General features: G+C 42.4%; 1 protein-coding gene across 3 annotated transcripts; it reads right to left on the bottom strand.

Moving 5' to 3' along the window:
- Positions 1-6,918: 6,918 nt before the first annotated feature.
- ELP2 (elongator acetyltransferase complex subunit 2) lies at positions 6,919-57,371 on the bottom strand. Of its 3 annotated transcripts, none has more exons than XM_078594783.1 (22): positions 57,215-57,371; positions 53,983-54,073; positions 53,762-53,832; positions 52,998-53,178; positions 52,454-52,531; positions 52,235-52,299; positions 44,045-44,111; positions 41,103-41,258; positions 40,284-40,379; positions 33,721-33,821; positions 30,387-30,518; positions 30,128-30,277; positions 28,495-28,689; positions 28,041-28,110; positions 27,741-27,845; positions 27,501-27,558; positions 27,043-27,115; positions 24,738-24,936; positions 17,227-17,348; positions 16,898-17,034; positions 9,168-9,281; positions 6,919-8,429 (listed from the first exon to the last, which is right to left on the bottom strand). In XM_078594783.1, the coding sequence occupies exons 1-22, from the start codon at positions 57,344-57,346 to the stop codon at positions 8,261-8,263; spliced, it is 2,562 nt and encodes an 853-aa protein (XP_078450909.1). In that variant the 5' UTR covers positions 57,347-57,371; the 3' UTR covers positions 6,919-8,260. The 3 variants fall into 3 exon arrangements, with proteins under 3 accessions (XP_078450909.1, XP_078450917.1, XP_078450926.1); XM_078594791.1 differs by having other exon boundaries at positions 27,741-27,842; XM_078594800.1 differs by lacking the exons at positions 6,919-8,429; positions 24,738-24,936.
- Between the last annotated feature and the right edge of the window lie 3,577 nt (positions 57,372-60,948).

The following is a 60,948-nucleotide window of genomic DNA, read 5'->3' as shown; positions in this document are numbered from 1 at the left end:
GTCATTGTCATGCTGGAATACCCATCCACGACCCATTTTCAATGCCCTGGCTAAGGGAAGGAGGTTCTCACCAAAGATTTGACGGTACATGGCCCCGTCCATCGTCCCTTTGATGCGGTGAAGTTGTCCTGTCCCCTTAGCAGAAAAACACCCCCAAAGCATAATGTTTCCACCTCCATGTTTGATGGTGGGGATGGTGTTCTTGGGGTCATAGGCAGCATTCCTCCTCCTCCAAACACGGCGAGTTGAGTTGATGTCAAAGAGCTCCATTTTGGTCTCATCTGACCACAACACTTTCACCCAGTTTTCCTCAGAATCATTCAGATGTTCATTGGCAAACTTCAGACGGGCATGTATATGTGCTTTGTTGAGCAGGGGGACCTTGCGGGCGCTGCAGGATTTCAGTCCTTCACAGCGTAGTGTGTTACCAACTGTTTTCTTGGCGACTATGGTCCCAGCTGCCTTGAGATCATTGACAAGATCCTCCCGTGTAGTTCTGGGCTAATTCCTCACCGTTCTCATGATCATTGCAACTCCACGAGGTGAGATCTTGCATGGAGCCCCAGGCCGAGGGAGATTGACAGTTCTTTTGTGTTTCTTCCATTTGCGAATAATCGCACCAACTGTTGTCACCTTCTCACCAAGCTGCTTCGCGATGGTCTTGTAGCCCATTCCAGCCTTGTGTAGGTCTACAATCTTGTCCTTGACATCCTCTTTGGTCTTGGCCATGGTGGAGAGTTTGGAATCTGATTGATTGATTGCTTCTGTGAACAGGTGTCTTTTATACAGGTAACGAGATGAGATTAGAAGCACACTCTTAAAGGGAGCGCTCCTAATCTCAGCGTGTTACCTGTATAAAAGACAAAGACACCTGTTCACAGAAGCAATCAATCAGATTCCAAACTCTCCACCATGGCCAAGACCAAAGAGTTCTCCGAGGATGTCAGGGACAAGATTTATACAGGTAACAAGCTGAGATTAGGAGCACTCCCTTTAAGAGTGTGCTCCTAATCTCAGCTCGTTACCTGTATAAAAGACACCTGGGAGCCAGAAATCTTTCTGATTGAGAGGGGGTCAAATACTTATTTCACTCATTAAAATGCAAATCAATTTATAACAATTTTGACATGCGTTTTTCTGAATTTTTTTGTTGTTATTCTGTCTCTCACTGTTCAAATAAACCTACCATTAAATTATAGACTGATCATTTCTTTGTCAGTGGGAAAACGTACAAAATCAGCAGGGGATCAAATACTTTTTCCTCTCACTGTACAAATGTCAAGTTGTACTATCTGACCAAGACACCATCCAGCCAGTGAATGATCAGTATCATTATTTATGTTAGTTACCTAGACAATAACTACAAAAATAGAACCAAGTAGGGAGGCTCTCATGAAGTGTGATATTTACGCTTTAGACTTGGAAGTACAGCTCTTGCAAAATGGATATTAAATAAAAGATTCAGATATTTAACTTTACTTATCAATGCCGAATATATTCGTAAATATATATCAACCTCCAACATGACATCATACGATTAGCAATGGTGTTCAGGCTTCAACGGAATCCTGACATTTGAGTATTATTGAAATAAGCACTAAGTATCAACTGTCAGCTGAGTATATTTCTGGCTCCACCACCCCATTTGTCATCTTGAAAGTACACGTTTCCAACACCACTCTGCCCCAGTCTATGAAAGCAAAACAAATGCTTTTTTATGTATAAAATGTAGCAGGGCCGTAAAAGAACAGCCTGCATTTTGCCATATACTGACCGTGTTCAATTCCTAATCAAATAGTACTACTTGCTCTATAGTATGAATTCAAAGATTGCATACCTGAAATTATGCTGTGCAACATTTGCAAAAAATATATTTTGCCCATATCTGGTGCTTTTGTCAGATAAATTAGTTTGTAAGCATCCTCACTGGAGTGTGGCCTGAGGCTGCATGCAAAAATCATATGCGAACCATAATCAAATAATTGCCTTTTGATGCCCCAAGCCTTTGTATTTTCCATATCGTGTGCCCTACTATTTGCAAAGCATCCAGTCGGTCAAAAGCCTTTTCAAGCCTGTGGAGCCTTGCACTGGATTATAGACAGATCAAAAAGTGGCCTCTTGGCAATCAGCACCTCTTTTTTTCCACTTTACAAACGATAATGCACCCTCAAGCTATCCAAATATTACCCTGGACACCAAAACAACTTTATATATGAACACTCAACCAAGCTGAACCATTTTAATCTAAGGTTATTGGCATGATTATTCATAAGACGTCTGGAGGACTCAATGTGTAAAAGATCGAATTGATATCTACTGCACTGCTTATTGTTCGTTTCTCAGTCCGCTTGTCCTGGGTGAGGGTCGCGGCAGCAGCATGTTGAGTAGGGCGGTCCAGACCTCCCTTTCCCTGGCGACAGACTCTAGCTCTTCCTGGGGAATTCCCAGGCGTTCCCAGTCCAGCCGAGCGACAACAGTCCGGCCAACGTGTCCTGGGCCGGCCCGGGGTCTTCGCCCAGTGGAATTTACCCAATAGAGTTCCGGGGAAGTCTACCGGGGGCCATCCTTGACAGGTACCCGAACCACCTCAACTTGCTCCTCTCAATACGGAGGAGCAGCAGCTCGAATCTGAGGCTCTCCCAGATTACCAAGCTCTTCACTCGATCACGGAGAGTGAGCCCGGCAACCCTGTGGAGAAACCTCACTTTAGCTCCTTGTACCCACAATCTCATCCTTTCGATCATTACCCAAAGCTCATGGCCATAGGTGAGGGTGGCAATGTATATCGACCTGTAAACGGTGAGCTTTGTTCGAGATCTCAGCTCCTGCTTCACTACCACAGAACGCTAGTGCCCGCAATACTGCGGACACACCAATCCGCCAGCCCATCTCCCGCTCCCACTTACCATTATTCGCGAGAGACCCCGAGGTACTTAAACTCCTCCTCTAAAGGCAGCGGTTCCCCTCTCACCTATAGAGAACAATCTCCCGGGAATGAACGATTACCTCAGCTTTGGAGGTGCTGATCTTCATCCCAGCCGCTTCACACTCTGCATCAAACAATTCAAGTGCATGGGGCGCGACATCTGCCCGTTACGCTTCCTCCTCCACCGCATCGGTTGGCTCCCACCGGGCCCCCATCCACCGATTGATGGGGCCCCCGTGCTGGCGCCCTGAGGGACATACTCGTGCTGCTGGTTTTGGAGCCACACGGAGTTAGACCACACGCCCATGCACACTGCAGCTATCGCTAACACAGGGGGCACGAACGTCCTCAATCCTGTAAGCGATTACCTCTTAACGCGCGCGCACGCCGCGGCCCCGCATTCACTCTCACCGCGCATTCCCCCACGCAGTCGCTCTACACAGAAATTACAGACACCACACCTATGCTCTGTGCTAACTTTTATTCTCAGCGCAAACCACGCACTACCCGGGGGGAATATTTTGCGAGAAGAGCCGAGCCTACTCCTGCCCAAGTCCCCAGTCACTCAAACGCCCTATCATGTACTTCGTAGCTGTACTCACGGCATCGCATGGACAAAGAGGACAAAAAAGCCTTGCCTATCACTGCTTCGTAGCGGCACTCACTGGCGTCACATGGATGCTGCGAGCGGCCCGAGAAGGCCGGATGGCAGGGGGGGGGGGGTCTTGGTGGCCAAGATGTTGAAGATCTCTGTTTGAATGGTCCCGAGCTCTCCTTTTATCCCCCTGACTTTTAAAAGCCCGGGGTCGTGTTGTCCGCACAGCCAATCGTGTGCCTACCTGTCGTTCCAGCTCTTTTCCCCCTTTTTTGCCCTTACATGGACCATCGCAGCCGATGCTTCTGCGATCCATTGTCTGCCCCTCCATACTCAGGAATGCATTACTCACCCTTGTTAATTCGGAATAGCGCCCGACTGGCGAATACACACCCTGCGAGTGTATATTAGGTAGGGAGGTCGGGGGGGGGGGGGGTTGTGGCGCTGCGGTCCCCTGTCCTCATGGTCTGCCCTTCTCGCTTATTCCCCCCCAGCTTCTCCCGATGTCATAAATGACTCATCGCGGCTGGCCCGGTAAACCTTTTTGCGCCCATACACTATTAAGCCAACTCAGCGGCACCGTGATGTAAATTGTCCTGCGAGGGTCGGCCAAACCCCTGGCACCGGGAAACCGTGGGACTTTCCTGATAGGGACCCTTCGGATTAACTCTGTTGTGCCAAGCAATCCCCCAAGCCAGGACACTATGTGTGTGCGCTGCGTGTGTGTACTCAGTGTGGGGGCCAAGATCAGACTAACGAGGCAAAGAGGACGTCATCTATTATAAACTCCTTAAAAACAGATTTTTTTTTTCAAAACAACGGTTTTATTCACAACTTCGTTTAACTCACGGTCGAGAAGTACGTCAATGATGCGGCGCCTGCTCCCACATCAATGCTTACTTGAATAAATTGTTTCTTTTATAAATGAATCTTCAACGTACATCTTTTGTGTGGAGGGTGCCCTAAACTAATTCAAACGGAGCAGGCACGCCTGAGACACGTGGCGCCTGCTTCTTGGGCGAGGCGATTCGAGAGTTTAGGGACCACAGCGTTTTTGACCTACACAAAAATTTATATAAATAATGCGTACATACAAAATGTTAAATGCTTTAAAGGAGCCAATTAATTGAATAATCGATGCCGATTTTGTTACAGGCATGCATTGTCACCAGATCTGAGTACGTGCGCAAAATTTGGAATTGATTGGACAACAGAAAGTAGACTAAATTTTGATTACAAGATTTGACCACGACAAACAGGAGTCAAGTTAAGTAAAACCATTGCAAAAAGCAGCGATGCCACCTCCATGCCCCCGTACTGGATACTCTCCATACCTCGGCTGCGCCTTGATGTCCTATTCATGAAAATCACAAACAGGAGTGGAGACAAGACACACCCTCGGTGGAGTCCAACATCCACAGTGAACGACTTTGATTTACCACTAATAACATGGACACAGCTCTCACTCCAGGAATAGAGGGACCAGATAGCACACAAAAGCGGCACCGGTACATGATACTCCCGCAGCACCTCCCACAAGACATTGAGGGGGAAAACGGTCATATGCTTTCTCCAAGTCTACAAAGCAGAGATAGACTGGAGAAGCATACTCCCGTAACCCCTCAAATATGTGAGGAAATAGAGCTAGTCCATTGTTTCATGACCATGGCAGAATCTGCATTGTTCCTCCTGAATCTGAGGCTTGACTACCGGGCAGAGCCTCCTCTCCAGCACTCTGGCATAAGCTTTTCTAGGACGCTGAGGAGTGTGATTACTCTGTAGTTGGAGCACACCCTCTGGTCCCCTTTTTTAATGGGAACCACGACCCCAGTTTGCCAAACCAGAGGTACTGTACCCACCTTCCATGCAACATTGAAGAGGAGCGTTAGCCACGACACTCCTACACTGTCCAACGCTTTCAATAACTCTGGCCGAATCTCGTCCACCCCAGTTGCTTTGCTGCTATGAAGGCCCTCAACCACTGCAACTTCAGCAGCCACGATGGAAACGACCCCCCTCCCAGTTGTTTCCAGGGCTGCCTCCTGAGAGGGCATGTCCACCGGGTTGAGGAGCTCCTGAAAGTGTTCCTTCCACCTTAGTTGAGGTCAATGTAACACCACCCTTACCGAAAACAGCCTCGGCCACATCTCGTCGATCCCTCCCAAGGCGTTGAATGGTTTGCCAAAACATATTTGAGGCTGCCCAGTAGTCCCTCTCCATGGCCTCTCCAAACTACTCCCATACCCAGGCATTAGCTTCAGCGACTGCTGCAGCTGCCGCCCTCTTGTTAAGCCGGTGCCTCTCCATCGAGTAGGGAGACCTTTTTCTGAGCTTAGCTTGGAAAGCCTCCTTCAACTTGACAGCTTCCCTCACCACTGGTGTCCACCAGCTGGTCCTAGGGTTGCCACAATGACAGGCACCAACTGCCTTCAGGCCACAGCTTTTCGCAGCTGCATCCACAATCGAGGTCCTGAACATCGTCCACTTGGAATCAATGTCCACAACCTCCCCGGGAGTGCAGAAGTTTTCCCGGAGGTTGAAGTTGAAATCTTTCTTCACTGAGTGTTCCACCAGACATTCCCAGAAAACCCGCACAATTTATTTTGGCCTTCCCCGTCTATCTGGTTTGTGCCCAAGTGTTGAATCCAACTTTCCACGAGGTGGTGATCAGTTGACAGCTCTGCCCCTCTCTTCACCCAAGTGTCCAGAACATACGGCCTTAGGTCCGATGATACAACTATAAAGTCAATCAATGACCTTCGGCCCAAGGTGCTCTCATACTTATGAGCATCCTTGTGTTCGAACATGGTGTTTGTTATTGACATTCCGTGACTAGCACAGAATTCCAATAACATCTCACCGTTCGGGTTCAGATCAGGGGGGCCATTCCTCCGAATCATGCCTCTCCAGGTATCTCCATCGTTTCCCACGTGAGCATTGAAGTCGCCCAGTAAGACTAAGGAGTTTGTAGGCGGCATTCTGTCGAGCACTGCACCCACCGTCTCCAAAAAGGCCAAATACTCTTAACTGATATTTGGTGCATAAGCACAGACAACTGTTTTCCTTTCTTGAGGCGACCCTCTCATCCACTGGGAAAAACTCCAACTGAACAGCACCCAGCTGGAGGCTTGTGAGTATCCGCACAGCCGTCCGGGGCTCGTCACCAGGGGTTACTCTGGAATAGTGGACCACCCCCAATTGACAAGTTTGATTCCAGTGCCAATACTGTGTGTGGAGGTGAGACAGACTATATTAGTCGGTACCTTTCCACCTCACCAGCACACTACTTTTCCATGGACTTCCATTATCATTGTATATGCATTCCTACACAAAAATGTGACCCCAAGACAAAATAAAATCACACTTAAGAATGCAGCAAACCTTTTTAAAGCACATATTGAATGGAAAATCGATTTTATGATAAAATAATAACTCAAAACAAGTCACGAAATAAAAATGCTGTACAGTACATACATCCAAAGTAATTGCGATAAGGTCTATTTTTGCACTTCTGAGATCACTTGCACTTAATGGCCTCTTTCCAGATATCTTGACTTAATTTTACTGTTAAAAAAGGAGGCGAAATCCTGCACAGTATAGTGTTAGGCTTGATCAACACAAAGGAACGAACCAAGACAAGCCAAGCATGGACGGCACGCATAGCAGCGCAGGAAACCAGTACAGTGTGAAAAGTGAGCCACCCACACCACGTGGAACGGCATAAAATGCACGCCTGGACAAACGATAGACTGAGCATTACTCAATCTTTTCCCCCAAATCATTTAGATTTGTTGTTTCATACGTTCCGAAATAGTAAAATTCTTATATATTGAGTTGAAGTATGAGGAATGAATGCACATACTGTACTACTTTAAGGTACTGTTTAGGTGGCAGAATTGTTGAGTATGAATTCCTGTAGTCACGAAAGCTTCAAATCAAGTTTGAACCACCTCTACGGGGATGATTTCCACACAACTCAGACATGACTTCAACCAAAAAGATGGATGCAAATTTAGCAATCTTTGGAAAGACATTGATCAACCAGGTAAAGTGTTAACTATTGTGTTGGCCGACTCTCTGAGTTGCATTACATTTCTAAGTTTGCCAAGTTTGATCTTTTTTCTTTTTCTCTCTCTCACCCTGTTTTCTCTTTGAATTTCACCCCCACCCTCTCGCCCGTAACAGCAGCCCCTCCCTCCCCCCCTCGGATTAGCCGAGGTATGCCTAGCTCTGCAATCTTACATTTACTTGCAAATTCCATCTCTAGCCCCGCCCACTTACCCTTGGGTTGTACCCACCTCAAACGTATATAACCTTTGGCTACAATAGCTCTCTCGCTACATTTCTTCCTGCCTCAAGCAGTCCACCTGCTGTATTTTTTCACCTGAAGATGATTGCTTGTGTTGCGATCGAAACGTCGTGATCTATTAGTTATTTTTCTATCCACGTGACTTTACCAAATGAACCAAACTGTATGAATTTCTGCAGTCACGAAAGCTTCAAATCAATACATTTTCTCTTGATTGTTTCTCCAATTAAAAAAAAATCATCGTTTTAGAGTTTCAAGACAAAACTAGACCAGATTACACGGCTTCCCCTGGAATGGAGGCAGATTAATACATATTTTAGCCTAGTCTACCACACTGGCCAGACATCTTGAAAGAGGTGAGAGTTGCCTGCATTTTACCCCACCACATGCAACTTATTTATCGATTAACTGTAACACAACCTTACAATTTTCAAATGTAATGTCCGGGTACGTAAACGTCAAATATCCTGACAGCGCTGTCAGCTCCAGCGCTGGCCAGTTGTAGCCAGGCCTCGTCCTCAACATCGTCCGTGTCGCATCCCGCGCGCCCCACCCGGGGCCGCCAACGCAGCCGCTTCACAGCCAGCGTGTGCGACATGCTGCAGCAGAGGTGCAAAAATTATCATTCAAATCCACCGGAATGTTCAACAATTTAGAAAAAATTACGTCTATGCATGTTTTATGTAAACGCTTTCCAACGTGCATTGGTCTTTGAAAGAATTTAATTATGAGTATAGAAGAAAACAGTTTGCTGTTAGGGCTAATTAATTTGCATATTTGCAAAGAGTCCTTTTTGCTCTGGACTGTTTCTTCATGTTTTCGGAAACCCTTTCATAAATTTGGCTGGGTTTCAATTGAGTAAGTACCCGATTGCAACACAACCTTACACTGAAATTGTGTTCATATTGGATCATCTCTATAGAGTCCCCCCCCCCCCTCCGCGTTACGGACGGTTGGACAGAGCTAGCTAATGCATTAATGTTTAAACCTTAGTTGGAAAGTGTAAAAAAATATTACATTCTTGAGTTAAACTTTTATGAGCGGTGACATGCAATTTAAGATGAGATTTGTAAATACATTTACATTCAATGCGATTCCAAAACTGCTTACAGCAATGCATTTAATGGACTCCGAGAATGCTAAATTGCATAAGCTACAGTTGCAAAAATATAGGTGAGTGGGGTCTGAAAAAAAGCAAGTGTATACATTTGAAAAATTCTAATCTCATTAATAAAACATTGTATCCTATGCATGACATTAGGAAACACATTTCGCACATACACTAATGTGAATGTGTCAGCTGCATGCGGTATGCAGATGTGTGCAGTGGGTTGTACTTTTTGCTGAAAGAGGCCCACGGTGTCCAGTCACGAAGAACGGCAGAATCAGCACTGGCGTTCCACAAGTACAGGGAAATCTTCCCACTTTCCAACCCCACCGCCATCAAGTACCTGATCAACAAGAGATAATACCCTTTTAGAAAATAACAGCAGGCTTAAACACGACGATGTACATTTACACAGGCCCACGTGTTTTTAGAGGCAAAACAACACAAATGGTTAGTTAGAATGGCTTGGGCCTTCGACATAGTGAAATATAGCTACTAAATTCAATTATTAGAGTGAATCAATTATAGCGTGTTACTTTTGGAGAAGTGCATGGACAACATTGAAAATCAATTAAAGGACCGCACAAAACATTAGAACACTGAATTGTGTATTTTACCAATATTTTATGAAATGCTTGATTTACCTCTAAAATATAAAATATAGTTGTTCAACTGTACACTTGTTACTGCTCATCATATTACAAACACAACTGGCAAAACCAAATTAACTTTAAAAAATTCCAATCTGCAGAAAAAAAACAAGAGCTGAGGTTTAGTTTTGGAGCAACAATTGTACCGGGGCTAAAATTGACATCATGACCTCAACTATACTTCAGATTTTAATACTTAAGGTGGGTTATACATAAACGTTACACAAGACACAGCAGGAAAAGGGGGAAATTGGAATACATTATCTCAGGAAATACATTGGTCAATAGGTGTAATGCATTGTAAGCATCGACTGCTAATGTGGGAGCTTCACTTACACAAAGGAAAATTACATCAAAGTTAATCTAACCTATATAATTCATTTTTTGTCTGTCTGTCTATCTGTCTGTCTGTCTATCTGTCTGTCCGTCCGTCCGTCTGCGTACGCTCCCTTGCGGGGGATGTAGCTCTCGGACCGTGGGGTTCGCCGAGATTAAATTTTGCAGGTGGGCACGCCCCCGGCCCCGCGGTAAACTTAGGCATTTCCGATTTTTCGTCTCTAAACTTTAAATCGGACCGATTATCGATTTAGTGCGATTTCTCTTTAATTATTTATTTAAATCTTTATTCATTTATTTAATATCGCCGACCGGCGCGGACCACGGCGGTTGCCCCTGGCAACGGGTAGCAACAACTTCGCTGCGGGGTGGACGCCATTTTTAATTCCCGTAAAAAATATGCGCACGCATTAACACGCGACTCTGAGGTAAATTCATCAAAGTTTCACGTCCTCTTCACTCCCCCCCCCCACCCCAATGTGTGCAATTACTATTATAGGGTCGGTAGATAATACAATTATAGCGATTAGACAGTATTATTGTAGCGCGGGGGGGGGGAGTTAACGGCCCCAGTACCCAGCCTCAGGCCGGGTGGGCAATCTAGGCGAGGCCGGAGGCTCTGCACGGTACTAGGCCTCGACACGCAAGTCTGTCAGGCGTCGACTTTGTGGTATAAACTCGATATACCCAGCGTTGCCCGGGGGAAAAATACATTTAAAATCTTCTGAAAACTTTAAAACATAACATCCCAATGAAAATACAACTGTGTAATTAAAACTCTAAACCCGACCGCGCCAAAAATCGATTCTCTGAATCGCTAAAAGGAATCGAAGGTTGTAGATTCATTTAGAATCGCCTTATTTCCGTTTAATATTAGTTGGTTATAGAGTTTATATAAACTGCTACGAATGGGAAATATCCGGCGTTGACCGGGGCTAAAATATAATAAAAACTCCTGAAAACTTTAAAACATAACATAACAATGAAAATAAAACTCTAATTAAAAATGGAAACCTCCTATGCGCCAGGAATCGATTCTTTGAATCGCGCAAAGGAATCATCGAAGGTTGTAGATTCCTTTAGGATCGCCCTCAACATGTGGTGAGGGGGAGAGTGGTGAGGGGGAGAGTGGTGAGGGGGAGAGTGGTGAGAGTGGTGAGGGGTGAGAGTGGTGAGGGGGAGAGTGGTGAGGGGGAGAGTGGTGAGGGGGAGAGTGGTGAGGGGGAGAGTGGTGAGGGGGAGAGTGGTGAGGGGGAGAGTGGTGAGGGGGAGAGTGGTGAGGGGGAGAGTGGTGAGGGGGAGAGTGGTGAGGGGGAGAGTGGTGAGGGGGAGAGTGGTGAGGGGGAGAGTGGTGAGGGGGAGAGTGGTGAGGGGGAGAGTGGTGAGGGGGAGAGTGGTGAGGGGGAGAGTGGTGAGGGGGAGAGTGGTGAGGGGGAGAGTGGTGAGGGGGAGAGTGGTGGTGGTGTGGGTGAGTGGTGAGGGTGAGGTTGAGTGGTGAGGGTGAGTGGTGATTGGTGAGGGTGAGTGGGGAGGGTGAGTGGCGGTTGTTAGTGGTGATTAGTGAGGGGTGAGTGGTGAGGGTTAGTGGTGAGCATGAGTGGTGAGGGTGAGTGTTGAGCGTGAGTGGTGAGGGTGAGTGGTGATTGTTGAGGCTGTGATTGGTGAGGATGAGTGGTGATTAGTGAGGGTGAGTGGTGAGGGTGAGTGGTGAGTGGTGAGGGTTAGTGGCGGTTGTGAGTGGTGATTAGTGAGGGGTGAGGGTGAGCGTGAGTGGTTAGGGTGAGTGGTGAGGGTGAGCAGTGAGGGTGAGCAGTGAGGGTGAGTGGTGATTGGTGAGGGTGAGTGTTGAGGGTGAGTGGTGAGTGGTTAGGGTGAGTGGTGAGGGTGAGTGGTGAGCGTGAGTGGTGAGCGTGACTGGTGAGGGAGAGTGGTGAGGGAGAGTGGTGAGGGAGAGTGGTGAGGGTGAGTAGTGAGTGGTGAGGGTGAGTGGTGATTGGTGAGGGTGAGTGGTGAGGGTGAGTGGGGAGGGTGAGTGGCGGTTGTTAGTGGTGATTAGTGAGGGGTGAGTGGTGGGAGTGAGTGGTGAGGGTGAGCGTGAGTGGTGAGGTTGAGTGGTGAGCAGTGAGGGTGAGTGGTGATTGGTGAGGGTGTGATTGGTGAGGATAAGTGGTGAGGGTGAGTAGTGAGGGTGAGTGGTTGTTGTGAGGGTGCGTGGTGAGGGTGAGTGGTAAGAGTGAGTGGTGAGGGTGAGTGACGGTTGTGAGAGGTGATTAGTGAGTGGTGAGGGTGAGTGGTGAGGGTTAGTGGTGAGGGTGAGTGGCGGTTGTGAGTGGTGATTAGTGAGGGGTGAGTGGTGAGGGTGAGCGTGAGTGGTGAGGGTGAGCGTGAGTGGTGAGGGTGAGTGGTGAGGGTGAGCGGTGAGGGTGAGCAGTGAGGGTGAGTGGTGATTGGTGAGGATGTGATTGGTGAGGATGAGTGGTGAGTGGTCAGGGTGAGTGGTGAGCGGTGAGGGTGAGTGTTGAGGGTGAGTGGTGAGCGGTGAGGGTGAGTGTTGAGGGTGAGTGGTGAGTAGTGAGGGTGAGTGGTGAGCGTGACTGGTGAGTGGTGAGGGAGAGTGGTGAGGGAAAGTGGTGAGGGTGAATGGTGAGTGTTGAGCGTGAGTGGTGAGGGTGAGTGGTGATTGTTGAGGCTGTGATTGGTGAGGATGAGTGGTGAGTAGTGAGGGTGAGTGGTGAGGGTGAGTGTTGAGTGGTGAGGGTTAGTGGCGGTTGTGAGTGGTGATTAGTGAGGGGTGAGGGTGAGCGTGAGTGGTTAGGGTGAGTGGTGAGGGTGAGCAGTGAGGGTGAGCAGTGAGGGTGAGTGGTGATTGGTGAGGGTGAGTGTTGAGGGTGAGTGGTGAGTGGTTAGGGTGAGTGGTGAGGGTGAGTGGTGAGCGTGAGTGGTGAGTGGTGAGCGTGACTGGTGAGGGAGAGTGGTGAGGGAGAGTGGTGAGGGAGAGTGGTGAGGGTGAGTAGTGAGTGGTGAGGGTGAGTGGTGATTGGTGAGGGTGAGTGGTGAGGGTGAGTGGGGAGGGTGAGTGGCGGTTGTTAGTGGTGATTAGTGAGGGGTGAGTGGTGGGGGTGAGTGGTGAGGGTGAGCGTGAGTGGTGGGGTTGAGTGGTGAGCAGTGAGGGTGAGTGGTGATTGGTGAGGGTGTGATTGGTGAGGATAAGTGGTGAGGGTGAGTAGTGAGGGTGAGTGGTTGTTGTGAGGGTGCGTGGTGAGGGTGAGTGGTAAGAGTGAGTGGTGAGGGTGAGTGACGGTTGTGAGAGGTGATTAGTGAGTGGTGAGGGTGAGTGGTGAGGGTTAGTGGTGAGGGTGAGTGGCGGTTGTGAGTGGTGATTAGTGAGGGGTGAGTGGTGAGGGTGAGCGTGAGTGGTGAGGGTGAGCGTGAGTGGTGAGGGTGAGTGGTGAGGGTGAGCGGTGAGGGTGAGCAGTGAGGGTGAGTGGTGATTGGTGAGGATGTGATTGGTGAGGATGAGTGGTGAGTGGTCAGGGTGAGTGGTGAGCGGTGAGGGTGAGTGTTGAGGGTGAGTGGTGAGCGGTGAGGGTGAGTGTTGAGGGTGAGTGGTGAGTAGTGAGGGTGAGTGGTGAGCGTGACTGGTGAGTGGTGAGGGAGAGTGGTGAGGGAAAGTGGTGAGGGTGAATGGTGAGTGGTGAGGGTGAATGGTGAGGGTGAGTGGTGAGGGTGAGTGGTGAGGGTGAGTGGTGAGGCTGAATGGTGAGGGTGAATGGTGAGAGTGAGTGGTGAGTGGTGAGGGAGAGTGGTGAGTGTGAGTGGTGAGGGTTAGTGGTGAGAGTGAGTGGTGAGGGTGAATGGTGATTGGTGAGTGGTGAGGGTGAGTGGTGAGGGTGAGTGGTGAGGGTGAGTGGTGAGGGTGAGTGGTGAGGGAAATTGGTGAGGGAGGTTGGTGAGTGGTGAGTTGTGAGGGTGAATGGTGAATAGTGAGTGGGAGTGGTGAGTGGTGAGGATGAGTGGTAAGGGTGAGTTGTGAGTGGTGAATGGTGAGGGTGAATGATGAGTACAGTCAATATGCACTGCTGTTATCATACCAGGTACCACCACCACAATATGTACTCCTCTCATCATAGCAGATACCACCACAGCAGTATGCACTGCTGTAATCATAGCAGGTTCCACCACAATATGCACTGCTGTCATCATAACAGGTACCAACACAGCAGTATGCACTGCTGTAGTGATAGCAGGTACGACCTCAGTCGGTATACACTGCTGTAGCGATAGTAGATACTGCTATCGAGTTGGTAGATACCGCTATAGTAAATACTAAAACAGTCAGTATATACCGCTACAGTCAGTCAATACTGCTACAGTGAGTATATACTACTATACAGTCAGTACATACTACCAGGGTGAGTAGCTACTAGAGTCAGTAGATACTATTATAGAGTGAGTAGATACTGCTATAGATTTTGTAGTTACTACTATAGTCAGTGGATACAACTATAGAGTCAGCAGATACTATACAGTTAGTCGTTACGAGTATATAGTCGGTAGATACTACTGTAGGCCCAGTAAATACTACTATGGTCAGTAGTTATTACAGTCACTAAATACTACTACACAGTCAGTAGCTACTACTGGCTCAGTAGATACTACGGTACAGTCAGTAGATACTACTACAGAGTCAATAGATACCACTTCCTCTGTTGTATGTAAGGTGTTGTTAGTATATATACCTACGAGGGGTAAAGATAAAAAATATCTTTACCCCTCGTAGGTATATGGGGGGGTGGAGACCACAATTTTCGGAAACCTTTTGACATCAACTATTTACCCCACACTTTCTACAACTTTTTGAACTTGTGAAAGCCTCATATATTTGTTGGTGGAGAAATGTACAAACAGCCCACCGGGCTTTGACAATACCTTAGTATCTGTGTATATATATGTAAGGTTTTTTAAGAAATATATTTTTCACCCGGGCAAAGCCGGGTACTTCCGCTAGTGAAGCTATAAAACTTGCTGTATTTTAATATTTCATGCCACAAAAGGTGCCAATAAGGCAAAAACAGAAATCCAAGATTAATCCCTTCACTTCTAACACAAAGACAAAGAATATATCAAAAAAATAATCCTGCAGCAAATATTCCAGAGAAAAGAAAAAAGCCAAGATAACTTTCCTACGCATGTGAATGCTTTGCGAAGTATGTACATGCGACGTCTGCAAAAACTGCTCGGTGACTAGAAATACTATCACAAGCCATGGTCAATCCAATACTGGCTAAAGGCATTCCCAAGCTCCCACCACCTCTCAGAAATTATAAGCTAAGGTAAATAAAAACGTCAAAAGGGGCTGCTCTGCCTATGGGATATATGAACAGAGCCATCAAACAGTGGATTTGCACAATTCAAATAACTTACATTTTTGCAGAGTTATTTCTTAAGATATTTTAAAATAGCGTAAGACTGCCATCAACAGCAGATGACAAAAAAATCACTTGTAACTGTTGTTGTTTGCTGGTAATTTTCTATATTTTTTGCAAATGAAATGAAAACACAAATTGTTTAAAAGTCACATTTTTACCTGCGCAAGAACATTCACATTCTTGTTTCATGACATAGGCATCAACCGCCTTGTCTGCCAGTTATGGAAAATGAGATTTCAGGGGAATCATCCTATGCCAGCATAAAATGCTTTTGGTCTGCTCTAAAGTCAGATGCGGCCTCCCTTGTGACAAGTCAGTGTAATTCATAAAGCCAGAGGTTCTTATGTTTTGCCCGCTACAATCCAGTGCAAACATTTTATATCTCGCACACTTTTCACAAAGCGATTGGTGCACAAGGTTAATTGAGTTTGAGCTCAGATGATTCGCTAGCACAGTCCTGTTTACACTGTGTAGGGACAAAAAAAATCACATTAATTTTGAAAATACAAATTTGGTCATTCTTGAATTGGTGTGACCCAAAAACTCGAATTCAATAACGTTAACAGATATGACACAAAAGATAATAACTATAATACAATAAACACAAAATGACAGACCCCACCGTGCTCAGCAGATATCGGTCTTCATATTCCATGCCAAAAAGTATCCACTCAAGTGATAAAAAACACGGTACATCATTTAATAAAAAAAAAAGACAATACATTTTAAAATAGCTTCCTGGCTATCAACCGTTACACAGCAGTACATGTCAATAACAGTGAAATGATAGGATGTAATTAGCATTAATCAATGTTCGCATTTGGTGTGTGGATGCAGCACTGCCAATTGTAGGTTTATGTCATTCTCCGCTTCTATTGTGAACCTGCCCCAGTCCTCCAGTAAATTAAAAATGAAAAACTAAATTGTGCCAGCACACTGCCAAATTTAAGAACTTAAAAGATACCAATTATTTAGAGCAGTTTACTTAATCTCGTCATTGTTCATGCCTTACAAGTCAAAGATGAAGTAATTTAATCACATGGCAACATCATCATCTTGAATGGTAGCAACTTCAAAAGCTTATAACTTTCTTTGACCCTGTACAAATGAAAAAAACCGAATCCATCTCATTCCCACAACTTGTATGCATTTTACTTCTAAAGTGGTTACATAAAATGATTGCTATATTGTCACGTGATATCCCCTGACACCACCTCTTTCCAACATGTTCTTCTCCTTTCTAATGATGCGGAGTTGTTCAGCAACATGTATTTGTTCATGTTGAGGTTGATGAGCCTGTGAATGGCTTCAAGAGTTGCCTGATGAATAGCGGAAATGAGGCCAATGAATAGCCAAAGTGCTACAATAATGCAAATGGGTTCGATATTTGTGACCGCCGACAAACCTTGAGTTATTCCTAGTTTATCATTGGTGTAGGAGAAAGCCACATCTACCATGTGAAAGTGTATGCGAGCCACACCACACAGAGGTAAACGACAAATGGAAAGTTCTTTAGATGTCAATAAATTAACGCTAGTGAATACCTGCCGTCACATGCCTCGCGAGGGGCAAATGCTACAGCTGTCGCAGAGTCTGTGGCGTCCAGGACAGAGGAGCACTGGCAGATGGGGCCCATGGCACCTGTTGGAAACGCATTCTCCTGCTTGCCCCACACCACCACCTGGCACGTAAAAACAACTCCAGGTGAGAGGAGTATTTTGCATCTCCGGACAGACCAAACATTTGCATTCCCAGAGGGGTGTTACAGACGATACGATATGGCGATGAATGTATATGTTCATGCACACTCCACATCTTTTGCTCAACACAATTCTATTTACGTGCCAAAATTATCATACACCTAACAAGTCACCTTCTTGTCTCTGCTGGTCGTTGTAAAATATTTGCCGTCGTGAGACCAGTCGCAGGCCCAGATGACGCGCGTGTGCACGGCCGTCTTCTTATCAGTGCTTGCGAGCAGCCTGTACAAAGAGGCTAGAAACACAAATGTATAGTTTTAGAAAATAAAAAAAGCCGGAGCACTTGCAATAACATTGTCAATACAGTAAAATGACTTATCGCATTGTTTTTTTCATTGTGCCTAAAGGTTTACATTTCAGAATGGGTATGAACCTTGTAATGAAGAATATTCTGCAGTATGAAATATACATTTGGAGAAACACAACGTTATATTTCATGCTTACAAGAAATTAGTGATTAACATGCATTTTTACAAAACTGATTATGGTTCCACATGTTAAAGAATATTTAAGACAAATGCAGCAATAATGTCAAAACTAGATTGTTCAATTCCATGTGTAGTGGGTTCAACTGAGTCGCAGACGTACTTCTTGGAGGCAACACATATTTATTAACACCAACACATAACACAAAGGGGTTACTGCCCTTTACCAGATAACCTATAATGGTGGACCAGCAGGCTAACTCTGCTTGTTACTGGGAGTAGCTAGAACGGACAGGACCCTAGCTGGGGTCCTCATCCACGTGTTGGTGACTTCTTCTTGGACGTAGAACGTAGATCTTCAGATGACGATAGCAACGCTGAACCCCGGTCCCTGTGCGGACCACAGTTTATATGCTGTTGGATCGTGGCTGGCCCCGCCCTTGGCCACGACCACCTTCGAGAAACGTCTTGTCGTTTCTCGACGCTTCCCGTAGGATCTACCCTGACACCTGACCACCCCCAAGCTCCCCACCTGGGGCCCCTGTGTAGATCTTACTTGTCACGTGCCTTCCAGGGTCAACCAGCATTCCATGGCCTAGGGCAGGGGTCGGCAACCTACGGCTCCGGAGCCGCATGCGGCTCTTTACGGGCTGCTTCTTGACGATATGTACGTATGTACAGTATGTACTCAGATGCATTGCGGCTCTTGAAATACTGAATTTTGTACCGAATTGGAAAGAAATGGCTCTTCTTGTTATTTTGGTTGCCGACCCCTGGCCTAGGGTAACCTCATCCCATGGCTGACACTCCCACACTCCCTCCTGTAGGAGTCAGCACTACACGCCATGCGTGGTGCCACTGAGCGCTATCCCAGCGCCCACCGAGCCACCCTAGGGCTGATACTACACCCACCTACAGGGTATCAGCGATGACAATGCATCGCACGCCGTGCCTCGCTAGAGCCGGCATTACAGTGACAGACACGATGTCGCTACATACGTGATGTCCGCGATGTGAGCACATCACACGCCGTGCCCCTTTAGGGCCGGCACCACACAGTGACATCCGCGATGTCACTACACATGTCTAGCTCATTTGGCTCTTGGTGAAAAACGGTACACTCTCTCTACAACAAAGTGCTAGAATAAATCTGAGAGTATTAGACACTCTTTTGGTTCTTTTGATAAAGTCACGTAGGTAGAAAAAATAAATAATAAACTGCGACGTTTTGATCGCAACACAACCAATCGTCATCAGGCAGAAAGACACAGCAGCAGAACTGCTGAACAAGAAAGGGCTGTTGCAACCAGAGGTTATTTACAGGTTTGAGGTGGGTGTCACCCAAGGGCAAGTAGACAGTTTACTTGAAATATAACCAAAAATTATGTCAGAACAGAGAAATAAGCCAATTTACACACTTGCAAAAGCCACTTACTCAACTTAAAAAAATAACCCGTAAAAACAAAGTTTTTCACTATAAATCCTTTATATGCGTGGCATCGGTTTCATTTTATTATTCATTTCTGTTTTTCTTGAGTAAGCAAGCAAGCAAGTGAAGTTAATATAAAGGATTTAAAAATGAAAGATCACCTCTTGACATGCCCCGTATATTCCCGAGGGCACTAGCATTGACCCGTTTTACCACTTTCAAGAACCTGGCGGCTTCAATTTAACTGCTCTATAAATAGTCTCCACTATACAGCGTGGGGGCAGGGATTTCATGCCATGTGGTTAGTAAACATTTGCGTCATCATGAAACGGGCGGCTAGTCTTCTCGTCCTCTGGCTTGAGATGGCTGCCACCTATGGGTCAGATGATTGTCTGCCACCATTAAGCAATTGGTCATTAAATATTTAAAAAAATTTCCCTAAACAGTGTAAAATTTTGGAATTTTTTTCACGAAAATTAATTGTCACGCACAACGAGTCTATGTGCAAAATGTCAGCTCGATTGGATCACGGGAAGTGGGTTTAAAAACGACCGAAAGATTTGCACGGTCGTAAGCAAGCAAGCAAGCACGCAAGCACGCAAGCAAGCAAGCAAGTGAACTTAATATAAAGGATTTAAAAAATATAATTCTCACACACAAATGTGATTTTTTTTTTTACATTCCGACAGATTTACATTCCGGAGATTTATAATTACTGTATGAGCATGACTGATTCAAGTCTGGAGTTACCACCATGGTAAAATTTATGATGTGCTGTGACAACACCATAATAAACATAGGACAGAATGTCTTTTCAGAACACCACTTCTAATCGTATCCTATTGTAATTCAGAAACAGCTGCAATAACTAATACAATTGTTGACACGGTGGTAATAATCTACTGAGATGTGCAAAGTTTAAGCTAAAATTAGTCTTTTAAGGTCTTGCATGTGCATAGAGTAAAGGGAGTGGTGTCTTCAGTCTAAAAGGTCAGAAAAATATGTTGGTCTATAAATATCTTGGTGTTTAAATATGAGCAGAGTACACAACATAACGTGACCCCTGAAAATCGTGGGCAACAGGATATCACACAGGTCGGTGGAACCGGTGATGACAGTGCCTCTCCATGCACTGTGAAGAGCCACATTGGCCATGCTAATATTCTTCGCAGGAATGCAGGTAAGACACCACTGAAAGTAATCATAAAATGGGGGTGGCAGCATTGCTTAAACCATCTAAAACACTCTCCTTCCAGGCTACCCACAGCACTTAGAATTCTATTCGATTTTTGCGTATGTCAATATATTGAGGAGCTAAATGCCACAGTCGAGGTCTGCTAGCTATACATGGGTTTCAGGAGAGAGTTGGTGTAGTTTTGCAATTCCTCTATTGAAGGAGCGCAGACTACAGTGGATTATTATATGGTACTAGCTGTACTACCCGGCTTCGCCCGGGACTTGTATCCACCACGCCCGGCCGCCTTTGTCTCCCCAGTGGCGATGTTAATACGCCACACCAGTTACTCGTTTTGAGGCTGAGTCCCTCCCTCACCGCTCTCCCTCCCTCACCGCTCTCCCTCCCTCACCGCTCTCCCTCCCTCACCGCTCTCCCCCCCTCACCGCTCTCCCCCCCTCACCGCTCTCCCCCCCTCACCGCTCTCCCCCCCTCACCGCTCTCCCCCCCTCATCGCTCTCCCTCCCTCACCGCTCTCCCCCCCTCACCGCTCTCCCCCCCTCACCGCTCTCCCCCCCTCACCGCTCTCCCCCCCTCACCGCTCTCCCCCCCTCACCGCTCTCCCCCCCTCACCGCTCTCCCCCCCTCACCGCTCTCCCCCCCTCACCGCTCTCCCTCCCTCACCGCGCTCCCTCCCTCACCGCTCAGCCTCCCTCACCGCTCTCCCTCCCTCACCGCTCTCCCTCCCTCACCGCTCTCCCTCCCTCACCTCTCTCCCTCCCTCACCGCTCTCCCTCCCTCACGACTCTGTAGAGGACGTGAAACTTTGATGAATTTACCTCAGAGTCGCGTGGTGGGTGTCGAGGCCTAGCACCGTGCAGAGCCTCCGGCCTCGCCTGATTTTCCCACCCGGCTGACGCTGGGTACGGGTGCCGTCCCCCCCCCCCCCGCGCTACAATAATACTGTCTAATGGCTATAATTTTAGAATCTACCGATCCTATAATAATAATTGCACACATTGTGGTGGGGGGGAGTGAAGAGGACGTGAAACTTTGATGAATTTACGTCAGTCGCGTGTTAATGCGTGCGCCTATTTTTAAGGGGAATTAAAAATGGCGTCCACCCCGCGCCGAAGGCGTCGCTACCCGTTGCCAGGGGCAACCGCCGTCCAATGAAAGCGGCGAAGGCGTGGCTACCCGTTGCCAGGGGCAACCGCCGTCCAATGAAACTGCAGCCCGCGGCGAAGGCGTCGCTACCCGTTGCCAGGGGCAACCGCCGTCCAATGAAAGCGGCGAAGGCGTCGCTACCCGTTGCCAGGGGCAACCGCCGTCCAATGAAAGTGCGTATGGTCCGGCGACACACACACACAGACAGACAGACAGATTCGCGATTTTATATATATAGATATCGTTTAGATTACATGGCCACAATCACACTGTGGCTAGTATTTAATTATCCATTTATGAAGGAGAAGTGCACATCAGCCTGTTGATGTTCTGATGCGGTTGATGGTACACCATGTCTTAGAATGTCCCATACAATGACAACATCATAAGACTACATCTCTTTCTTAACAACCTACTCAATAAACCATGCGGTATTACAAGAGATGTGAATAATATCGCGAGTGCTACAAATGGCTCATCGTCCTATTCTTGGTCGAGTGAAGCTCTGCAAACATCAATAAGTAGGCACAACACTCTCGCTCATATATGTTGGACACACTAAATATATTTATATATCCCATCAGATTTATCTATTAAGTACCATACAAATTCAAACCATTTACAAAAAATCACTTCGACCCTTTAAACTGTTGATGGAAAATGATTGATATGACACTTTGTCAGTTCACATGTTTTCCAAGAGTTTTGAGCCAGTGAGGTTCAGCTACACCATCTTTCTTACCTTATCAGTGCCTTCATTGATTATTTTGCAATGGCACCAAAATTAAAACTGTACAGCACACATCATTAACCTTCTCTTTATTTTTAGCTTTGCTTTAACATATACAGTACAGTATTGTTTTCATTCTGTACATTTACTGTATGAGTTGCATTTAACACTATAGAAAATATTACTCATACATAAAAAAAAATACTTCCTGTTTCATGTTTGGGTTAATGTAGGGTAACATAAAACAAAGGAGTCGGAGGGTGTCGTATTACGAACCGTGAAACAAACCCCACAGTTTTCCCATTGATGCCTTTGAGTTTGCGGATTGCGGATTTGCTGACTGCAACTATTTTCAAAAACGTAACCTGCACAGATGGACAAGGTTTTTGTGTACTGTGTTTGGCAATTCATTACGATTTCAGTTTGATAATGCTAATAAAAGTATTGAATAGTAGGAGGGACCAGTGACATAAGCAGATTCACAATGAAGGTCAGTTTATTTACATATTAATTTTACCCATGTTTATACGTCCATGCCAACTACATTACAGAAATTATGAACAAGCAATATGACCACTAATTATGTCAGTATGATGACAATGTCAAATGTTCTCACTGTTAATTTTCTTATTATCAAATGAAACAACTTTACTGAATTTGATCCGGCTCCATTTCACACTTTGGCTCAGAGTCACATCGTTATGAAATGACCAGAACCTACTGTCACCCTGATGATTTGCCCCATTGCTGTTTGCACAATCATGGGTGTATTTTTGCCAAAAATGTACATTTGTCAAAACGAGAATCGGGCCCATTCTATATCATTATCGGTATCATTATGAGTTACGGCACACTGCCAATATGAGTTCCTTTCACCTCTGATGCCAATGCAGCATAGATTAATGCAGATATGCAAATATAATAAAAACACAACCGCTAAAACAAAAATGGGTCACATTAGAATTCATGATTCAAAATGATATTCTTCACATTATTCCACTTTGACTGTACAACTACCTAAGGCCAAAAACTCCTCTATGGATGAAATGGAAAGGTCATTAGTTATTTAATGTGAAACAAACACACATTTTTAGTGGATACCAATCAGTTACTCAAACAATACTCAAGGGAAGGCTGACATGCTCACAACATATTGCACAGCTTAAAATTGCTCATAAATTTAATTTAATTTTAAAAAGTAATCCAGTCATATGTTAAGAATTCAAAAAATAAACCTGGCAGGGATGGTTGCCAATAGCTACGGGTAATCATTCACAGGCTGCCGACTGCCTCAGCCAAATCACTGTTTATTGCTCTTGCAGACAAAGTATGCCCTGACCTTGACCTGATGATGCAGCTGTGATGAGAAAACCGGTCCATTATTTGCCTCATCACCCAACTCCAAATTATATAAATAGGGCTACTTGCTCCAATTTTACCATAGATACAGTTACTGTAACTTTTCTTCTTCATTTACTACAATAGTTTTGCTTCTAAATTACTTGCATTATATCATTGGAGATGTGTTCACATGGGGGAAAAATCAGCCCCAAGACATAATAATATCACACTAAAGAATGCAGAAATACTTTTTTTCAAGCATATAAATTAACGGAAAACCAAGAATTTTACAAACAAATATTAATACTGAAATAATTTGTGGAAAACCTAGTAGTTTGTCAAGGGAAAAAGTACAGTATGATAACTGCACACAAATGACCTGGCGCAGTATGATATGCATATGCTGGGACAAACTACAGACCGTGCATTTGTTTATTCCCCCCCCCCCCCCAAAAAAATCATAATTTAAATTCCAAAATACGTGAATGCAAATTTACTGTAACATTTATCGAAATGGTTCCCAAATTTATGAGTTACGTTTTAGCGACATTCTGTATATTGAGTTTCTGTCTAATAAGGGATGACTGTACTTCCAACAAAAACCATGTAGGAAAAAGTGTAACATATTCCATGCACATGCATGGTTTTCTCCAAACTTATTTATATATTTTCAATTGCTCTGAGTAAAAAGAACACACTTCTTCAATGGAGATCTAAAAAAAAATATTCACACTGACAAATATAATTGGCCTGTACATATTGTGAGAGAATGACTAACCATACATTACACATTGGCATACAAATGTTGTGACATCGCGGATGTCACTGTATGGTGCCGTCCCTAGAGGGGCACGGCGTGCGATGTACTCACATTGCAGACATCACTTATGTAGCGACATTGTATATGTCATATTAACAAAAATAGGGTTTTTCCCCTTTTTTTTTCTGGCAACAAAACTGAAACCTTTTTACAAGGATTCATGTCTGCATTAACCACAATACTTGCAGTCAAAATGCAAACAAAAAACACACAATGCTGAATATACAAAATTAGCAAACCAAATGTGTTATCAGTTATTTTTTGTGTGTGCAGTCATTGGTTAGTAGGGTGAGACAGTCTGGTTGCCAAGATTTTACCCAGTCTCTCAGTGGTGCTGCCTCAGTGCTCTGACATGCTATTGGACTGCTGTCATCTGCCCACTTAACACTGTCTGCATGCACCTATAGAGCTAAACCGGCAGAAGATTATTTTCAAGTTGCAGTTATTCTGGCTCTCTGACCCAGACAGTAACACAAACAATACTCCTGTTGCAAACATCATTCCTGACCAGGAAAGGGGTTTCTATAATCATTATTACCGTCATCTGTATGTGGCTGTGACGCGTCCCGATGGCGCCAAAGAGACCACGTCCGATCTCTGGAAACGGCCAAGAGGCACGATCCATCGGGTGAAAATGCCAGCTGAGTGACTGTGAGGCCATGGTATGATAAGATGCCCACAACACACCATGTCTCGGCATCCCACAGAAAAATTGCTGCGTGCTCCGGCTTGGATGCCTGCCGGAGGGCATGACATAAATACATGCGGTACAAAAGATACCAAAATACAAAGAACAAAAGGTACATCTTGACAGCCTTAGTGGTCAGTATGCTGGGAAAAAGGGCACTTTATAAAATTGGGGTAGACACAAATAACCTCTATTTAATGGAGACAAAACAACCATTAACATAATTGTGGAGAATATAAATATTTCTTACACAACCCGTCGGCCTCACAGCCTTCTGGGAAAGCATAATATCTGAAGCAGTGATTCAGTAGAAGCAAACTCTGGACCGATTTCAATTGACAAGTGTCTCATCAGCAGTCAGGCTTGCTTTAATTCATGCTTGTACATTACCAGATGTGATAGGTAAGGAAACAAATGACGAAATGTGCAGTGGACACCTACTGGCTATCTGCCCATGGATGATGATGAATAGGCAAGGGCCCTATTCAGATATGGGTCCTTATTGACACAAAACCATAGACAAAACACGATATGTCAAAACCAGTCGAGTTTGCTTGCACTAAATCAATGGAGGCTGTAGGGAAAATAGTCTGTGTAAAAAAATACTCAAAAATATACGTGGAGACATTGTCTGTGTATCTATTCTCTCCACTTGGAACAGCTTCAATAGATATGATTAAAGTAAAATAACATTAAATTTTGACTTAAAACTTTCGTGATTGCAGGAATTCATATTCTCGGTTCTTTCGGTAAAGTCATGTAGATAGAAAATTAAATAACATATAATAAAATAAATAATAAAAATAATATCTTGAAAATAATAAAGCAAAAACCCACGACGTTTCGATCACAACACAAGCGGTCTTCATCAATTTATTATTCATATTTTTTTAATTTCATTTTATTATCTTTTACAGGTAGTCCTCTACTTACGATGGAGATGCGTTACGACGACCCCATCGTAAGTCGAAGATGGCCTCGCCTACCCAGGAGTCTTAAAGAATGGTGATAATTTAGCAAAACAGCAATTTACAGTGCCGTACCGTATAAACTATACACTGTATGTATTTATTAATTAATTACAATACTCTATTGCACAGCAAAATGTAAAGTAAAAAAACAAGGTAAATTCTTAGCCTACCTAAATGAACTGCAATTTAATAGAAAGGCGGGAGATGCGTACATGCCGGCAGCGTCCCAAAGTACAGTATCGTACCTCGTATGCTGCTGCGTTTGCCTGCCGCGCGAAATTTAAATATTTTACAATTTTGTCGTGTCGCTGTCGCCATCGTAAGATCGAAATATCGTAAGTTGGACCATCGTAACTCGGGAACTATCTGTATTTTATTTTCTAGCTACGTAACTTTACCGAAAGAACCAAGAATATGAAACATTGTAGAAATTATTCATTATCCAAAGCTGCTTATATTTCTGCAAATGCAAGAAAATTATCTAACAATGAGAACAAAAAACAGTATTCTGCCTACATCTTGACTTAAAGCTTTCGTGACTGCAGGAATTCATATTCTTGGGTCTTTCGGTAAAGTCACTGAGATCGGTGACGATTGTTTGTGTTGCGATCGAAACGTCGTAGTTTTTTGTTTTGTTATTTTCTTTGAACCTATTTACGTGACTTTACCGAAAAACCCAAGAATAAGTATTCTGCCTTTTATTAGCTTTCCAGATGAACTAATTTAACATGCAATACATGTATTGTTTACAGAATTACTTTAATATCATACAATTAAGACTTCATTCTAGAATGGAAAAAAACATTAACAATTAGGCATAGTCTCGATCTAATAAATAACACTGTAACAAAAAAACGCATTTTTGTTCCTGGGTATTAAGTGTTATTTCCTAATTGCTTACGCCTCAAAAGTACAGAAAATGGCTATTACTCCCCACAAACTTTGCTTTAGTGACCAGGACAGTGCTATTTTGAAATGTACCTATTTTCAATGAGAAAACGTGTGCATTTGTGTCATTCCTTCACATAAAGTCCTGGTCACAAAAGCAAAGTTTGTGAAGAATAGCTATTTTCTATACTTTTTAGGCATAAGCAATAAAAAAAATAACACTTACTACCCAGGGACAAAAATCGTGTGACATAGTGTAATGAACGCTATTGGTCAACAGTGGCGTTTATACACACCTTACAGGATGATGCTACCAAACTCCCTGCTGGGTGAGCTGCAACACTGAATACTTCATAACCATGACCATACCTGCAGACAAATAAATGCAGAGAAAGAACTGCAATATTACAATCCACAGCAGGAACGTAACTAATGCTTCACATCATTCATTAAAATTGATTGCTACACTCACATTTGCATTTTAATCATGTGTGAGAATCGATTATTCTTCATGTGTTGAGACAAACTTGATCACTACAGCCACTGGAGGCATTAACATTATTCTTGAAATAAAATTGCGATCCTGAATTCTAACAATCGAATCGTGCAGGGCGATGCAAATAATTACCTGCCTAACTCACATTAATAATAAATAAATCACCACACATATTGATGGTTTATCTTGTTTTCAATAATTTCCGAGAAAATATTTGAGTGGAAATATATGCAGGTTTTATTAAGAGTCAACACTCACAGCTTTTGCACTTCCGGCCACAGGGTGTTCTGCAGTAGATGGTCCTCCATTGGGGGTTCTAAGCAAGCAAGTGAAGGAGTATTATGTCAATGCGACAATTACTGTTTTGTAATCATCACACCATCGATTAGCACCATCGATTAGCACGGCTGGCTACGTACGGTGCAAAAGAAGTTCAACATACACACATCACAGGATATTCTAAAGCACGTGGGTCAAGTGGGTGTGTTGCAGTCTTACCTTGTAAAGCAACGGCTTGGAAGTACATCTCTTGATATTGCTCATTGGCCGACACCTCTATCTCCCGATCGTCATTCGGCTCACCTCGGCAGGTCACAATGTCTGCTTTCAGGTCGTGATTTGTAAAAAAAAATAAAAAATACTGTCTTTTTTATAATTCCTATATTTTAAAAAACACATTTTAAGGGGGTGTTTTTAAAAGTCACTTCAACTATTGTACAAATTATCACAAATAAATGTATTTTGCTGAGCTTTACCATATTTAAAAATGTGTAGGAAGACAGACATAAAAAAATATACCTTGATATACAGCCTTATTCGACAGACCAAGTGCAGGAACACTTGCTCCCTCTGGCAAATCACTGCTCACCTAAGGAAGTTACATTTATAGTAAAAAACAAATGGCATTACAAATAATGTTTAAGTAAAGAAAACTGTACTTTAACACATCACAACAGCATGTTCAGTGAATTATTTCTTTAATAAACTATGAACAGCTTGAATGAACTTCATTGCGCCAGGTAATCACGCTCGGGGTGCGGGCCATTCACTATTAAACAATAGCAAACCATTTGTTTTGTAACTCCAGAAGACAACACAGCTAACATTCAACTCCCACGTCTCCCTCCCAGTCCTTTGTTGCTGACCCCCTACCTAATGGCTTCACCTGCAAAAAAAAATAGTAAAATATTAAAAGTGGTGTCACACAATTGGGTAGCGCTGGTCCACGTCTCGTGTGTTCGTTTTGTCTCACCCCGGCGGCAGTGGGAAGCTCTTGTGCTTGGTGGCCACCGATGCTTGCCAGGTTGTGCAGGAAACTTCGAGGGGCGGAAAACACTCGCAGAACCTTCTCGTCAGCACCCGATATAAAGCGGTGCTTACCGAGCGGCGCCAGGCATTGCATGTCGTAGCCGTGGATTTGTGGCCGCGCGACCTCGTGCCATGTCACCTGCACACGCGGATACCAGGATGCATGTATGTATGTATGTTGAACCTCTTTCGCACCATACGTAGCCAACTGCGGCTTTTAGGTGGTGCATACATAACCCAGGGTTGAAATGTCGCTATTCTGATCGGGAAATTGTTGAACAAAGTTTGGTCTCGAAAGTGGTGACATTAGTTTGCTCACAAAGTAAGCATGCTTAACAGGGAGAAGTGCATAACAGCTGCCACTATTATTTCTCTGCATAACATCACCCTCCAAAATTGTATTTCATACGAACTCGATAAATATAATAAAACCAGTGGAACTTACATTCTTAAAGAGTACAGGACGTCACACATTCACCCTGATCAATTAACCACCCATGCTCAGTGCTGTATTTAAACATTAATGTAACTGTCATTTTCCATAGATATTCACAAGTCTGACCTTTTAATATACCGTATTTTCCCGCATATAACCAGCGGGGTATACCATTTTTTACAAACAAAACAAGACCTTGCGGGGTATATGGAGGTGCGGGCTATCCCAAAAATATTTTACACGTGTGACATGTCATAACTCGTTAAATTGTTTCATGGTAGGACTATCCACTATGCAACACTTACCTTTGACTAAAGCACTGCTGAATAAATCACTCACACTGAAATTGCACATGTTATCACGTTTTAAATGAATTGTTTATACAATTAAACGACAATGTTTGAAGTGCGCGCACTGTTTACCGGCGACGGGAGAGCTGGGGGAAAGCGAGAAGTGGGGGTTGGGGGGTGGGGCAGCTGAGGGGAGGGAGAGGTGGGGGGTGGGGGCGAGGTAAAGGCGTTACCGTAGTTCTGCTATTATCTGCACAGGTGCAATCTACCAGTGCTAAAACTGTACTTACGTATGTACCAAGTTAAGTGTTACTTATTTATTGGAAATTTACTTTTGTTACTTATTTACTGTTTTAAGTTCACTCGTTTCTCGTTAGTTTGTTTTCTTTGTGCAAGTTATGATTTTAATGTTAACAATTGATAGTGGAATGTATTACAAATGTAAACTTCGTATTAATATGATGGAATTAAGCTGCGGTAATGACGTTAAATATATGAATGCATGCGGGGTATATGGAGGTGCGGGCTATCTGAATTATTTTTTGCATAAAACGCTATTTTTGCGGGGTATATGCGGGAAAATACGGTACTCTCGTGTATTCTTAATGTTGTGTACATATGTGTACTTCTAAAGCACAGAAAAGCATTTTAAAATGTTTAGTGCAGTTTGCACTTTACAATACTCAAGGAACCTATTTATGCCTTGGCTTAACTGTTGTTTCCTATACAAGTTCACAGTAGACCTTTTTTACATATCCGCCTCTTCACCTCAGTTCCCAGAGAGATAGATATGTGACGTTATCCTGTAACGCGGAGCAAGTGTTCTGTAAAACGACACTGCTAATGATTACCTGACAGCGGTCTCTTTTCCACGGTGCAAAGATTCGAGTGGTCTGGTCAGAACTCACACTCAGAATATATCCTCCTTTTTCGGGCTCCCAGCACAGATCCTGGACTGGCCCAAAGTGTCCCGAGATGACAACCCCCGGCCTCCACTCCTCCTGAATGACACGGCACCAATGTCAAATCGGCAAGCGCAGCACATGAGGTGTGCGTTAGCTGACACCATTATTCTCTATCCAGGTGCGCCGAAGGCAGGCATTAAGTTACCTTCTGCTGACAGTCACTGTGCCAGAGATGAAGGGCACCGTGGAACGCGTGAGCAATAATGGCAGTGCCCTCGGCGCTGAACTGACAGCCCAGAAAGCCCAGCGTGTTTCCTCCCACCTCCCCCACACGTACCTGTGGAAGCAATCAAACCAGTACCGGGTTGGCGATTCATTATCCAAAGACCCACTTGCAGCCATGAATTTGAGATATGTGGGTATGAAAAATATTTGAACTGGTGGTGATACACAATGCATCTATTCAATTAACAGGAAAATTTGCTGAATATCGCAGCCTAGATTTGTTTTCCAATGCATATTTAAAATATGTCCAATATTCCGAGTGTGACAATTGCTACTTTGCAACACAATTAAAACAATCTCTTTGCTTTGTAGACGATGTGAGTGCCTATTACAATTAAAAAACCATGAGAGACCTCCCACACATGTCGAAACACAGAACTATTAATCATGAACAAATCCAAAAAAAATCAATCTGCACCCATGTACATTTGCATGATGTAAAAAATGTCCCGTACAAATATTTCCATTACAATTTTAACACGATTCAGTTAAATATAGTCAGGGTATATTGCAGCTTCACCAAGTAAACATCTAAAGGTGCACCCCTGACATGTCTTGCTCACTCCACTGTTGTTTGATGGACCTCCACTAGAGGCAGATCTCGAGGCCCCCTTTCAAGGGAATATTTATAGCATACCCTTCCAAGCTGACCAGACATAATTCAAGCGGTATGAGTACCCACTCTTCCCCACTACACGCGACCTGTCGGTTACCCAATTGTCCTGTACCCATTTATACTGCTGGGTGGACAGAGGCAAGGGAATACATTTGGCCCGTTTAATTTTGGAAACTTGCCCTAGAAGATCGAACCGGTGACTTCTCAATTGCAAGTTATGTGCTAAACATTACACCACGGAAGTGTCCAGCATTTATTAAACTTAAAGAATACAAGAGCTAAATGGCAGACAGCTGAAAAGTATATATTTTTTAGATTTGTCAATAGAATATCATACGATAAATACGTAGATCTTTTTGCCGTTTTAATTGATAAATGATTCAGGAAGGTTAAATGTGTAGGACTTGAGAAACACGCGTCACGCGCTGGGTTGAGATGCGTGCATTTGGCGGACAGTGAGGGCAAACGGGACACAGGGCGCTGAGCGACTTACTGTTGTAGCGAATTAAGGTGGCATAGTAGTTAAGGGGGGCCGAAGGTGGCCGGGGGTAATTGAGGACGCAGGCCGGTGATTGGACGAGAGGTATGGGTGTCTGAAATTGGCGCCGCCGTCTACAACAACAACGCCACGTGGCACTGGGGGAGAGTAGCGAAGCGGGGGATGATCCAAGGGGAATTGGTTCAGGGATAACGGCGGAGAGCGTGGAGAGAAACGGGAGTTGGTGCCTGGGACGAGTGACGGAGGGAGAGACGGAGCCGCGGATAAAGAGAGTATAGTATAAGGTAGCAGTGGACAAGGAGAATACAGTGTACGGTAGCAGTGGATAGAGAGAATACAGATAAAGTAGCAGTGGACGGAGCGAGTACAGCGTAGGATAGCAGCGGAGTAACGGACCTTGATGGAGAGAGCTACGACGGAGTGGGACAGCAGAGAGAACAAAGAGCGACCGAGCTGGAGAGAGAGAGAGGAGGGTCGCTGGAGGAGCAGGAGAGCGAGCGAAGCCAGCATAGCGGAGCAGGCGAGCAGAGGGACATTGAGTGATGTTGATGGGGAGTTGTGAGTGGAAGAGTACGGAGGAACATTAAGTGATGCCGACAGCGGAGATGTGAACTATATGAGTTAATAAAGAACCGAAAAAGACAAAGAAGCTGTGGCATCAGTACGAGTTCTACATATGCACATTTTCTCATAGTTTACTTGGCAAGTTCACGTTGTAAGTTTTTAGGCATTCAAGATTCATGACATCCGTGTTCAAGGACAGGAGTACACTGCCAAGAACTTGGTCAGAGCCTGGGAGCTTTCACTGGCACGCTGAAAATACCAAATACCGAAAGAGGTATGCTGCCGACAGCCCAGATGAATATAAACCCTTTGCACTGTTGTTTGGTTTTGCTTGCTCTATTGAAAACTCAAGCGCAACTTTTGTGTTATTGACTATAGCATCAGTGTTAGACCAATGCTTATGCTTGTAAAAAAATTTTTGTAAACTTTATGTATATTTGCTTTTCCAAGGGAGAAACGGTGAGGAGCATATTATAAAATGTAAGTTGTTTGTGAATGCCAACGACAATTCAGTTATTTGTAGTTTCGGTGAAACTGAAGCTCCACAATCCTTAATCCATGACCTTTTACTTCCCTATTCTTTTCTAGCTTCAAAACAGGGTTTGCTGTTTGCTGCAGAACCGATGGAATTTTATTACAGAAAAACAAAGTAAAGTTTCTTTTAAAAAATACCGATAGTATTTATGATGAGGGAAATTGAGTTAAACTTCATTGCGCACGTGTTTTAAATTTAAGAATATTAATTGTGGCGCATTCAATTGTAATTACTATGCAGACAAATGCAGACCAATTTATTAAAATACACGTCCAAATTTCAAGTTGCTAGGTCAACACTTTGGTGGCAAAAACAGATGAACGTGATCATTACCACGATCTAATACAATAACTGACAATGACATATTTCACTTTGAACCACATTGCTCTTTGGAGAAGATGCATAGCCAGTCACACTCTGTAATGATTAATCACGCATAGAAAAAACATGAAATTAAAATCATTATTTACACTTTAATTATTTTTTTTAAAGCCACAACATATGATGAAACTCCCCTTGCACATGTCTCAAACATGAAAATCATATTTGTCTTGTAATTATCTGCTCTTATCCACAGAAAATTGGGAAGTGGAGGCAGATTGTTCCTATCATTCGCGCTCGTCCATGAATAATCATTCACCTGGAAATGGTTCCTAGATTCACTACATTTATCCTATTGTCCGCAGCTTTCTGTGGATAAGACGAGTGACCCTAAATTCATTGCAAATTAATCTTATCCGAATTCACATGCGGATAGTAGTGGGTAACTGGAGGAAATTACCTGCAGAGAAATGCAGATGAAAGGACATGCCATTAATGCCTCCCACATCAGCACGGGAAAAGGAGTTTAGATAGCTCGTTTTTGTTTAGACAAATGTACCTTCCACAGGACTTTGAATGTTTTACAGTAAACAGATTTAGAGTTGCTTCATGCTCAACTGTGTTCCTAATGTAAAAGACATTTGTTTGAATTGCCCTCTCATTGCAGGTCAACAGTACAAAATACATAACAAAATGAAAAGGTTAAGGATTCAACTGACCTTCTCAAGCCAGACACCTGTCTCCTCATCAGGACTCCAAATGATCATGGTCTTATCCATTGACGCCGAGAGCAGATTCATTGGCTGGCTGTGCTTGCCATCTGTTTGCATGTATACACAATCACAACTACTAAGAAATACACAGACTCCAACAAATCAAATATTTATTTGAAAGCACCAAGCATATTACAACAATGTATTCAGCACTTATATAACTAAGATTTTCCATTCCTGTTTTGTAAAACAGTTATGGTTTTAAAAGAAAGAGCACACCCAAAAAAACAGACCTCTTATATTATAGATAATATAACTAGGCTGTGTCTGGTAAATGTTTTAGAGTTTCAGTCTTGAGATCAAAGATTTAAAAACTACTTTACAGAGTGATACACAGTGCTTCAGTTAAGTAACTGCAGTGAGATAACAGGACATTGAAAGGTTCAGCAGTCAAACCACAATGATAAGTAACTTACTAACTACAATAGACTCTCGATTATCTGCGCTTATGATGGGGACGGCCGTGGAAAATTCAAAAACGCGGTTAATCCAAAAATATCAATTTTCCATCGATCTCAAAGCCAAGAAACACTAATGTAGGTATAAATTATGTTTAAGCAAAAAAAAAATCGTTTGTTAATGGACAAAACTAAAATTTGTAGGAAAAACTCGACCGATCGATGCGCACGGTCAGTGATAACACTTTCCTGCTCCCACGCAGAAGACTCGGCCCACTAAGTCGATGACCGCAGTGCCACGCCAATCAACATCAATCAAACCCCGACCATTGTTGTAAAGATATGCAACTCCTGTACTGTAGGGGCGATCAATTGGATTTCAGATTAACCAGAGCACATATTTGTTTGGTTTAAGCACGTGACTTGTAATAAACATTTCCAAGAACAATGTAGAACTTTTTTAGATTATTAATTTGGGCTTAAGGGAAAATGTATGAGTTATTCATTTATGTTACAATCTCAGATAAACAGTTAATCCGCATATCAGATAAACCGCGCGGATAATCGAGTCTACTGTATTTTTATTTTACCAGGTAAGGCCCACTGAGTTATATAGCCACAAATGATAGCTTAACGAAGTGGCTTATCATGTGGACATTTATAGCAGCTAAATACTCTCAACGCATGTTTTTAAATGTGGAGATAAAAAACAGAGGACCGGGAGAAAAAGCCACCCGACCACGGGGAGAACACGCAAAATCCAAATATACAGGCGTCAGGGTCGATGTAGTCAACATCTCACCACCATGGCATGCCATCACTATAATGCTACAATGGTTCTTCTAAAAGTAAAATGTTAAGTTTTTCCTCAAATCACAAAATTATTGTCAGATAGCCAGGAACAGAGGTACATATCACCTCCATGGTGATCAGCTTCTCAGGCATGTTTCCTCCTTCAGCTGTAATTCTGTTATCATTCTCGTCCCTTCTCACCATGACAATTCCCCAACAAGCCCACTTCCCTTCCTTAACAGTATTGTGATGTGCCTAATTGCAATTGTTCACTGATGATTATCATAACCTCAGGTTAGGTTTTTCATTTTGAAACAATTAAGAATATAAACTGAGAAGTTTAATATAATTTTGTAAGAATTTTTTTTATGAAACTGAGCTTTCAAATATTTAATTACTACATTTTATGTTTTGAATTTAGGGCTCCCAGTTCTGGGTTTACATGCCTGTACTATTTCCTAAAATGTTTCCAAAAGAGTATATCATATTTACTTATAAAATGCAATGCTATGAAATGTCTTCAGAATTAAGATATCAATGACACATTTGAAACACGATAATTGTTTTTTTACCCTTTTATCTGGCAACAAAACTGACACCTTTTTTACAAGGAGTCATGTTTGCATTGACCACAATATCTGCGGTCGGAATGCAAACAAAAAACACAACTCTGATAATGTATGCACTCTTAATTTGGAGCTTTCGTGACTGCAGGAATTACTCTTTGGTTCTTTCTGTAAAGTCACGTATAAAGATAAAATAATAAATAAAATAATAGCATACAACGTTTCGATGGCAACACAAGCAATCATCATCAGGTATAAATGAAATAGCAACAAAAATCTAACCAGAAAACTATAGACAGACATATAAGCAGTATCTTAGTGATATCTGTCTGCTTATACTGGTAGGAACGAAGTGGACCAGCCTACAATAGATTATATCGTCCGTTTGTCCGTCCGTCCGTCCGTGTAGCAACATCGCCCCCTACTGCAAACACTTGGCATGACCCTACAAAAACCTTTAGACTCAGTGACACTTTCCTGGCTAAACAAGTGTAACATTCCCTTATAATTCCCTCAGATAGCTTTTAATTAAAACTTTTAAATTAAAATTTAACTCACAGCGCCCTAAAGCCTACAGCTAGGCCTAAAGCCTCGAACTACGCCTCAAACTCTTCCTTCATATCGTACCCCCGCGTGTGTGCAAGGGAGTTAATGTTTAACAATGTTACATTCCCTGGTGCTTTTAAATAGAAACATTTAAATTTAAAGCTTTTACATAAATAATAAAAACATTTAAATTTACAATTAACTCACGGCGGCCTAAAGCCTACAGCTAGGCCTAAAGCCTAGAACTACGCCTCAAACTCTCCCTTCGTATCGTACCCCCGCGTGTGTGAAAGGGAGTTAATGTTTAACAATGTTACATTCCCTGATGTTTTTAAATAGAAACATTTACATTTAAAGCTTTTACATGAATAATTAAAACATTTAAATTAAAAATTAACTCACAGCGGCCTAATGCCTACAGCTAGGCCTCACACTCTCCCTTCGTATCGTCCGATTCGGTGTAGCAACATCGCCCCCTACTGCAAACACTTGGCAGGACCCTACAAAAACCTTTAGACTCAGTGGGGCTTTCCTGGCTAAACAAGTGTAATAATACATTATGTTTATATTCTTTGGTTATTCGTTCCTACCAGCCCACCCCGCAGGGTCCTGTTATGTCTGTCTATAGTTTTCTGGTTAGATTTTTGTTGCTATTTCATTTATACCTGATGATTGCTTGTGTTGCAATCGAAACGTCGTATGCTATTATTTTATTTATTATTTTATCTTTATACGTGACTTTACCGAAAGAACCAAAGAGTAATGTATGCACTGTCCTTGAAATTGATTGGTCCACACCCGAGACAGCTTGTGGACCAATCAATTTCAAGGACAGTGCATACATTATCAGAGTTGTGTTTTTTGTTTGCATTCTGACCGAAGGTATTGTGGTCAATGCAAACATGACTCCTTGTAAAAAAGGTGTCAGTTTTGTTTGCCAGATAAAAGGGTAAAAAAACAATTATCATATTTCGCTACTGGAAAAGGAGGTTCCAATGGTGTAAACAAGAGACCCCCCCCCCCCCCCAGTATAGCCTTAACAGACTGTTGGGGCAAGTCCTAGTAGTGATGTTTACACATCGCATCAGGTACTCATTTGTGGCTGAGTCGACCTAGGGGAGGTCCAGGACCGATTCAGATAATCGTCACTGGCGTTGGCCATGAGCGGGAATTTTACTCAGGTGGCTGGGTTCGTAGTGAAGTGCGTTAACTGCTACACTACCGCTCCCGACTTTTTAAAACACAAGCAGGGGTCTCACCAATACAAGACGAAAGTAAGCAGGAAGCAATCAGCTTTTAAAAAATGTCCGCTTGTCGATATAGCCAGAGCTACTCATTAGGTATTCCTGACGTGGGGTAGCGGAGCCTGCATTCATTTTGCGCATGAGCTGTGGGAAGGCACTCCTCTGTGTGACCTCGGATGCCTCATTCCCCACGCAGTGGCCTTCTCGCAAAAAATCGAAGGAGCCAAAAATCTGGATGTGAAATTAAACCGCGGGCGCCCACATGTCAGAGTCCATTAATGAGACTGAATTTAAAATTTGCCAAAACATACAGTGTATAATGTGCAGCCTTGTTTTCAGAATTCGGATAAAGGCTACTTTGTGTCCTCATTTGATAAATATTCATAAAAAAACTAAGTGTAAATCAAATCATCGCAATACATAAAAACACACTTATGGCAGTGTTGACGAATGTGTTGATTTTTTTTATTATATGTGCCTGTGCACCAGTGCAAATACAGTATCACCAAATAATGTCCAATACAATTATAAAAACTCTTAACAGATTTACCATTGCTTCTTAATTGGCAAACTGTAAGTAGAATAAACCAATAAGGTCTAACAGAGAAATAGGATTAAATGGCCGGATACCAGCAATAATATAATCGGCAGGCCTGCGCAGGATTTCAAAATGCTAACGTTACTCACCAAATCCCTAATGCGTTGTGATCATGATCATGTCGATAAAGCGAAACAATAGTTTCTCATAAGCATAACAATTAATTACACAATGCTACAGACATGATACATTTCACGAGGGTGTCATGTGTTACAAAAAATTATGCGCATTGAAAGATGTAATATACCATAGCTTGAATATAATTTACAAATATAGTCGATATCTATAAAACAAACACGTAACATAAGGCTCATGTCATGATTGCTTATCATTATTGATAATGCAATATTCATGAGCCAAACAGTCTTGGAGAACCATCAACAGTTCCCCGTCTCTGAGTATTGTATTTACAAAAAAAAACTATGTAAAGATTTTAAAAGGCAAAGGTCCCTGTGTAGCCCTTAACAGGCTCCTGCTGCAAGTGGTGTTGGCAAGCCAAAAACGACACCAGGCTGCCTTTGTCTCCCCAGTGCTGATGTTTATTACACACCGCTACAGGTACTCATTTAAGTCTGAGTCGACCTAGTGGAAGCATAGGATTGGTTGATATCTGCTGCCACTGTTATTGGATGCGAGCAACATCTTCTTAGGTTTTTTCGGTAAAGTCACGTAGAAAGTAAAATAAAATAAATACGTGACTTTACCGAAAAAACCTAAGAAGATGATTCCTTGCAGTCACGAAAGCTTCAAATCTAGAATTAATGCGAGCAACAATTGAACTGGGTTCATAGTGCAGTGCACTAACAACTTCCCCACCGCTACTCACATGTGCATTCAACTTCTTTCGCACCATACTTTGACACCCACACACATACCACCGCCTGTTAACCTCATGTAAAAATGTCTTACTCTAAAAAATATATAAATAAATACAGATTAGAATGCAAAAGTATTTCATCATGCAATAGCCATAACTCAGTTTATGTTTAAAGTGTCATTCCCTACAGTCTACCCTTGAAGTTAAACATTGCACATCTAAACTGGTGTTACTTATTAACATTACATGCAACACATACAAATGTACAAAAATTAGTGTATCAAATTATTTTAAATAGTTTTCATGACCATCAGTAATTGTTTGACCGAATGCCAGGAGATTTGCAACGACACCTTAATTAAGCAAGAATAATAAAGATATTCCCAGCGTTTTATAACAAAGCATTACAGCACAGTCAGAAAATTAGCTAATACAAAGCCGTACGGCCTTTACAAAAAATACAATTCAAAAGAAATCAAATGAGTAAATGCTATTATTAATAATTCATCCACTCTTGGATGAAGGCCTCCCCATGCTTTGTCAGTTATGGGGTTTGTTTGATCATACTTCATGACGCTCATCAGTGAAGGTTGGAAGGCCCAGGTCTGGTTTTGATCCCAATCGCCACCATTAGCCATGGCCGTGAATCGAACACAGGTTGCTGGGTTAATATAAGTGTACTACCCAGTGCGACTGCTGCAGCCAATATATTCCTTGCACCATATTCTAAATATCTTTTAGGGAAAAAAACACATTGGAAAATTGTTCATTCAGCAATATGCATGCCAATTTGTTTCAAATTCTGTACTTTTCTCCATACAATTTTAAATACAGAATTACGAGATGCTTAAACAATTACCGTTGTAATCGAAGACAGTGTAATTTGACAATGAAAATACCTAAATACTGTCCATGCATAGTAACTGATGTTTACTATCGAAATTGCCACTTTGGATAATGAAAAAATTTGCCTATCTGCTTTTCTCTGCAACTTGCCACATTTCTGTAGTTGTAACATTTTGCTTTTTGAAAACGAGCAAGAGAGACAGCAGAAAGGACGCAGACCTCAGCATACAATTAAGACGTAAACCTGCTGTCTACGAAGGAGTATGCATTGCCACACAGGAATTGGACAGAGTTCACAAGCAAACTAATTATGAGCTGCTGGGCAGGACTGCTTACAAAAGTAGTCTAACACATTTTCTATGCTTTATAAAGGTTAAGGCCACACATCGCAAAAGATAAATGTAAGAAAAATATATCGATAATTGTGCAGTACCTTGCCATGAGAATTGTTTCTTTTTTTCATTAGTAATACACCTCTGTAACAAATATTGGGTTCAATCTTGATTTGAAGCTTTCGTGACTGCAGGAATCCATACTTTCCCAACTGATGATGGACGCTTGTGTTGCGCCCGAAACATCGTGATCTATTTTATTTTATACCTACGTGACTTTACCGAAAGAACCAAAGAGTATAAATATTGGGTTCTATACAGTATAAAAATGCGTCCTGTATTCCAGAAATGTTACAAAAAGGCATAATACCTTGAATCGATGCAGGCTGCCAGTGCACCCCATAAACCCTGTTTTCATGTCCAGCCAGCACTGCTTCCAACTTGACATAGTACAAGAATGTCTGATCTGCAAAGTGAAGAAAAAATAACAATTGAGAAGATTATACATTTGAGCAAAAAGAGAGAAAAGTTTCGATGCAAGCTAATAATGTCTCTCTATGTATCTGTGATATCTGTCTGCTTATATGTCTGTCTATATGTCTCTGGTTCTGTGTTTTATCTCTCTCTTAAATTTAGCATTCTCAGGAAGAACGTAATCAAGCAGGTAGGGTGTTGACTGTTATGTTATCCGACTCTCTGTTGTATTACATTACATTTCTAAGTATACTAGATTTGTGTTTCTATTTCATTTATACCTGATGATGATTGCTTGTGTTGCAATCGAAACGTCGTATGCTAGTATTTAATTTCTTATTTTCTTTTTATACGTGACTTTACCGAAAGAACCAAAGAGTAAGCTAATATTTAATTTCGATTTAAAGCTTTTGTGACTGCAGGGATTCATCTTCTTGGTTCTTTCGGTAAAGTCACGCAGAAGGGAAGCAATAAAACAACAAAAACAAAACACAATAAAACAACTCTCATGAAGCCTCGACCACAACGCAAGCAGCCGTCCCCAGGTGAAGACTAGGTCTGTCTGGGAGACAGCGTCTGCTTGCGTTGTGGTCGAGGCTTCATGAGAGTTGTTTTATTGTGTTTTGTTTTTGTTGTTTTATTGCTTCCCTTCTGCGTGACTTTACCGAAAGAACCAAGAAGAAGCTAATATTGGTTTAATATTTCTCAAAGTTACCACTTGTCAGGACAGAGAAGGTATTTTCTTTCAGTTTTAGGACCCCTTCTTCCTGTCGTGGAAAAGCCAGCTCCTCTCCGGGTGACTTTGGGGAGACTCTCCATAGGCGGATCATGCAGTCTTGCGAGCAGCTGGCCAGTAAGAGATCTCCTCCATCTACTCACACCGCAAACCACACCAGGGCCAGACGAGCACCAACACACAGCCTCTATTTTAGAGCTCAACAAGAAATACCAAAGGGTTAGTTAGGGTCGGAAAAAGAAAAAAATGCTCAACACATTCGTCAATAACATTGTGGCCTTAAAAGGAAAATAATACATAATAGATGTTTCAGGCAATGGCCCTTCTTCATACACTTAAATAGAGGTGTCAGAGAGATATGTGGATAATAAGAGTTGAATGCTGCATTTACTCCATGGAGCCAAAGTCAGCTCCTTACTATTAAAATTCCTTCCCTTTATTACTGCTAACCCTACTTCCTCCCTTTGTTGCTGCTAATCCTACATAATGCAGGGGCATAATATGACTTTGAGACCCCCCCCCCCCCACCTCCTACGCATTCCACAAGTAGTGACTCATCCCATATCTGCATTTTCCATAAATATGCTAAATTCCTCTGTTGATATGCAAATTCCTTTGTCAAGGCGCCCTTCCTCCTCTAACCCAGCTTAAATATACGCTGCCAAGCTTGGTGGTGTTCATTCAGACGCTGTCTTTCCGACAGACCTGTTCTTCACCTGAGGACGGCTGCTTGCGTTGTGGCCGAAACGTCGTGAAAATTGTGTTTTATTATGTTTTATTTTTATTATTTTATTATTTCCCTTCTACGTGACTTCAACACATATTTCACCTGGAATGGAACTTTCTACAAACAAACTGAGGGCAACTCAATGGACTCCCCCCTATCTCCGGTTGTAGCCGTTTTCTTGGATAAATTTGAGACTGACACCATCCAGACTGCCACTCTATGCCCGACCTTATGGAAAAGGTACGTGGATGACACTTTTGTCATCTGGCCACATGGCCGGCCTGCTCTAGACCAATTCCTCGACCACATCAATTCCATACACCCAGCTATCAAATTTACCAAGGAAGTCGAAAAATATGGCAAGCTACCTTTTTTGGATGTCCTAATAAAAAAAGAGACCTGATGGTTCAATGAGCCACTCTGTCTAAAGGAAAACTACCCATATAGATGCTTACCTAAAACCGGATTCCCACCACCATCCATCCCAGAAGAATTCCCTCATCAAGACTCTACACCATACAGCCCAATGCATCTTCGACCAGGAACACATGGCCAATGAACTCAAGCACGTACACCAAGCTCTCAGGGCTAATGGTTACTCCGACTACACAATCTGCAAAGCCATCACTCCAACCATGAAGAAAGACCCTTTTGAAGAGCCATTCAAAACCATGACCTTACCCTACATTGCGGGGGTCACAAAAAAAATCTTCAAAATCTTGAATAAACACAAGATCCAGGTCCAATTCAACACAGTACATAAAATCCGTGATCTGGTCCCGTCTGTAAAAGATGTGATTTCAGACATACAGTACCCTGGTGTCTACAAACTAAGTTGCCTCTGTGGTAGCAGTTACATTGGAGAAACCAAACGACATGTCTCGGACCGCATCCGTGAACACAAAGCAGACCTAAAACACGGTAGGACCAACACCTCAGCCGTGGCAGACCACTGTTATAATTCAGTGGGCTCACATGACATTGACTTCTCCAAGACAGAGGTTCTCTGCAAGCCACCTGGCTACCATGAGAGATTCGTTCATGAGGCTATCCACATATCCAAACACAGAGACAATTTCAACCGAGAAGATGGATTCTGGCAAGGTCGGGCATGGTGTAAGAATAGTGGGAAAATGGCACGAGAAATGTGGTCCCACCCAAATTGCCTGCAATCTTAGTAGGCCGGTCATTAAACTCAAGTGTCTGAGGAAAAAGTTTGTGCAAGAAACACAATTTATCAAAGCACTCAAACTACCTTACTTATCTCTGCTCTTACATTGTTTTGAAGCAGCTACATTCATCGCACAGTGCAGCCTCTCTGGCTTAACTTAATTCTGCCATGAAGAACGGAAAAACCATGCTTCCCTCACAGCAGGAAAAGCAAACAGGTTTAGAGACTGCTCCAGCGTGTATTCCAGAAAAGCAAAAATGGGATTGTTATTGCTAATTACTTATCAGCAATATGGCATTTGATGTTTTAAATGCATTATGCAAATACTAATTTATGGATGGCAAATGTATAAATGATTTGCATCTAATTATGTTATTACTAACAACACAGCTCATTTCATTCAGACTAAGCAATAAGTAGTGTCATAAATACAGATATTACCATTCAGTTCTATTTTATATTAGATTAGATTACAAATTTTGTTTTTAAATCCACATTAACTGATAAATGTGTTGCATTTAATGGTATTTTCATGTACATGCTGGACGGTTAGGCTATAATATTGGGTATTATCTACAGCAGCAATGGAATCGTGAAATATGTATCTGGTCTTGTATGTTCAAATCTAGTGTGTGATACAATAAACATCATGTGAATGGCAATAAAGGAAGATGTGTGCTTGCAGAAACATTTTACACATCAAATTAACTTTGAAAAAGCATTGCCCAGAAGCAAAATTCACAAAGTGCAATTGAATTATTCTGCAGATAATCTTCTCAATATTTTTACCAGAAGAACACAAAATAGAAAGTCACTTAAGGATAGAAAATATTGTAAACATGGCTTAAGATGTAATTTAATTATAATTGCACGGCACACGGCAACAAGCAAGCCAGGAGAGAAGGCACGGTCTTGTTTTAAATTAAACAGCAGAGGAATTACAAATGTTCCAACAAAATGGATGAAACGTTTTGCGTTACATTTGCGTCTGGTGCCATCGGACCCATTTGTCTCAGTTCATACCTTCTTGAACAAACTCCAGGCCTTGAATCCAGTCCTCATGTCCAACTAACAACTGCTGCTGGACAAACTGCAGTAAAATAAATATTAAGTGTCAATCACCATTATGGAAATTTCTGAAGCAATCGAAATTAAGAGTGTTTAAAATAGCACAGCACATTTACTATTATGTGCACACGTTGGAACACCATTGTAACTTACTTGAAAATTATCTTTTAGCAATGTCCTGAACTAAAATTATTTTTGAACAGATTAATTTGAAATAGTTCATTGGGTATTGTAGGCTGCTGCAACATGCATGACTCAGCAACAAATGCAAAAAAAGGAGTTACAATTTCAGGGTAAATTAAAATCAGCCTTTTGTTCATGATGAGTTATGTGGGATGGCAGGTTACACATCAAGCCATTAATACTCTTTGGTTCTTTCAGTAAAGTCACGTAGAAATAAATAAATACAATTACACGACGTTTCGATTGCAACACAAGCAACCGTCATCAAGTGAGAACTGTATGTAAATGCAAGCTCGGAGAGACACATATACAGAGAGAGAAACAAACACAGACACGGAGAGAGACACAAACACAGAGAAAGAGACACAGAGAGACAAACACACAGAGAGACAACCAGAGAGAGAGACACAGGAGAGACACATAAAGAGACACACAGAGAAACAATGCCTCTGTGACGAGGTATATCGAGAGGGGGGGGGTGGGGCGGATAAATTAGCATGTCAATGAGAGACAAGGGGGGAATGGGATCTGCAGCAGGGGGAGAGAAATTAGAAGCTTGAGAAATCAATTCACATCTAGAACTTGAGAAATCAAACCTAGTAAACTTAGAAACGTAATGCAATGCAACACAGTCGCCTAACACGTTCTTCCAAAGATTGCTAAATTGAAGTAAAGTATGAGTTGTGTGGAAATCTTCCCCGTAGAGGTGGTTCATTCTTAATTTGAAGCTTTCGTTGTTTGTGTTTCTCTCTCTGTTTGTCTCTCTCTCTGCGATCGAAACGTGTTGCGATCGAAACGTCGTGATCTATTATTTTTTCTACCTACGTGACTTTACCGAAAGAACCAAAGAGTATTTTGGAGTTATTTTTTTGAATAAGGACCAGTTGCACCAGCGCAAAGAACAGCACAACTTGGAATCACAAGATCAAGTTATATTTTTTCTAGATAAAACACACATTTTAGGCACGGGCCAATGCAAAATAATATTATTAAGCAAGAGCTATGCTCTATGAAAACATATGAAAGTCATCTACATGGAAACACCCTAACTCAAACCCTCCATCCTCGTTATGGGAGAAGGAAACCATCGTTAATGAGTCGTCGTCTGAAATTTGTTAGCGAAAGGGACTATAACCTGGAATGTAATGTATAAGATTTGGCCATAGGTCCTATTGCAGTACAACTAAAAAAGGAAACTCCTGCATTGAGAAATTGCGTTGCCAGTCATGCTCAAGATCTGGAGGTCATTATGGCCAACACTGCTGAAGCCACCACACCTGGTCATCTCTTTTATTTTTCCAGAAAGTCAACCATTACACAGTAGACATGAGACCCACCCACATCTCTTGTTACAATATCCCACTATTTGGCTTTAATACTTACCCTTGTTCTCCAGCGTTTCGATGCGCACTCCAATGGTAGTCTCGTTAACAGACCATCCACCCTCTCTGACACACATGCTCCACTAAGGCATTACAGTATCTTCTTAATTATGTTTGCAAAGCTTCCATCCACCGTCTATACAAACTTGCTCATTAGTATTTACCCTCTCCAAACATAAAATCCCTCCTCTTCTTGACATGTACCTGTGCTCAAGGTTAGCTTGCTCTGTAGTTGTTTTGTTAAAGTATAGCTCTTAAGTAATGGAATCATTGCTCTTGCCTGAAACATTAATCTTAACACCAAAGTTCCAACCACCTCTACTCTCCCAAAGTTGTTCACGTAGTGCATCAAAAACCTGCCACGGTAACACAATAAATATTTAGACCTTCTCCTCAGAACCCACCAAACCCAAAGTAAACTTTAGAAAACCTATTAAAAATTTTCATGTGAAGAATAAATCAAGGTGGATAATCCGCATGATGTTTTCTCAGCTGGAATCAGCATTTAATTTTAAAGTGTTATAGCCTCTTGCAAAAACCGCACTGGATGTCGCGCTTCAAATCTCCTCGTGATGTATCAGAGTACGTGTGTATTCAAAGTATAAAAGCAAATACTTTTTATTAATTACAAACGGACTGAAAACCAGATGGTCTTTCTACCCAGAGAAGTCCAGAATATGCTATGCACATCTAATGGTTTCAAAGAAAAACAATAAACAGAGAAGGATGACGACCATCACAGTGTAAGTAAAATTTGTTTAAGGGTGAGCCATTTATTATATTGTTTACGACTAGGAACACATGAAACTTCTGCAGTAAAAGGATGGCGCATATGTAGAGACTGATGATTTTACACGAAAATATAGATTTTTCATGTATGCTGAAGAATAACAATTATTCACCCCCTCTCCTTGTCTCACCCAAATCCCGCATGACATGAGCAACCTCTTGACGTCATCACTCCGTCGACTTCACCTCACCCATGTCGTGTGACGTCATCAAACCCTCGTCTTAGCACCCTCTCACCACCTGTCCCCAAATCTCGCGTTGTGACGTCATTACCCCCCTCTCAAGTGTCACGTGACATCACTCTACCCACCTCTCCTCACCACCTTCTACATCGCAAACGTCATAAACCCCGTCTCACATCACTCTAATTTCACGTGACGTCATCCTCCCTCTCCTCCACCTCACTGAGCGTGGTTGGCTACTTACGGTGCCGAAGTTCAAACATACATATACTAGTGTCATGCGACGTCATGACCCCTCACCTCCCCAGCGTCTATTGACGTCATGACACCTCTCCCTCACCTCCCCAGTGTTACATGACGTCATCACCCCTCTACTCCAACTCACCACCCCAGTACTCGTGATGTCACAACCCCCATTCGCTCTCCACGTCCCGTGACGTGATCAACCCCTCTCCTCACAACCCCACCCCAATCTCACGTGGTCATCCCGGTGTGTTACAAACGAACACGCGTATTGTTATATAGAGATAAAATGTGCGTGACTAGTGCCTGTAATCTATTAAATCTACACTGTGGTCATTACACATCTGGTTCAAACACTTATTGCAGTGTCAACTGCTGAAATTTAAAGCAGTGATAGTGATCTTCTAAAAATAGCAATTCCCTTTTCCATTCATACAAAGTACAAGGTATACATTAATGCACCATCCATTACTAAACATAATCATAATCAACGTTTTTGGGTTTAGATCGCGTTATTTATGAATGTGTCGTAACCCTCCACCACCCGACACGGCCAATCAGTAAAAAAGTGTCACGTTGACAAAAGACAAATTAGTTCACTGCTTGCAGTCACGAAAGCTTCAAATCTAGAATTAGTTCACTGCTTTAGCCCACCGGTGTTGAAGCGCGAAACCACAACATTTACAATTTGAGTACGACGTTTCGCTGGTAATTGCATCCAGCATCATCGGGCAATTCGCCAGAATGGTGAGGCTCTGCTGTGTCTCCCGTTCTTATATAGAGCAGCAGGGTGACGTCATCATTAACACATTAATGATGACGTCACCCTGCTGCTGCTCTATATAACACACCGGTGGGCTAAAGCAGTGAACAAATTTGTCTTTTGTCAACGTGACACTTTTTTACTGATTGGCCGTGTCGGGTGGTGGAGGGTTACGACACATTTATAAATAACGCGATCTAAACCCAAAAACGTTGATTATGAATAATATTGGTCGCGAAAGCCTACGTGTTAAACATTACTAAACAATTATAGTTAAGACAGAAGTTTGAGCTAGGTCTATAAAACTATGCACACATTTGGTAATATGAAGATGTTATTGCTGGCGTTTCATACATCTAAAGCCATACTTGCCTATCAATGGCATTTCTGGTCAGGTAGTTCAGCAATAAAGCAAGCGGTTTGCAATCGGGATACCAATTCAAATCCTGGTAGGGGGTTGACTCAGCCAATCATCCCTCCATTGACGATAACGCGAGCGAAACTTTATGGGGAAGTGGACAACAGTTGACCCAAGGAGAAACTCACCCCATGCCATGGGGATGCGGAATTTACACCACTGGCTCAGGACTGTATTATGATTGTTATTGGGATCAAACATCGAAATGGATTTTTTTGCACTTTCTGTACGCAGCATGGACGGGTTGTGCTTTTTCTGTAGGATTTTATTGTTTACATATGTGATGTTCAGATGTGTACAATGAATTTTAGGTGTATCTTGTAATTTTATTGTTTGTTGCGGTTGAACCCAAATCAAGAGCCGATCAATTACACTGAAACTGAAACATCAATGCTAAGTCGCTTAGAAATATTGGCGACATACATCCCCTCAACATTTTAAGAGTCCCAGGTGTTCGTCAAGATATGAGCTACAATTGTTTCCAATGCTTGTTATTTACTGTTGAATATAACTCAAGCGTTTCGGTATAATTAAATAAGGAATATTAAAAAAATTATTAAACCATGCATGTCTAATTCTTCTTTGATAAATGACGGTACCTTTATGGAGGCCCTGTACATTGAACAAGGTCGCAGTATCACTGGCTTAAACAACTTGTGGGATTCGGGACACCGAGATGTGAATATGCGTGAAATTGTTCACGTGCAAAATAACAAACACAATTGTAATATCCTATGTTATGGGCATGAACCTAAAGAACTACACACAATGTACGCCTCTCCCAAAAGGCACCAGACCTCTCCTCGGAGAAAGCTGAGAATCCTTATCTGTAACAGAAATTAGTTGCATTAATCATCATATCCCATCAGCGTATCAGCTTGGAGACCTGACAATCAAATCTATAAAATCTCTGCTCACCAAAGCTACACGCTCACGTCCGTCCACCAGTACCATGGGGACCAGCGGCCAGCGCACACAAACATACAATGCAATCCTGCACTATAAACTTTACTGCTCTCTGGAGAGCATGCTTTTTAGCACTTTAAACACCAGCACACACCCATTAAAATTCCGGACTATAAATGTTTAAGCTTATTAGGCATGTCACGATGCGTTTCGTTCAAGTGTGTGTCAAAAAATCGACAATTTTCATTTGTTCAAATTAAATGCTAATTTATTTTTTTTAAATAGCATTTAGGCTTATGAAGCTAAAAAAAATATTGACAATAAAACTTGAAATGGTGAAAAGGAGTTACACGAAATAACCAATCTCAAACCAAATCACATCCCTGAATCGTGACAATTAATCGATGGGGAGGGGTAATTGATTACAAGTGTATACCATAGCTATAAAAGAGTTTTGTTAAGACACTGTCAAATAACTGCCTTAACGTTATTTATATATCATTTAGTTTATACAGTACACACGTGCAATTACGAACAACCGCACTGATGAATAAGCTCCCATAAGATATACATTTTTAACCATATGATTTGCCAATGTGGATTGACACTTGCGAGCCGAACTGGGGAACTATTTACAGTGTTACATGCAAATGTACAATATGTCTGCATATTTGTGAGTTTAACCATACTTCCTTCATAACGAGGACCGTTTTTGCATTTAAACACAGTACATTGTGTGCCGACGAACCGTTCAACTAATGAACGGCCTCAGAAACGGAACCCATTTGTAAGTCGACTTGCCGTAAAATCTTGGTCATTTGAAAACTTTTATTTGCCTATACTGCATCTAATAATCTGCACATGTGTTTTTGCAAAACATTTTAGAATTTCTGAGAAAGAGTGGTGCAAGGACAATGCATATTAGATGCCTAAAATGGTATAAATCGTAGAACTGTGCTGCCCTCCCATGGCCTCAAAAAGTTATTAACAATTTTTTTTTAAGATTTATAAGCAACTAGCGGGATGCACCCGGTGTTGCCCGGGGGAAAAATATATTGAAAAACTTCTCAAAACATAAAAACATATACAAATGAAAAAATAACTTTGATCATTACCTCATTAATACAAATTAAAATAAAACCCAACGCGCGGTGGAAAAAAAACCTACGCTCGGGCGCCAAGATTACATTCTTTAGATCACGCAAAAGAATCGAAGGTTGTAGATTTCTTTAGAATCTGCCTATTCCCGTTTATTCGATACCACAAACGCTCACCAGATATCGATTCTCGCCACACACTTCATGGTAATTTCCCCCCCCCCAAAATACAAAAGTCAATTTTTATACGTTTTACATTGTGTACAATATGGGAGCTAGCCACATGGCAAATTAAAAGTTTGTTACCTATTTCCCCCCCCCCCAGCCACGCATTTGTGCGGGATACACAGCCGACACAGAGGGTTGGGGGGGGGGGGTGCGTGACATCAGCAGGCACACTGCGTCACGCTGCCACATGCGGGTGACATGACAGTTGTGACGGCACCGCTCACTTGCGTAAAAAATATATCCATTAATGCGCCCCCCCCCCCCCCCAAAAAAATACCAAAGTCACCTGAATACAGTCGCTTGTGTTGCGATCGAAACGTCATGATCTATTATTTTTTCTACCTACGTGAATTTACCGAAAGAACCAAAGAGTATACATATAATATATGTTATAAACATTTGCTTGTGCTTCAGACATTCCAACAACTCAGAAGGATAGCGGTGGAAAACTAGTGTATTAGTCAGCATCAAAAAACACCTAAGAGACTGTGTTGGCAGTGGTACAAAAACAAAGGTGAAAAACATGAGTATCACCATTAACGCTGTCTTATAACTGAACAATATACACGGCTACTGTAATAGACTCATGCCTTGCCCAAATTTTAGCTCACTAAATATTAGGAACAGTATATTAGAATGAATGCCAGATTAATCTAAAAGGCTTTCGAGTCTTCATCAAGGACTTTCCAATAAAACATTCATAACCCCCCATTTTCTTTCATGCACCATCAGTGAAATATATAAATCCATTTGCATGCAAACAACAACAAGCACGAAAACATTTCATTATCAACGTATTCAAATTATGCAAATGTTTTCTATATTGTGGTATAAATACAAAAAAGTCTGGTCTGTTCAGTGAAAGCGGTCACCCACAACCACAACTATTATATAAACACAGGTCAACAACATGGGACCCAAACTAATTTCCTACAGCCTAATTGTCCATCATTCATAATTTAGCAAACCCTAGTGAGGGGTTGGGGGGAAGAATGTACATGCATATACTGCAGCAAGGTGAAAGCTATTTGTCAGCAGGGCACATACCGTCTGCAGAAAGCGATAAAGGCCCCTGTATTGATGGACACATGTAATTAACCGTCTGACAGAAAAGTGCACACCACCTCTGCTTGTCGCCCACTCTCTACTATTGCTCCAATTTTCACCCAACACCCACTCCTTGTCGCACCCACTCACTCGAATGTAACAATTGCTGCCTTAAAGCTATTGGTTTGTGGTCCCGAGCAAGAGTAAGCCCTGCAAATAACCAGGCAGCACAGGCGAAAAATAAGGCGCCCTTGGGTCATTTTAATGCATTTTTGCATTGACAATTCGAGTACGCTTGATTATATTTTATTCATATAATGAAAAGGCCGGTGCGTATTTCCATTTGGAAATAAATTGTATTTTACATCACTCAATTATTTCCCAGTACAGTACTGAATAACTGGTTCACATCTGGTAATGGTGTGTAAAATTAAAGGTATACCATTTTTTTCTAAAGTTACTTATTGTGGTCTAGTTACTTTTAGAGCACAATTTGCACATGTAGTCATTTTGTTTCTGCAGTAGTAGCACTTTCAAATAACAAGAAATTAGTCTGAAATTCTTCCTGGAAAAGCAGTGAATGATGCTCACCATAGCTACCAATTACCCCTGGGGGGTGTAAAATCATTTTGGCAGCAGCAGAGCGTAAAATGTAGGATTCAGCCGAGTGAAACTACTCCCTGTATTTACAAATTTCAAACAAGAAGGGAGGACAGCAAGCTCCAACGATTTTCTGTACTTTTTATAAGAACCCCAATCTAGTAAAGTCTCAACTTTCCATCATTTCTACTTATCTTTAAAAACTGACAAAAAAACTTATTGTGTTTAGGTATGGAATTTTCACTTTTCAAATGTGTTTTATCCTGGCTCAGAAATGTATGTCAGAAAACCACACAAAGTTACTCACCTGCCCATATTGCTGAGTATACAGCTGCGATTTACAACCATCTCCTCCACAGGCGAGTATGGGTTCTGATTGACAAAAAAAGTAAATGACTGAATAAATATATCAGCTTAACAACATCAGTCCAGTGTTGTAGAATAATGCCATGCTTTTAATGTTTTTTTATCCCAGTATTGTTAAAATATAGAATATACAGAACTGTACTTGTATTAAACAGCGCACCTTTCGATCCTGGTAACTCGGCAAGAGAGATATCCATTGCGAATCCCGTTCCAAATGAAAGTTCTTGAACGCATTCAACTACAAACACAAATGCACGTGTCACGTACCTCTGACCACTTGATCACACAATCGTTGGAACAAAGAATAGGCTGCTAATTAGATTTAGTTTAATGTTTCTGGATTGCATGAAAAAGCATGTGTTATCATTCATTAAACATAACTATTTTAAAACTTCAAGGATAATAATATAACATTTTAATTAGACAAGACTAAAAATCAATCTGCCATGTATTATTAGTGGTACTGTGATGTATTAGAGAATATTTACTGCAAAATAAGTAATATTTTATTCTACTTTTAATACATGCTCTCCACTCAAGACTGCTTGCCATTTAATGAGAGCTATTATGTCTAGAGTTTTGTGCGACCCACTGGTGTAAATAACTGTTATTAAAATTATGATCCAATTATGCTTTGACTTCAATGGTAAATATGTATAAAATTTGTAAAAATCAAACTTATACAGTTGTGAGCAAGCATGTACCCTTGGATGCAGCAACATCATCATCTTCTGTAACGTGCCTAAGCCAAATCCGCACAGTGGAATCAGCAGCAGATGTGACAAGCATTACAACGTCAGGCTCATCTTGCCTGGAGGCCAGGGAACGGCCATCCACTGCTGTCACTGCCCCTTTGTGTCCTTGTAACTTTTCAGAGCATACAAACTGTCAATTTATGAGATTGTGGGGGGGGGGGAGATACAAAAACAAAATAAGAATAAACCCAGCTCTATTTGGATCACAGACAAAACCAGTAAACGTAATATCTTAAGTCATGCTATTGATATTATATTGTTTTGTATTACATACTGCTGTTATGGCATAGATGTAATGTCTAATTTGCCCAACATTATAAAGGTGTAGTGGCATATTGGCTCGCACAGTGCGCTAACACGGTGATCTGAGCTCGATTCCTAAATAGCAAACATTACTCTGATCAGCATGGTGAAGTCTAGTTTAAACAAACCCCATGACTGATACGGCACAGCGAGGCCTTAATCCAGCGGTGGATTAAGGGCTGAATTATTTTCGTTATTTTTTTTGCCTGTTACTAATGTTTACATTTTTTTATATGTAGTGGCAATTTAGGACAATATAACAATACTTTATATATATAAGTTGTAGTGGGTTTAAACTTTGAACCCGATTTAATTTTAAAAATTCACCAAAACACGTTTTGTATTCTGGACATGTACACAACAGTAGGGTGAGGTGAACAATATGCAGCGAGCAACATTATTGTACAAACCTGAGAGTTCTGCTTCACCCAAAGGATGGCGATATTATCAGACCCTCCTGAAAGGAGCTCTGTTTCAGGACCTTAAACAGGATTACAAAACGCAATACAGTTTTGTAATAATAAACCACTGAGTAATAGGACATAATGCCGTTTTATGCACGGTAATCCATTAACCGAGTAATAAGCTTGGTAAAATTTCAAGTAACTTGGTGTGAAGCAGTAAAACTTACTCAGGTCATTCTTTTGAATCCAATGTACACAATTTACTCGTTGAGTGTGCTCATTTAGAGTGCTGTAAACAAACCCTGCAGAATTTTCCTTCTGAAAACACACAAAATTAGTAATAATGTTTCGTTGTAAACAGTACCATACATGCAAAATGCATCTCAAGCTAGAAGGGAGCCAGGTGGTGAGCTGGCACCAACAAATGCCCAAGCTCTGCAGTCCTCCATATATTTCGATATTTTCAACCAATTAAAGTGTATATTACAATTCATGTGTATATTACATTGCGACTACAGTCTGCACTCTGTCGTAGTGGTCCATAATGGGAACATTTAAGCAATTTTCCCCGCATCAAACAGCATACGGTAACGATTATAATGACATTAAGCTGAAGCGGTTTTAAGACGAGTAGATTTGAACGTAAAAAAATCACAATTGCCAATTATTTACTGGGACACGAACAATTACATTAACATGTACAGTAGTTGTTCAGTGCCGTGTTGTACAAATGGAGGAGCGGTGCCCAGTCACAAGTCGCAAATTGTCATCTAGTCCAAAGCAGAGTGCAATAATCAAAGCACTCAGTTCAAATGACCTGAAATATGATAAGTCCTATATGAATGTATTGTAGAAAGAAGTAGTATTATCTAATGTAAAGGCCCATCTTCCCGGCTAATGATGATCACTTATCCATCGCAATTAGAAGAACCATTTGCTAAATCTATTCAGCTTTGTCTGAATGTGTCGCAAGGTTGGCAGCATCGGGTTTTTCATGGTTTTAATTTAAAAAACCCGATCATCTCAGATGGCCAAAAATCCAGTTTTATTCACTTGTATTGCCTGTTAATCCCAATAATTATAGCCCCCACCAAAGAGAAGACAAACAACACGTTCCGCTACAAGATGGTCAAAGGTCGCAAGACGCCGATGGAGTATTGGCTGTCCGATGGCAGCGAGTGGCCTGAGCTGCAAAAGATCGCGGTCAAGCTGTTCAGCATTGCCACGTCCAGTGCCGCATCTGAGAGGAACTTTTCCACCATGGCCTTCATTTACTCTAAGGTGAGCAACAGCCCGAGCGTGAAGTCGGTGGAGAAGCTCGTCTTCATCAAGAGCAACATTCACACCTTCTTCGACGGTGCGGTTGAGATGATCAAAGAGGACAGCGAATCTGATTACTCTGGCGCCAATTGACAACTTGACTTTCCGGATTAAAACCATGTTTTTTTTCGACAAATCGTTTTTTTTAACAACACCAATAACCCGATCAAATTTGCACAAAAAAATATTTTTTTCCACCCTTGATGTGTCGTGACAATGCCCCCACGAATAAACCAGGCCACTTACCACCACCAATATCGACTCTGTAAACATAGGTAAAATACGAAAATATGGTTGATCACATTAGCCAATGAGATACTAACCCACATCTTAAGAATCACACTACCCAACTAAACACTTATCTCTAACCCCACCCCAAACTAGCCAGCCAGCCCCGAGCACTAGCCCAGGGGTCGGCAACTAAAATAATACGAAGACTTTTTTTTTTTCAAAATCGGTAACGAAAACGTAATTGTGTATTTCAAGAGCCGCAATTGCATGTGAATGAGACGGTGGTCCGAAATATATGACGTCAAGCAGTTCCTTAAAGAGCCGCATGCTGCTCCGCAGCCCGCAGGATGCCGACCCCTGCACTAGCCTTGAACAAAATGCGTTTATCGAGGACTCCTTTTCAGTGTTGGTTGCTTTTCACTTGTGTTCACATTTCAGTGTTGAGCGTGTCAAATATTTTACATTATTTAAACATATTTTACATTTAATGACTTGAGGATTGGCACATCGGTATTTTTTGTCTAGAAATTAACTTTAGTTTCATAAGTTATTTGAGGAATACTTTCGTCAGAAGGGTTGCGATGACGTTTGATAGATTTGACAATATAGATATGGTGCATGAAAAAAAGTCTGTTTTGGATATTTTAGGCAAATCAAGAATGTTTTGCGTCATATTTATGTTCATTGGTCTGGAAGGCACGTCCACCAAGATGTTTCACTCACACCCTTGCAAAACCGTGTACACATCTACAACGGAGCATAAGCAATGTTGACGTCTGGTTAATACTGTTCTTGGATGGCAGACTACCTGAAAGTATTGTCAGGATTTTACTGTGAATTGGTAGTTGAAATTGTACTCTTAGGTTTTTTCGGTAAAGTCACGTAGGTAAAAAATAAAATTAAAAGTTAATAAAAGTAATAATGAAAATAAAATAATAAATCACGACGTTTCGGAGGCAACACAAGTCTCCGTCATCAGGTGGGACCGTCACAGCTAAAATGATGCAGTAATTTTAGCTGTGACGGTCCCACCTGATGACGGAGACTTGTGTTGCCTCCGAAACGTCGTGATTTATTATTTTATTTTCATTATTACTTTTATTAACTTTTAATTGTATTTTTTACCTACGTGACTTTACCGAAAAAACCTAAGAGTATGAATCCTTGCAGTCACGAAAGCTTCAAATCTAGAATTGGTTGAAATCGGTACAGTAGTTGGATTACGTGATGCGTGCCGTTTGTTGGGGGTTGTTTCTGAGCGGGTAATTTCTGGCGGAGGACCTAACAACCGAGTCAACCCAATCAGTGCCTCTGGATGTTGACAGCTTGACAGGTGCAGCCAACTCGACAAACGTTTTGAGTCCATTAAGAGCTACTTTAGTGGCACATTAAATACCCGACTGGTTACAATATTAGGTCAACTCAATGCATGTTAAAAGTGTTATCCTCTTGGTATGAGTTTTCTCCGCGCACATGTCAAACAGGCAAACATCCCAATGCCAGATCCTCCTGAAATTCCAGACTTCGCAACAAAACAAGTCATCTCTATTAATTTAAGCTTTTGAGAGGCAAAAGTTGTACACGAACCACGATTAGTATTCAGAATGTGTTTTTTACACCATGTATTCCGTACTGGTGGTTATAAAATGTGTGATCTTGCAATGACGCTGTCCGGCCCTTTAGAAACGTGCAACTGTTACAGCAAACCGATGGCTGTGCTTGGTGAGAATAAATAACCACAACTGCAACACAAAGCCCCCGACAAAATCAATCATCAGGAAGAATGAGAGACACAAACTCGCCCAGTGGAGACTGGCAAAATGAGGCGCAATACCGCAAACGCAACGGCACAACACCGTAAACCTTATTCAAATGCAATCAGCGAAAGAACGAAGGAATTGCGCGAACCTGGGGCACGTAGAGTACCACAGAATTCGCCGAGCCGAAGCTCACGAGGCCGTTTCGGCCCCAGCACACCGCATGCGGGGCCCGGGTCGCGCTCGCGGCCACGTGGCTCAGCTGCACCGTGGGCGCCGCCATCTTCCAACGAAGACCGCAGACGGCGAGGCGCAGCGGACAAAAGAAAACCTGTGGGAAAAAAACGCGATTTGAAAGTCCCGTGCTGTGACGTGAGGCCAATAGTAGTCCTGTAAAAGGTTATCTAAATGCTAAAATGTCAACAGGTTTAATAACAATTCTGCAACGGACAGTGTAATGAAAAAATATACATAAACCAAACATCAACCATTACGATATTTATTATCAAAAGGGCATTACTTATTATTTAAAACGATGCATATAGTTAAAATACTGCAGGCGCCATTGCATTGATACATTGGCATTGCATCATGAATGTCAATTGTGTTTATAGAACGTAATAGATATGGATAAATTATCATGTATCCGAGAAGTTGACATATTATACTCTGTGGTGAAATTATTTATTCTGACTGTTGTTGTTGTTTGACTTGCACACAGCGTTGGTGTACGGTGTTTTTTCTGCAATATTTTGCTGTCTTTTCTTGAATTTTTTGTTTGCACTTAGTCACATTCACTTTAAGATGTGTTTTGTTCATGTTTTAGTTTTTTGTTTGTTGCGGTTGCACCCGATTCAAGAGCCAAATGGCTCACAGGGCTATACCTAATAAATGAACTTGAACTTGACATTTGTTTTAAATGCATTTGTAGGTAATTTCCCGTCCTTTTTCAAGAGAGACCAACCACAGCATAATTTATTGTTGCTATTTTACAGCGGTGCACAAGCACACGTAGCAACACAAATATAAACACACTAGCCTTTTGCCCGTCCAAGGACGGGTGTATTTCAGTAAATCATCTGAAACTTGCAAGCGAAAAGCAGACTCAATTCGTGTGCAATTTGTAAGGCCGTGGTGACACAGACTTACTTAATTTAAAGGTTAAAATCCCTTCTTCATCATGACGTCCTTTTTACTTCTATGTCTCAATAGCGCTACGAAGATCACGTGACGTGAGGGTTCTGCCTTTGTAGTGAGGGTGGTGAGTTGACGCCGAGGAGGGGGGAGGAGGTGCCTCGCCCCCCCATGTGGAGTGACGTCAGCCGCTAATTATTATGAATTGGAGGGGGTGTCCATTTGGAGGACGTCACCTGTTCATGCTTATTAATGAGGAGGGCTGTTCGATGTGGAGTGACGTCACCTGCTCATGATTATTAATGAGGGGGGGTCCATGTGAAGGACGTCACCTTTTCATGATTGTTAATGATGGGGGCTGGCCAACGTGGAGTGACGTCACACGCAGGACACATACATTCTTGGCTCATTATAGTAGTAAATCCGTCAACAACACTGCCTCTAAATTATAAATATATATGAGACAACGTTTTGAGCAATGCCCCATTTGTCAAAGCTGAAAAAATGCACAAACTAAATATGCAATGAAAAAGGGGCATTACCCGAAATGTGTTGGGTTTTTTTGTTTGAACCGGTGAAGAGGGAGAGGTTTCTTCACCAACCCGCCCCGATGGCTTCGTGAAGTATGGTCAAACATCCCCCATGACCAACAAGGCATAGGGAGGCCTTTATCCAGCTGTGGAATGGCATAGAGCTGTAACCAGTCAAACATGGAACATTGGACCAACGTTGATCCAACGGTTTCAACCACATGCCAACGTTGGCACAACGATACTTTTGGCATGCTTACAAACATTGAATTAACATAAATACACCCTATGCTCTACTACCTATAATATCACAGCCATTTTTCAGGAGTTTGTCGGTCTTTATTGACAGATTAAATATTCACCAGTTCTGTCAAGCGTAACTATCTGGCACGAGGCCGCTGTATAAATGTAATGTTCAGTGAAACTCATGAAGGAGTCTGAAAGCCTCCATAAGGACTGATAGCTTCTCCAACTCCTCACTAAATTCTGATCAAACACCCTGGGTAATACCTAATCTTCATGATGAATAATCCATGTAGGCCATTCATAATATTCAGTACAGTATGGTATTACATTCATCTTGGCTGAAAATGTTTTGTCCGTAAAATTTGTGATCTCTTTCAAACCAGAATCATGTTGAGCATCACAATACTCAATACGATTGTCAAAATGTATATTTACATACATAGGAGTGTTCTATTTAAAAACAAGCTTAGGTGTATACTGTATGCATGTGCAGACGAGAGATATACGTGGTGCGCGCTTTTAAGCGGGTGCAACCGAGGTCGAACAGGTGGGTAAGCTGTGACCGGAGGTTGGCGTCGAAGAGACGGGAGATGGGGGGTGATGATATGGGATTAATGGGGCAACTGGTGCCGGCCTGGCGGCATCTTGAGGGGAAGCACGTGAGGACTCGGAATGAGGGGGGATATATAAGGGGAGTGTGCGTAAGCGGAGGTGGTTGTTGCCCGGGAACCAAGAGTGAAGACATCTCGCCACTGCCGCTCCAGCCGTCAACAGTACCTCAACCCTCACGCCGTCGCCAGGCGGGTGTTGGCTGAACCCCCCGCCCGGGACAGATGTGTGAGCGGGTATGAGGGAGCGTAGGTGAGGACAGCGGTGGAGATGTAGAGTTGCTGAGTGCGAAGCTGCTGTGTGCAGAGTCGTTGAGTGCGAAGTCGCTGTGTGCGGAATCGCTGAGTGCGAAGACGCTGTGTGCAGAGTCGCTGAGAGCTGCTGTGTGCGGAGTCGCTGAGTGCAGGATAAGTGAGGTGCAGAATAGATAAGAGCGGGGAGAAGTCAAGTATATGTGACCTACAGATAGTTATAGGAGTGCCTATAACTGGCGCAAGAACAGGTGAAATAAAGTGTTAGCAGGTGACTTGTTACAACATGTCGGTGTGAGTATTTTTTTAAGACACTACACATGCATCAGTTGACCGTGTGCACAGGTGGAGGGGTGGCGCATGTGTTTAGTGCACTCTGCTGTGAACCGAGATATCCGAGTTTGATTCCCGACCATGGCTAACATCAGTGGTGAGTGATATCAGAATCGGCCAGTCATGGAGCCAACCCTCACTGACCAGTATGAAGTATGGTCAAACAGTCCCCATGACCAATATGATGTGGAGAAGCCTTCACCCAGCAGTAGATGTTTCGTATGAAAAGTTACACACATAGATGTTTTGATCCGTGTTATATGGTGGATTACCATGACCAGATCTGTCAGCGACGATGTTGCTTTTAATCCTATATTTCTGGGGAGCCCTGGGTAATTTCCACCTGCGCTGGCAGCTTTCTGATTCGTGGTGGCCTATATGCCACGTTTATTCTCTTCAGCATAAATGGGGCACATATAGAGGGATGACGCTGAGCTCTGCTGTAATTTTACGAGATATTTCTTCTGGACCTCCAATCTGGTGCATCTGTCTGACAGGGTTTTTGATGTATGCAGGAGGTGTGAAGCAACAGAGTTTGCAGACACCTTTACTGTGTGGCTATTTGTGGGTCCGATGGCCCTCAGATTCTGCAGTAATGCCAGGGCTTGTGGCTGAAGTGTATAAATTCTAAAGGCTCTATATTCTTGTGCCACCTTTCCAACCAGGCAGAGTATAATGAACCTATTATGCGGCCCGCATACTTCACTAATTGGCACCTAAAGGCAAACACTTCCAAGAGCATAGTATAGTTGCAATCCATATAGCATCGACTGGTGCCTTGG

The sequence above is a fragment of the Lampetra planeri genome, chromosome 1, assembly GCF_965212315.1.
Source record: "Lampetra planeri chromosome 1, kcLamPlan1.2.h2, whole genome shotgun sequence".
NCBI classification, from domain to species: Eukaryota; Metazoa; Chordata; class Hyperoartia; order Petromyzontiformes; family Petromyzontidae; genus Lampetra; species Lampetra planeri.
Note: the sequence above shows the minus strand (reverse complement) of the source record. Positions and strands in the feature narration are given on the sequence as shown.

What these genes read in the sequence shown, in the direction of transcription:
- ELP2 (XM_078594783.1), bottom strand. Translation starts at nt 57,346, where the DNA reads ATGGCGGCGCCCACGGTGCAGCTGAGCCACGTGGCCGCGAGCGCGACC. An exon ending in CCTGGAGTTTGTTCAAGAAG is followed by an intron (nt 41,259 to 44,044) that starts GTATGAACTGAG and finishes CGGTGTGAGTAG; the next exon opens with ATGGAGGAGATCTCTTACTG. An exon ending in AGCTTCCCACTGCCGCCGGG is followed by an intron (nt 28,111 to 28,494) that starts GTGAGACAAAAC and finishes TAACTTCCTTAG; the next exon opens with GTGAGCAGTGATTTGCCAGA.